Source organism: Ixodes scapularis, unplaced genomic scaffold, assembly GCF_016920785.2.
Source record: "Ixodes scapularis isolate PalLabHiFi unplaced genomic scaffold, ASM1692078v2 ptg003436l_1__unscaffolded, whole genome shotgun sequence".
NCBI classification, from domain to species: Eukaryota; Metazoa; Arthropoda; class Arachnida; order Ixodida; family Ixodidae; genus Ixodes; species Ixodes scapularis.
Window position 1 is genome coordinate 77,676 of NW_024610329.1, and position 71,010 is coordinate 148,685.

Here is a 71,010-nt window from a genome sequence, read left to right on the forward strand (position 1 = left end):
CCGTTTCGCGGCCCAGGAGTTAAGGACTCTACTGGCCATTAGTAGGCGCAACAATGCCACTTATCTTGAACATTTGTCAGATATATAATATTAATAAATAACTTTGTTATATAGAGGAAACTTTTAAAATTATTACGAACTTCGAAAACTTTCAGAAACGTCTTCAACGGCTGTGGCTACAGCTGCGGCGCAACGGTTGGCTTCGGAGTCGTGGTCTCGACGGAGAGCGGATACTTCGGCTGCTTGGTCTGTGTCTCTTGCCTCGTTGTGTGGGTTGAGTTGGTTCCGCAGGTGTCTGGTAGTTCTTCCGTTGCGGTCATGGTATACGGTATGCGTAAGAAGTATTGTGACTGTAGTTTCTTTGTTTACGGACGTTTGCAATCGGTCACTGAATTTAGAAGCCACTGGGCCAGATGGTTCTTCTATTGTTGCTGTATTCGTCATACGGTCATATGTGCAAGCGTTTTTCATGAAACTTGGACGGTAATTTTGGGAAATGCCCTCCATCATATTTCACTTGTCGCTGTAAGTCTCGCTGTAATAAAGTACTTTTTTTCCAAGTGTTGCACTGTTGACGTGTTATTCATACATTTTGCATGTGTATTCTTATTTTTGTAATGTATGAATAACATACATTACTTATTGTCTTGAGTTGATGTTTGTTTTGTTTGTCATAGTTAAAAAATAAATATTTTTGTGTGTCAATCTCTGGTGTCGTCCCATGCCGTCCCTTCAAGAGAGCGCAAATGTGAAAATATCATTTTCGGTGCGCGGTCAGTTTGACTTATATGTAGCGCTGGATGACCTTTCTTCCGCAGTGCAATTAAGGTAGACTTATAAAACAATTCTATTTTAGACAAAAACCATGCTAGTTGTAATAACACTGACTCGTTAAACTAGAGGGCGCATGCTACTGCCCGATACAAAAATACTGCCAAAATTCGCCTTGAATCCATTCATTCATCTGGCCAGCGGTTACTGCGTGTATCCATCCATTCAACACTCAACTAGGGACTATACTGGCCGCTGGGTGCGCTCGCTGACACTGAATTGGGCCGCTGGGGCCTATGGAAGTGTACGCTCTTTACGTAGTACTGTATTTCTTTTTGAACTTACTTCTATTTTGTTGTGGGCACAAGTTCGCCCCATTAAACGTTCAGTTTCTTCAGTTATTCTTCGCCTCATCATTTTTCATCCGTGACGATGTTATATGCCGACGATGTTTCCGCTTATGTTTTCTTACAGATAAAATTGCTAATAAGCTTGAGAGCATGGTAAACACTTGGCTCAACGATCATCACTGTGGCTACAGCTAAATAAACTAGAATTGAACATCAGTAAAACGAAATGCATTATCTTCAAGTCGAGAAATAAAGCGTATGGCCATAATATTACAATAAAATTCCAAACCGAGATAATTGAGCGACTAACCTCTTACAAATATTAAGGTGTGTGGTTCGAGGAAACGCTAAACTGGTCATGTCACATTACCCATGTTTGTGGTAAAATATCTAGATGAGTTGGTATTCTGAATAGAATTAAGCATCTCCTCCCCAGCTGGCTCAAGCGTCAACTGTACAACAGTCTTGTCCATTCACATCTTCATTTTTGTCTGTTAGTTTGCTGGACAACTACAAAAAGCAATCTTAATAAGCTCGTTATTCTTCAAAGAAAACAGTTCGCTGCATCGAAACTTCCATAGAGCGTACCGCCCCTTATTTTTCAAAGTATTCCTTATTGTGTGTTGAACAACTTTTTAATGTTAAATTTGCAATAGAAATATATCAAAAGTATCAAAAATGACCAAGCCGCATTTCATGAGCAGTATACTCGTCAAAAAACCCAATACAATTTAGAGAAGAAAGATATGTCAAGCCAAAGACGAGAACAAGTTATGGATTACGAAGCTTGGAATATTAGGTACCTGAATATTTAAGCAGATATTGGAAGATTGAAGATATGATTAGGAAGTTCTATGCCGTTTAATAACTTTAAAAAGAGTGCAAAAAATTACTTTTTATCAGACCCTCCTGAGTGTTAATTTCTGCCTATCATTCTGTCCTTTTAACTTTGTTATTTATTTTGTATTGCATAAAGTAATCATTTCCGTATAGGCAGTTATAAGTGTTTTGTATGGTCAATGCATGACCGATTTTGATATGTCCGCCGTTGATTAGTTATTGCATGTATTTTCTTCATTATTTTGTTTTCTTGTTGAGTGATGTGTAGGGCTGAGGGAGCCTCGTCAGGCGGCGTTAGATCGCCTTTTGCTTCCTCAGCCTAGACGCAAAGTCAAAATAAAGGTATTATTATTCAGCACCAGCGAGGGGGGCATAAAAGGGCATTTCTTTCTACTCGAGCTACCGATAGCTTCAGAAACGCAGGGCATGTCCTGAGCATCTTATTATCACTTCGCGATCAATACGATTGCGATATTAGGTGATGAAAAGGAACATATCACACATACACACACACAAAAAAAGAGAAGCGTGAGCCAGACACAGCGCTTCTCAAGTTTTCAATCACCCTACATGTTCCAAACTATCGGGTACCTGCGGCCTCACACTGAGCTTCTACGGAAGTCAAAAGTTCACAAAAGTACTTCACTAAAAAAAAAAAAAAATCAGAACGGAAAAATGCGACGTAACCGACCGCTACTCTTCCCTGCTACCGACATCCTTTTCTTTCAAACGAAGGATGACTAGAAAATTTTCGAAACTCAAAGCTCTAGGCGAAAAGTGAAAAAAAAAAAAAAAAATAAGACGAACACACCCGGAACACTTTCATTAGACGGCAGTTTTATAACTAGGACTCCGTGTTTTCGAATAGATCCAATAAAATCCTCGACCCCCCCCCCCCCAAAAAAAAAAAGGAACAACAAAAAACAAATTCGCTTGACGGTAAAATTTTCGTCCATTCGAAATTTTCCGGAAAATTCCGAATTTCGATCCCAACATGGCGAAAAGACAAGAACAACAACAACAACACCATCGTATTCTACAATTAAGCTTGTTCAGAGCACAGGGTCATTTGTCCTGAGGAGAGGCTTCTTCAGTTTCCTTCCAAACCTTGGACTATTAACAAACGCTGTTCACCTTTCAAATCTCGTCAAGTTTTCGGAACGACAGGTCATTCTTATTTTGGGACACCACAAAAGTCTCTGTCCTAGATTTCAGCGTGGACTTCTTAGAGGAAAAGACAAGCGCTAAAAAACAGGACAAGGTAAGAAGACGACGACACACACTTTTCCCATTTTGAACCAACTGGCCCAACTCACCATTTTCTTAGAGGAAGGCGGGGGGGGGGGGGGGGGGGGGGTTATAGCACTGAAAGGTATGATTATAGGAGGGTAAGGAGCAGCTAAAGGTTATATCTTTACACTCCATGCAGCGCAACCGCAGTGTGGAGCTCTGGAAGGGGATGGGAAGGAAACAAAATTTCCAGAAACTACGTTAAGCGTTTTAGTTATTTTAAAGTCTTGAAGTTTATTAAAACCACGGTGGTTTGCAAGGTTTTCGTGAAACAGTTAGTATCACCAGTGGTGAAGGTGCGAATGTTCAATTCCCCCCAGCTGAAGAAATATAATACAGTACATGTGAGTTCTTATGAAAATATGGCCGGTTTGTAACTTTGTAATACTTGATTTTATATTGAACATCGTAAATTGTTCACACAACAAAATGCATTGTCCAATCTTGCAGGCTCGGGTATCTGTCATAAATAAACTCCGATAATCTCGAAACTTTCAGCAAAAAATAAATTAAAAAAAAAACCCTCCGTAATTTAACAAGAAATAAACTCCGAAAACATGGAACAATAGTTGCAACTCAGGCAGCACTAAAGAGCAAATCTGTAGTAACTGCGTCACGACGCACTTGTTGCATGGGTCATTGACGTAAAGGAAGGAAAGCTGGGAAAATTGCATAACAAAGCGGTGGCCTTTGAGGTGCGCGGCATATCCTATTTCGCGTCCGAAAAGGTCACTACGAGCGAGGGTTGAGAAGCTTCTCTTTTAGTAATCTACTATGCCTCAAATTTACTCACAAATCTTTAGTATGATTATTATCTGCCCTTAATCTACACATGCGGATTTTCTGTTTCTGCGTCCTCTCACCCAGGTGAGTAGCGAAATTGCATTTCATCAATCGACTTGTTCTTCCGGCAGCTCCCACGACCTTATATTTCTAGACAGGTTCATGACAGACCTCATACCAAAGACAAAGATATTTCAGTGACTTCTCATAAAATGTGCTGAAGTTGATTGCACCGACGTCACATGACTCTGCGACTGTACAGGCTCGTGGTACTCGGTTTGATGTTTTCTTTTCTGCAGTGCTACCGACAGGTCATTTTTAGGCTTATATAATTCTTACAAGGGTAGAAAGTTGGGCAAGTAGCTGATTCACAATGATTAATAAGTGCGACAGGACAACAGACACAGAAGAAGACAGACACAGCGCTGTGTCTGTGTCTTCTTCTGTGTCCGTTGTCCCGTCGCGCTTATTAATCATTATAATTCTTACTTTAATTCGTGTTTCTTTCAGAGAAGCTTGCAGAAATTTCCTTTTAATATCTTGAATGCACAGAAATAGTTGTAAATGACTTGGACACTCCCTGGTATTGAACTCTTTGGTAATCAATAGAGGTGAGTTTATTTAACACCATAAGAAATAGTCACAATATTTCTATCCGAAGTAGGGTCAAATCGTTTTCGCATTCTATATTCCGCTTGCTGTTTAATATAAATCTACTCTACCCGATCCACGGTCACTTTTACAAAACTTCAAATAACCAGTTTGTTTTCTTACAAAAACGTCAATCAGTTAACATATCAGCAGACTCTTACATGTTCAAATATCTGGCATGCAACAAATTAAACATATCTTCTTGCTTTTTTCTTTTTTACTGTCATTTTTCAGCGACAAACATTTACTGTCATATTTTCCGTGACAACACGACTTCGAAATTACATTGGAACAGGTATAGAACAAAACCACTGCTCCCTTTCGGCCACTGCTTTTATTTATTTTAGGTCATCACTGTGTTGTCTTTCACGCAAGAAGGGCTTTATTTCTTCATAAATAAACAAAAAAAATATTAAACAAGAAAAATAAAGCGAAAATATGAATTTTGTTTCCTGCCAAGTGTAAAAATATCGGCGGTGGAAACATTTATTTACTGAATCTTAACAATTAACACAACCATGAATGTCAAGGTTCTATGGTCTATTCGTGTTATTGTAACTCTTTTCAGAAAGTTTGCAGTCTCAGGTGTGGTTATTCGTTACAATAAAAACAAAGATGCTACTCGCACTTTTAACCGTGGTGCTTATTTCGACGACCGTTGAAAAGGGTAAGACATACACAAAGCTATTTAAACAGCATTAAAAAATTTGTTGGAAATCATAATCAAGAGCCTCGAGCGTCATTTTGTCGAGCGGTTCATACATCAGCGGACTTGGTCACCTGACAAAAGAAGTGAAAAAAGCTACCACCGTAAAAGAAAACGAAGCTGATGATCTTCATTTGTTAATAGTCAACTGCTGAAAAAGAAACCGAGTCGGTTTCGAAAAGTCGGGACCCTGAACCTTTAGGCCGTGGTTGTTGATTATAGTTTATTTTCATAGCTTCAACCCAACCAGACGGACTTCAGTCAAATATGTTCACGTTCAAATATGCAATCGGCTACCTTTCAAAAAATAAAAAAATCCCTGTTAAAAAAAAAACAAAAAAAACTAACGACACATGAGATTTAAACAGAATTTTCGAATATATATGAGTTTTGATATCTCTTTATGCGGAAAGGAATAAAATGAAAAACAGGTAGTCGCGATATACGACGCCTCTTTTATATGGCTCTCAACAATTTCTAAGAAATAGAATGTAGAATGTAGATTGCTGCTGATAAACTTAGTTCCAAAGATTGTTAGCTAAAAAGAAACAAATATTTTTAGTGAACCATCAATTGCTACTCTGAGGATACCAGATTTTTTTTTCGAATCGATTTTACTTATATTCTTAATATTATTTTATTTCCGAAGCAATATTGTATATTACATAGAACCGCATTTTATTCGAGATAATCCCGGACTTCTTGGGTGTGAGATTGTCCCGATTACAGCGTGTCTCCGCAAAACATTTAGTGGGTCTTTTTTCACCGCAAACTTAAACGCTTAGAGGGATACTAAAAAAACGAAATTTCAAGCTCACAAAACAATGGTGGACGGATAGGCGGGACGCTGCAAAACCCGAAAACAGCGCTCAAGCACCGATATCTCTAACGGATCGCCATATTTTTAGAAAAGAAGTACGCGACTGAACACGGCCAATCAGGCCGAGGAGCAAGCCACGTCACGATTCTCGTTCCCAATCCTCCTCGCTTCGTCCCGTCGAGCTGGTAAGCCGAAGCGAGGAGGAGAGAAGCGAGGCCGTTTCCTCTCATTCTCAACTTTTCCCGGAGGACAATGACGTCATAGGCGTCCCTTGATTGCGCCCTTCTTTTCCAAAACTACGGAAATCCGTTTGAGATATCGATGTATGAGTAATGTTTTGGAGTTCGTGACGTCCCCTTACGCTTCTGCAACCTTATTTTCGGTTCAGTATCGCTTTAAAGGGCACCTGAAGAGAAAAAAAAATTAAATAATCTAGTTGGGACACGCATGTCGAAAAATAAATTTTACGCGAAAAAAATTCTTTCAGAGCAATATTGACGGCCAGAGATTTATTTGAAATTGTGCGCGCAAGGTTCATGACGTCAGGGAATGCTCATATGCTCTTTCGACCTCAACGAGAGGGTCATTCGCCCCTTTCCACATCGACGTGAAGGCGAAATCGATCCACTTCTTCTCCAGGCCACCCGAAATGGCGAGAGAAACAGCAAGTGGAAAGGAGATGACTACCAACTTTATCGCATCTCGCGCCGTCAATATTGCCCTAAAAATTTTTTTTCGCGTAAAATTAATTTTTTTGACATGCGTGTCCCAAACAGACTGTTTAAAAAAATTTTTTTTAGGGTCTTTCTAAAATGTAGAATCAGATGCCACAGTTTCAGAACGAAAAGATTATTTCTAGTTCGACATTTTCGTGGCGTCGGCATGCAGTGGCAACATCAGCCTTAGGCGGAAAGTTTTCAATATTCCGGAGGACGCTTATGGTTAAAACATCCAACGGGACATAACATTCAACGAGTCAAAACATCCATTAGGTCACGTGAGACAAGAGTCAAAACATCCATCCGAGTCGAAAAATCCATAGAGTCAAAACGTCCATCGAGTCAGGACATCCATCCGTGTCAGAACATCCAGCAAGTCAAAACGTCCATCGAGTCAGAACACCCATCCGGAGGCTTGAAAGCAGGGGACCTTGAAAAGTTGGTATATATATATATATATATATATATATATATATATATATATATATATATATATATATATATATATATATATATACTCAAAGAAATATTTGCCCTTAAAGGAGTTGGTCGAGGAGGTTGCCAAAAAAGTGAGCTTGATGAAACGTTTCGGGCCTGGTAGGCTCTTCGTCAGTCAAAGTAAGAACACTTCGTTCTCCTTTTCTTTCAATCAAAGAAAAAACGGCCGGAAAAAAGAAGTGAATTCGAAAAATGCTTACCGTTTAGCGGGTATCTACTCAACTAAATTCTCGCTTAGAAATTTAATATATCACGATATCAATGCTGCAAATACTATGGAAATAATTAAATATAATATTATTACTGCCATTCTTATCGAAAAACCAGTTTTTGGGACATGTGGTTGGACATAAGCCAACTATACCTGGTGTCATGTGTGTCACGATCTTTCTCGAACGTGGACGAAGGGGGCCGAAGGACCCGCCGAGGAGTGACGACACGCAGCCTGGTTGTGAGGGTGGACGATGACTGTCCGGAGCGGCGTGCGCTCAACGGTGTTTATTAGCGCGGTGAACAATGTTGCCCGCCGAGCCAGGCGGCCGCAGACGGGTGGACTGGAGGGGGGCGCCACTAACTTGTCACACTCCTCCCCCCCAGTTTGTTTGTTCTAAAACAAAACTAAATACAATGCGCTCGGCCGACACCATCTCTGCGTCTGGTCATGCAAAGTCCCGGCCTGTCGACGATGAAGGTCACCCCGGCGAGTAGCGGTCAGGTGGCCTCCGCTGCCGTGCACTCCGCCTGGGCACTGGTGTCGACGGGCCAGGTGTGGCAACGCCGGGCGCTGCCTGAACCGGTCGCGCTCCACCCGGTGGAGCTGCAGGGACCGGATTTGGGTGTGGCACCGGTGCAACTGGTGCCACAGGAGTGGCGACGCTTGTCGCCTCTGGGGTAGGTGGCGCTCCGCTGGCCGCGACTGGTGCTGTTGTTCGGCCCCCTGCAGGCTGGTCCTCTGAAGCAACGGCCGAGGGTGAAAGCCAGGTCCCGGAGCGAGGCCTGACATGGTCGGCGTGCCGGTGCCAGGTGGTCCCGTCGGGCATGCGGACGAGCAGCGACGAGGCACTCGCTGGAGAAACCACACGCCCGGCAGACCAGGGTGGGCCAGGACGGAAGTTCCTGGCGTAGACCGACGCTCCCGGCTCCGGCAAAGGCCCGGGACGGCACCCTCGGTCAGCAGCCAGCTTCTGCTTCAGCTGCTTCAGGAGCGCCGTGGACCGGAGGTCTGGATGCAAGACGTCCAGGGGGGTCTTGACCATCCGGCCCAGCAGAAGCTCGCAGGGGGCACGGCCAGTGACCTCATGGGGTGTGGTCCGGTACTGGAACAGTACCCGGGCCACCTGCGTTCGGAAATCCCCGGGCTGGCTCTTCTTGAGCTTGTCCTTGATGGTCCGGACCACCCGCTTAGCTGCACCATTGGACGCGGGGTGGTACGGCGGAACCAGCATCCGGCGGATCCCATTCCTCTGCAGCCAGTCCATGTACTCGGCGTTGGCAAAAGCGGGACCATTGTCCGACACGATAATGTCTGGCAACCCCTGCGCCGCGAAGACTTGCCGCAGCGCCGCAATGGTCGCGCTCGCCGATGGACTGGTGACTGGCAGTGCCTCCACCCACTTGCAGAAGGCGTCCACTACCACCAGGAAGTAGTGGCCCTTGAAGGGTCCCGCATAGTCCACGTGCAAGCGGGACCACGCCCTCTGTGGGAACGGCCAGGGGGTGATTTCCACATGGCGCGAGGCTCGCTGGCTCTCCTGGCAGACCTGGCAGCCTTGCACCTGGTGCACGATGTCCTGGTCCAAGCCAGGCCACCAAACGTGCGACCGTGCCACCATCTTGGTCTTTTCAATGCCAGGGTGCCCCGCGTGCAGCAACTGCAGCACCTTGGCCCGGAGACCCTGTGGAATCACCACCCTGGAACCCCGCAGCAGGCAGCCCTGCTCCAAGCTCAGCTCGGTGGTCTTGTGGCTCTACGCCTGATGACGCAGCTCCTCCCCTCGGGAAACCGCCTTGACCACCTGAGACAGGACCGGGTCCCGGCTGGTCGCCTGCGCCACCGCAGTCCTGGTAAGCACCCCCGGGTAGGCCCGCTCCAGCAGGAACACGTCAGCTGGCTCTGGAACGGCAGCAGGCACCTCCGGCAGGGGCAGGCGGCTCAGGGCGTCGGCAGGTCCCAGGTCCTTCCCAGGGCGGTAGACCAGCTTGTACCTTTAGGCCGCCAGCGTCAAGGCCCAGCGTACCACACGAGGCGAGGCTTGCACTGGGACCGCCTTGTCAGGCCCCAGCAGCCCCAGCAGCGGCTTGTGGTCCGTGACCGCCTCGAATTGCCGGCCCCACAGGTACTGGTGGAAGCGCTGGACCCCGAACATGAGGGCCAAGCCTTCCTTGTCCAGCTGGCTGTAGCGTTGCTCTGCCGCATGTAGTCTTGGAGAACATAATAGCGCTTCGCGACAGGGACGAAGGGTAGGAACGAGACAACACAATGCGCTAACTTCAACTGGTTTAATCGTCAGAAAATCAAAGGTATAAATACTCTGCATCATCGCGCCATTCAACCAATCCCAAGCCACGCCACTGATCGCAAGAACTGTATCTCTTTGTCTGCCAAATCGATCGACGCCACGCTGACACATCGATCCCCGTAGTTTCTTATCAGGTCCGCCTCTATAACCAACTCGCCCAAGAATCCGCATTACGCATGTAGTCGACGAGAAGCAAACGCCACAGGGCGTTCCTGACCATCCTGACCCCGGTGCGACAGGACGGCTCCTACCCCGTACGGCGACGCATCCACGGTGAGGACTACAGGCTTGGTCGGGTCGAAGTGCACCAGCACTGGAGCCTTAACGACCAGCTCCTTGCTGCGCTGGAAGGCCAAGTCCTGCTCTTTCTTCCAGGCCCACTGCTGCCCATCACGAAGCAGGCGATGCAGCGGTTCCAGATGCGTCAACAGGTTTGGCAGGAACCTCCTGTAGAAGTTGATGAAGCCGAGGTAGCTCTGAAGCTCCTTCTTGCCCTTGGGCTTCGGCGCCTTGAGGACGGCCTCAGTCTTGCGGGGTGCCGGGGCCAGGCCAGCCTGGGAGATGATGTGTCCCAGGTACTCCACGCTGGGGGTCAGGAACACGCACTTGTCCATCCTCAGCTTGAGACCGGCGTCCTGTAGTCGTGTCAGGACCTTGCGCAGGTTCTGCAAGTGGTCCCCGTCGTCATTACCGGTAACCAGGATGTCGTCCAAGTACACCGCCACGTGCCTCATGCCCCTGAAGAGGTTGTCCATCTCTCTCTGAAAGATGGCTGGGGCTGAGGCCAGGCCGAACGGTAGGCGCGTGTACTGGAAGAGTCCCATGGTTGTTGAAATGGTGACATACTTCCGGGCGGCATCCTGGAGCACCAGCTGCTGGTAGGCATCTCGAAGGTCGAGCTTGGAGAACTTTTGTCCCCCAAACAGAGCCGACCAGAGATCTTCTACCCGGGGCAGCGGGTACTTCTCGACGGTAGCGACGGGGTTGATGGTGACCTTGAAGTCCCCGCAGATCCTGACGCGGCCGTCTCGCTTGAGGACTGGAACAATCGGTGCGGCCCACTCGGAAGACTTGACGGGCACCAGGATTCCTTCTCGCTGCAGCCGTTGCAGCTCCTGGGTGACACCGTCCTTCAGGGCGAACGGCAGCGGACGCGGCTTGAAGAACCGAGGCCGGGTTCCCTCGGGTACATGGATGCCGACCGTCGTGCCGGCGAAGGTGCCCACCCCCGGCTGGAGCAGGGACTGGAAGTCGGTCAGGAGGCTCGGGACGTCCTTCACCACGTGCAGCGCAGCTTCTTGGTACTCCGGCAGCCGAACACCCAGTGCGTGAATCCAGTTCCGGCCCAGCAGCGTCGGCGACGACCCCTTGGTTAACTAAAGGGGAAGGATTGCCTCCCTGTCGCCAAGGCGAACGCTGACTTGGGCCCGACCCTGGACCTGGGAAAGCTGCCCAGAGTAGCTGCGCAGCATGACGTCAGACGCCTCGATGGACACGCCGGGGAAGGTCCGCTTGAACTGCTTCCCGGCCATGACCGACACACTGGCCCCTGTGTCCAGCTCCATGGTGAGGGGGTGGCCGCAGATTTCGACAGACACCATGTATGGTGGCACAGACGATGAAATTCTCCTGGTGTGCCACACGTCGAAAATCTGCGGGTCCTCGGCCACGACGTGGACCCTGGCTGAAGACGAACCCGGACCTGGTGCCGCTCGTCCCCGCCGCGTTCTCTTGCGGTGACCACCCTGGCCGCGGGCTTTGCTGGAACCCGGGCTTGAACCAGGCTGCTGCTGCTGCTGGCCGCCGCTCGTCCTCCCCCCTCGGCAGACACGTGCGAGGTGCCCAGTTCTCCCGCACGTGAAGCACTGTGCTTGGACGAACTGGCACTGTGAGGGGGAGTGGGCAGCACCGCAGCGGCTGCAGGCACCGCTCTTTGTCGCCATCCTGTTCACTGCCGCTTCCGTCGACGGGGAGCCGGCCGCACGCGCTATCTCGCTGGCGTCCTTTGCTGTGGCTTCCATCGCCTGCGCTGCCTTCACCGCGTCGTCCAGCGAGGGGTCGGGGAGCTCCAGGAGTCGCGTCTGCATGGCGGGGTTATTGATGCCGCAGACGAACCGGTCCCGGAGTAGCGAGTCCAACTGGTCGCCGAAGGCGCAGGTGCTCGCTAACCCTCGTAGCGCAGCGACGAACTGCCCGAGGGTCTCCCCGTCCAGGCGGCTGCGGTTGTTGAAGCGGAACCGCTCCATAAGCGTGGACGGCGCCGGGCTGAAGTGCGAGCGCAGCGTGGCGAGCAGCTCACCCAGCGTTTTGACGTGCGGCGTGGCCGGCTTGAGGAGGTCGAGAAGGAGGCTGAAGACGCGGGTCCCGCAGCTGGCCAAGAAGATGTCCCGTTGTTTCGCCTCCGGCGTGTCGTTCACCCGGAAGAACACGTGGACTTGTTCTTCGTAGACAGGCCAGGCGGACCCATCTCCCTCGAACGGCTCGAGACTCCCGTACAGCGGCATGGCGACAGGAGCGGGGGGCGGTGTTGCGACTCTCTCGGCGGCGTGGGCCGAACCGTGCACGTTGGTGGCCTCCAGTGCCACGGTTCCTCGTCGCCAGTGTCACGATCTTTCTCGAACGTGGACGAAGGGGGCCGAAGCACCCGCCGAGGAGTGACGACACGCAGCCTGGTTGTGAGGGTGGGCGATGACTGACCGGAGCGGCGTGCGCTCAACGGTGTTTATTAGCGCGGTGAACAATGTTGCCCGCCGAGCCAGGCGGCCGCAGACGGGTGGACTGGAGGGGGGCACCACTAACTTGTCACAATGTGAAGCCAATGAGAGGCCCAAAGTTAAGCGTTTGCTCCTGTCGCATTAAACAATGAAGCGAGAAAAAAAAAAAAAACAGTGCGGTACCGATTAGAAGATTTCAATTAAATGTCCATAAAAAAAGACGGCAATGATCATTTCGAACGGTTAAGGCCCTTCGGTTCTAAAGTATTAAATTTATAAATAAATTCAGATTCTTTATTTTTTCGATCTCTGGTGGTCCGAAAGCCCCCCTGGAGTATAATAAAATTAAAATCAGAAAGTCCGTTATGTCCTGCGCAGTTTAAGTGACGAGAAACTGGTCCGGCAACGTGTTTACGTATATGACTTTTATGTAGATTCATGCGTTTTCTTATGCTTGTTTTAGTTTTTCCTATGTATTGAATTAGGCTGTGTCCATGTGTAAAATATTCATGTGTCGTCTAAGAATATTGTTTATGTTTTGAAGTTTTGACTGGTAAGGTAAGATTAGTCGTAATTCATGGTTATTTCTTTTCGGCCGCTCTACTAAACACGTGTTCCGAGAGATCGCTCGACTTTTTGATATAGAATTATTTATTAGCCTTAAACAGCCTTAAAGGCTGTTGAAGGCCTTAAACAGCCTTAAAGGCCTTAAAGACACAGCCTTAAAGGCAGTTATCCCTCGACCCCCTGCTATAGCGTTTAAGAGACCACGTAATTTATTAGATTTCTTTAAACAGTCCCGAAACTCCATCGGACGTAGCCTGGTCCCTATTGGTTGCATCAGGTGCAATAATAACCAATGCAGTTTATGTGGGGACATAATTATAGCTAACTATATTCGTAGCACAGCAAATAACTTTAACTGGAAAATAAATGGTACCTTTGACTGTAATTCGGAAAATGTTATTTATTTGATTCAATGCAAAAAATGCCAAATTCAATACATAGGAGAAACTAAAACAAGCATAAGAAAACGCATGAATCTACATAAAAGTCATATACATAAACACGTTACCGGACCAGTTTCTCGTCACTTAAACTCCGCAGGACATAACGGACTTTCTGATTTTAATTTTATTATACTCCAGGGGGGCTTTCGGACCACCAGAGATCGAAAAAATAAAGAATCTGAATTTATTTATAAATTTAATACTTTAGAACCGAAGGGCCTTAACAGTTCGAAAGGATCATTGCCGTCTTTTTTTATGGACATTTAATTGAAATCTTCTAATCGGTGCCGCACTGTTTTTTTTCTCTCGCTTCATTGTTTAATGCGACACGAGCAAACGCTTAACTTTGGGCCTCTCATTGGCTTCACATGACACCAGGTATAGTTGGCTTATGTCCAACCACATGTCCCAAAAAATGGTTTTATGATAAGAATGGCAGTAATAATATTATATTTAATTATTTCCATAGTATTTGCTGCATTGATATCGTGATATATTAAACTTTTAAGCGAGAATTTAGTTGAGTAGATACCCGCTAAACGGTAAGCATTTTTCGAATTAACTTCTTTTTTCCGGCCGTTTTTTCTTTGATTGAAAGAAAAGGAGAACGAAGTGTTCTTACTTTGACTGACGAAGAGCCTACCAGGCTCGAAACGTTTCATCAAGCTCACTTTTTTGGCAACCTCCTCGACCAACTCCTTTAAGGGCAAATATTTCTTTGAGCATATTTCTCTCGAGTGCCGTCTTTTGTTCTCAGGTGCTGTTCTATATATATATATATTATTTCTCTTGAGTTACTCTTGTACACATAGCTGTAAAATCGTTTTTAACCTTTCCCTTTAAGGTTGTGTGCGTGGATGTATGCATGGTATTATGAATTGTGCATATGACTTTTTTGTCTACTTAACTGCCTCATACAAAGACTTCGGTCGTTTTTAGAAAACAGCACTAAAGACATAAATAAATACGTAAATAGCTCAAAAGATAGCGCTTGTCCCTTGCTATGACGGTTCTGGAAAGGATGCAATTCACCTTCGCCGGGGACCTGCTCGCTACTCAGCCCCAGGTATCTCGCCTGGACGCTGCTTCGCTGAAGCAACCTGCCAAGTATTTTGGGCAGCTTCTGACTTTCGAACACAGTCGTCAAAGGCATCTGAGGCCACTTTGAGAATGATGGACCACGCACCACAAACATGATGGAAGGGTGGCGTAACGGACTGCACAGCCGGCTGACGACTCATCATCCAGACTTGGCTGAATTCGTACAGTTCTTGCAAGTTATCCAGCATTCCTCGCAAAATAAGATCCAGGCACTGCTCTTGGATCCCCTCGCGGCGGCGTCTGCACCGGCGGTTGAAGTGGTAAGAAAGGGCTGCAGGAGGAGATGGCCATGTTTTCGTGCTACTTGGCGACTGCTGTTCCGACATTTCAAGACGCGCTCCACTACGCTGTCAGGATTTCAATGATTGGAGTCCTTCCATAGCACGAGCAAGCTAGTATGTGAGCCGGCTTGCCTGGAAATGTGTAATTTTTATTGATGTATCCTTGCGCACACAATAAACAGTTTTGAATGCCTCGGGCAATACTGGCGTTTTACTCAAGGACCTTTCGTAAAATATCCTAGCGACGCATCTCGGAGTGTAAGTCGGGGCACAAACTATACTCCGTTAACCCTTTGGCCTATGCAGTGCGGTGGAAGCGCTGTGGAAGCCATTTTTACGCAAGTGCAACCAAGGGCATGCTTATTTTAGCTCGACATCGTTCTCCACGCGTGAGCATATGCGGAAATAGGGGCGATCACGTCGTGTGACACCGACAGGTCTAACGAGCGTACAGTTTATTTTGCACTGTCAGCTTCGGGGCGAAGCGACTGCGGCCTGATGAACCACGACTGGGCATATGCGCCTAAACATAAAATGTTTTCGGCCTGGCCGTGCGCGCCTGTTTCTCCAGCGTTTGCCCCTCCTTGAGCAATTACTTTGGCTTCCCGAGCATACGCTAGTGCTGCACGATTCCGGACCATTTGCTCGGATTTAGCTGCGACATTATTAGAGGCACGTGGAGCCCGCTCCCGAGCTTGAGGATTTTCACCGTTCTCCATGGTTGCTCCGCTTATGGCGTCTGATCTCGTGCTATCACGGACGCTACTCACAGCCCAACGCCCGCTTTGCTGGTCCTCCGCATGTGACATGTACTACTATGCTCGAACCGGGAAAGGAAAATGTACACATTTCAATTTTTTATTCTTAATTAGGCGTTATCGGTTCAAGTAAATTTCTGAAATTTCTTCTCATATATATCTAAAACCATGTGTTATTTGTAGAGCTTCTTGGAACATATTACCATTCGCATACCTGCATGCTAAAGAATATTTTTGATGCGCAGTAAGTTTCATTATGTCGTTTTCAGGCATGCAATCAGCTCACCGCATTATTGAGCCGGCCCCGCTGAGCATGCCTGCTCTTCCTGGGTGTAATACAGAGCGGAACACGACAGCGGTTTTCACGAGCTCTGATAAGATACGACAGTGGCAGGGTGTACAGCGTCACTAGCCAGTGTACTGTACACCGAAAAACGACAAAACAGAAAGTATAAATATTCCACTCATTATCTGCGCTTGGCTTCTATTTCCTGAAAACGCGAAAACATTGTTCGTCGCTTCGTCATTTATACAGGTTTATCGAGGAACACATGGCCTTTGCTTACCATGTTTTTAGAAGTCGGTTACACAAAATAACAACCTTTTCAGGTAAAATAGATCTAAGACCCCACAAGCAAGCTTTATATATCTGAATCGGAACATGAACAGCGTCAAAACGTTCAACGAGTCGGAACATCCGCCCGAGTCAGAACATCCAAAGCGTCAAAACATCCATCTATGTGAGAACATCCAACGTACCTGTAGCAATCTAATTCTCAGCAATAATTTTGACTAGTGATATCGAATGGTTTTTGTATGTTTCGGTAGTGCTTCACCACGCTCTGCCACCTCGATATAAATTTACGATATTACCATTACAAAAAGTTGGAAGAAAATCATTATATCCTTTTGATATGACAGTGAAGGCCCGAGTTGGACCGTTGTTTCTTGATTCCAGATCATTGGTTTTATTTCTTTCAAACGCTTTGTTAGCCCACGTGAGCTGACACTTACAGACGCTCACAAAATCTCTTGGATCGGGCATGATAGGACATAAGGACGCTTCTGGATGTCAGCATAAAATGGTCGCGTCTCGCGGGCGCTAGCACAGGCTACAGCACCTCTTTTTTGGGTTCGTGTCTCGTAATGTGCCTAGATTACTGAGTGTTTCCAACTGCTCGATTGGGATCATGTAAGTTATGAGCTCAATATTGTAATATGAGCTCCGACGAGCTGACGGAAGCGTTGACCACCCATCCACCCGCTCGTCTCCCGCACCTTTGTAGTAAATTGCAGCGCGATACCTCGAGAAAACGATTTTTGCGGGCCGTCTAAAGTGCCTTAAAAGCGTTAATTTACATGCTGTAGTGTCTCGTGGAGAGCGCCGCCTGGCCGAGGGAAACAGGCCTATATTCCCCGGCGAATATTGTGCATGAACCTGCTACTCTCCTCACCCCAAAACCGCTAGCGTCCCAGCACAGCCCCTGAAACGTTTAAGGTTACAATGGTAAAACTGCAGTGGATGATCTTCACATTTAGTCATGTATTCGGCATTTTTTTTTTTTTTATTTGTACGCTATTTATATATTTATTTATTTATTATCTATTTAGTTATCTCGTATTCGCGGTGAGCCTCACTTCATTCTTATCTGAGGAAGTTGATTGCAACGCCCTTTCAACAAGTTGCCTTTTCAGGGGTGTCCGCCTCAGACATTGCGAAACGGAAGTGTTTGAACCTTGTTGGAGAAGGAGGAGACATTATTTGCAGCCTTAATGGACATAAGGTAAGTCGTACGAGTCTCGTTATATTAAATGACGCACGTGAAACACGTTATTCACTAAATGGAGGAGAATGCTTGTTTTTGTCCTGTTTGAAAGAGTAAAAAAATTGTTAAATATAGTATACCTACACCGCCAAATCCTAAACGATATTGGGGAGGCTAGGCTATAGAACCGCCGGTGGCATGCATTCTAGTAAAACATAGACAATTCAGTCAACATAGAGACTGTTTTGTATAGAGGTATGAAGTGGTGTCCTGCATTTCAACATCTACCCTATAGCTAATGACATGTCGAGAATTCAGCGCAATATGCCGCCTCGCGGGATGTCTAAGACACTGCCACCCGTAATCGGTTACTGTCGTTTTCATAAAAACACAATCTTCAAAAAAAATGTAAGCTTTTGTTTTTGTCTATCGAAACGACTGCAACCTTTACGTGGGTACCCTAAAGACATTGCAGTTTGTTCATGCGTTAGCATGAGTACCTACGTAACAGCGAAAGGCTGACGCCGTCCGAGTTCGGACAAAACAGTGGAAAGAGAATTGTGCCTCGTGGAGAGGAGGAGAGGAGTGAAGGACAAAGGCGAAAGGGAGGCGACGTCACGAGGCGGAAGCCAATACGCGTGCGGGAAACCGGTCACCAGAGAAAGCAGCGAAAGGTGGAGCGTGCAAGGCGGGCGAGCGGGAGAGAGAAGCAGCGCCTAGCCTGGCCTTACCGAAATGCGGCGCAAGAAGCGGCAAGCCGACGCAGGTCTGCTTGCGACAGAGGACGGGGTGAAGCAGGCCGGACGAGCCCGCTTCGGCAGAAAAACAAATTAAAGGAAGATCTATCGGTGGATCCTTAGGGAACGCGTTACGCCTGGGAAACGGCACATACGTCCCCTTTTGGGGAAACGCTAACACTGACGCCGTAACGAAGCCAAAAAGAGACTGCAAAAGCTGAGAGGAAGCAAAAGACAAAGCCAGGAGAGAAAGCCAAAACAGAGAAGTCAGTTGTAGTGTTTCCGAAAAAGGGACGTGTGTGGCGCTTCCCAAGGATCCACCAATGGATCTTCCTTAAATTGTTTTTTTGTATGCTAAAGCCTTACGACAGCTATATATAACTATGTCCAGGGAGCGATTTGATGGCTACTTTAACTTTCCCCGGTTGAAAAAAAAAAAAACAACAACCAAAAAACATTTACTGAACCTTATAGCATTTTGATAACAGGAAAACCAGAATCAATATCTTAAACTAAGATATTAAAAGTTTAAGTTATCTCTGGCTAGCATATAACTATTTATTGTGAATAATAAACGAACTATTTGCTGTTCACAAGTCAAAATGTACCATGCATTTTACGCGAGTTCTCTCGTATTTACTTTCGATGCTATTGAACGTTATTGATATTTTTCTCGTTAATTATACAACCTTAATAGTTCTGTGAACCGCATAGAATATTGCTTACGACATCATAGAGCGGGCACCGACATTTAAACACGAGTAATGCTTTCTCTTTGTATCATCATCTAGGCAATTAACTGTTCGTGACAACACAAATTAAATAGGCAATAATAATGATAGTACACATAAAACTTGCACACTTAATTCCGTACAAGTAATTATATAAAGAAATAAGTATGAGGTGCGATCAAAAAGTTCCGGGACTGATTTTGTAGTGCAAAAAGAGAGGGCAGCGCAGTTATGCACGCGCAGCAGTCGGAGAAAGGGGCCACCCTGTCTCGTTATACCAAAGCCGTCGCTCTGTGAACATCTGGAGCTGCGCAACACGAGTTTTTGTGACCACGTGCTCGGGCACAATGGCGATTTTGCCATAGACTGCAAGCCAGAGCGAGAGCGGAAATCAGTTCTGCGTTAAACTCGGCAAATATGAAACAGAGACCTCTGAAATGATTCAGCAGATTCGTGTAAAAAAAGAAACGTGCATTTTGCGAAGTGTTTTAAGTGGCACCCGCGCTTCAAGAACTGCAGAACATCGCTGGAAGACGAAGATCGGTAGCGTGACCTTATCCGACCTCTACTTGACTTCTGTGACGTTCTGCCATTCTTGAGGTGCGAGTGCGAATCAAAACACCTTGCACACCTCGCCGCTTTTTTGACATAAGTCTTCTAAATCATTTCAAAGGTCTCTGTTTTAGATCTGCCGAGTTTGACGTAAAATTGATGTTCGCTTTCGCTTTGGTTCGCCGTCTACGGAGAGGTCGCCATTGCGCTGGCGCATGTGGTGAAATGAACTCGTCGCTCTGTGAACACTACCAAGTGTTCACAGAGCGACGCCCTTGGGCATAATGACGCAGCAAGGTCGAGTGCCGCCGGTGCGCATCACTGTGCTTCCCTCTCCTTGTACGCTACCAAACCAGTCTCGGAACTTTCTGATCACACCTCGTACGTTCTCGGTTTCACTTTATTTCAGTTAGCAGAATTTGTGGATTCGTTTCCCTCTCGAATAATGCCCAAAACATATTTGAAACTTTTTCATTTTGTTTGTTTGTTTGAGACTGTCGCTGAGTATCGCGCCCTATTCGCTCCTTCTCACGTGAGTTGAAACGTGGTGGCGCCAGTGTGGAAATAGTCCCCAACCACTTTCCGTTCTGAACTAGACGGCGAGTTTCGCAGTTTTTGCAAAATCAAATACTCACCGTCACGCTATCCTCTGGAAATAACCACTTATAGCAATGTGAAACTTAATTCACTGTCATGATAAAAGAATGATGAGTAAAAACTTATAAAATATGTGTGAACCGGAAGCGTGCCGGGACTGCCCAATAGATGGCGCCACTAAGTTTGTGGCCAAACAAAAAAAGGTCGAATAGTCGGAGCCATCATGGGTTCTCTGATGCACAAAGGAATGATTATGCCTCAAAGTAAATTGCAAAAAGGTATTACCGTAAAGAAATTGTTTTAACAGTCTCGACACACACTTAATAAAACAACCCGAGGTTGTTTTATTTGTACCATAGAAATAACATATGACTATTACGTAAGATTACATAGCTATAGGTCATCATAGAACGAAACTTCGCCGATTCCCAGTTGCGATGAGGTATGAGATTGATATATCTGCACGTGTTTGATCACGGGGAAGTGAATTTTTTCTTTCTTTTTTTTTAAAATTTACTGCTGTTTATACATTTTATAATCCCGCCTCCGGTCAGCCGATACTTATCGAATATTCAAACCTTACCTTTCTGGTTTTTTTGTTTTTTTTAATTGACGATTCAAACGACGTATTTTTAATGTAGGTGTCCTTAAATTAGACGCCTTTATTTTCTCCGGGATTTACCTCGCTTATCTGAGAGTGAATGCATTCTACCATCGAAGTACACCAAGTCTGCTCTCGTATTATTTATGTAATTATTAATGACGTCCCGAGTATTGATGTATAAGCATCTCAGTGTTTAATTCTCCCTATATTAGGCTGCGACGCACTTAATAAGCGCGGAAACTATTAGAATGCTATCAAAGAACTACGAGGCTTCAAAACTTATTTTTCTTTTTCTTCTTTCAGATGTATACACGATTTAATGGTGGCAACTGCTCTTTGGGTTGCTTCGGCGGAAACTTTTGGGTCAGACTGCCCGACGGAGTTTGTAGTGTGGTGGGACTAAAGGTAATCCCATTAAAATCGTTTTGTTTCGTGGGCGCGCTTGCTTCATGCACTCTACACTCAGGGCATAAGGTCCGCCTCGCTATACTTCGTCTCACCCTAGCATGGACTAACCGCGAAGGCTGTGCTAGCGCGAGCGGCCAGCCTTGAGCCCTTGACTGCCTTGACTAGAGCACTTGCTGCACGAGCGCTCGTGCAGCCGCCGCGGCTTCATTCAAAGCGACTGGCTCGCGCTTTTAGCACGCACGGCTAACAATAGTCCATAATAAGGTGAGACGAAGTATAGTACCTGCCACTCTAAAACGACAAGAAAGTTTTCATGTTTCTCGTTAAAGGCCCAAACGCACGTTGGCGTTTGAATCCGTTTGAGTGAAGAGCGGCGTCCTTGCGGAAGGCAGCGGTTCCTGGCTGTACGAAGCGCGCCGTCGAGACCGGCTCAAGTTTGGACGCGGCGGCAGGGGTTGCGGTAGACCAATCAGAGGCCGAGAAAGGAAAGGTCGCCTTGTTCGCTCGCGCCACTCGGCGAGGCGCACCCGGTTGTCCGTTCGCGGAACTCGCTTTTTCGTTTTGGGGAGTTGTGGGGACTGCTTTTTCTAAGGCTGCGATGGTTCAAGCTTGACAGAATCTCGGGGAAGTCAGCGGGATTGTCCCAAGATCGACCACTTCGACGCTGTCGCCGGGCGTCGCCGTGTTGCCGTGGATTTCGCTTACTATTGGGGAACCGCTAGCGACGATAGCGCGTTCTTATTGGCTGTTGACTGCGGTTGACTGCGTGTCAGCGCGATTCTGTGCGCAAGCCCGGTGCAAGCGCTCTTCGCGACGCAACGCGTCCCATTGTATGTACCTAGGAAACGCACCGCGCTCAAACGCAAGTGTGCGTAGGGGCCTTAATATTTTAAATGCGAGCCTGAATATCTTTCTTTTTTTTTTGTCACACTAGTTTTGTTGCATTATCATTCATCATATGATTGCCTATCGCGAACATTTGTTCTCCGTCCATCCTGCGTGCAAGTTGGGTCGTGAACCCGCTGTTCCATCCCAAGCAGCACATAAACGTGAAGAAAACGTCGAAAGAACGTCGAAGACGTCTGTAACGTGACGTCGTAAAACGTCGAAGGTCCGGACGTTACCTTCCTTCGACGTCGATGAAACCTTTAAATGTCCGCGAGAAAAGGTGCACAGAATGTCGAGGGGACGTTCCAAATGACGTTTGTTGCACGTCACATGCACGTCTCAATGGGCCGTTGCGTCCTCTCTCGACGTTTATGATACGTGTGTTTACGACATCCGGATAATCTTCCCTTATCCTTAATTCGGGTATATTGGTAAAATTCGGTCATTGTTTGCTCTTACACGAACTTAGTTCAATGGGTTCTGTATGGTACACGGCCTAAATATTATTGAAACGAGTGGCTCGTTTTAAGATTAGCCGAAAAAATTGGCGCCTGCAAGTAAACAATTCGAGCCTTCACCAAATTGTACGAGGTGTGATCAAAAAGTTCCGGGACTTATTTTGTAGCGTAAGAAGAGAGGGCAGAGCGGTGATGCGCGCGCAGCAATCGAAGAAATGGAGCTCCCTGTGTTTATCTCCGTTGTCTCCGTTTAACACCGCAGTGCTGACAACGAAAAGACTGTCGCTTTCGAAACGCAAGTTTCTTTACCTTCGGGGGGAAGCTGGCGTCGGAAATCAATACGGTTCGCGGAAAGCTAGTGTTATGCTTTTATTTGCTGCTCCTCTCGCCCAGTACAATAGACGTGGCGTCCTCGTTAAGCCTTATTGAGCTCGATTTGCTCAATTCGGGGCCGCCACAATGAGTTGCAGGCGACGGAGAAACTTTGCTACCTTGCTTTCAGGACAAAAGTTTTTCCCTTTCTAAAGGAACATAGGTTACAAGAGCGTTCCTCCCTTCAGAAAAAACTATCGAGACCCTTTTTTCTTAGAGTGTGGTCACCCCGCCAAAACCGTCCCTTATATAGACTTCGGTCGACCCAGAACAATGGCAACATAAGGCGACTTAACTAACGCCTTTAACCTGCCGTCCGAGATTCCGAGCCCCCAGCCAAGGCCGAGGTCATGGAGATACACTTTCTGCGTATGTCAAACTCATTACGCTCATAACGAGCAACCTCGACCAACTAATGTTCACAAAGACCCCTTTGGGAACGAGCGCCCGAGCGCCCTGATGTCGCAGAGGAGCAGCGAGTTGAACTCCCCAGAAATAAACCAGAAAGTGGAAGGAAAACTGAACAGAGATAGATGCAGAAAGATTGGTAGTTTAATACTTAAAACCCATGTCACAAAAAAAAGAAGAAAAAAATAGGACGCGGGATGGCCAAGAAAACACGCTATTCGTGTAAGACTCTTCAAATTATGAGGCATTGGAGAAAACCAGCATTCTCTTCTAAGTCCTTCTTTCGTACTCGTTTTGTTCGCGTTCCGCCCATTGAAGAGCACTCGGGAAGTGCCTCAGCACGCGGCTCGAACCGCTGCGGCGCAGTGTTCCCGCGCAGCCTAAAGGCCGTTTGCTTTCATCACCGTCACCATGGCAACGAACGCCGAACAACCTTTCCGGACGACGCGTGTGTCAAGCGGTCCAATCGCATCTTCCCGACTAAACCTGAACACCGCAGGTGTCGACAGCCTTCGGGAGATCGTTAGCGACATCGTCCGGGAAAAGCTCCACAGGATGCTACCCACTGCTGATCACCCGTCCTCTCTCTCTTGCTCGCCGAGGTCGTCCGAGAGGAGGTTCACAGAGCCTTCCAGACAGAAGCTCCCGTCACCGTAGCAGCACCGAGGAGCCCGCTCTAAGCTACGCCGGAAGGGTCCGACGAGCACCATTATCCCCGCGTCCGTACATGCTGCCTCCCCGACGTGAACCTCCAGTGCCATACACTCTTAGAAAAAAGGGTATGGATAGTCCTCCCTTAGGGGAGGAACGGTCTTGTAACCTATGTTCCTTTAGAAAGGGAGAAACGTTCGTCCCTGAAGCAAGGGAGCAAAGTTCCCCCGTCGCTTGCATCTCAATATGGCGGCCCCGAATCGAGCAAATCGAGCCCAATAAGGCTTGACGAGGACGCTACGTCTCTTGTACGGGACGAGAGCAGCAGCAAATAAAAGCGTAACACGAGCTTTCCGCAAACAGTGTTTATTTCCGAAGCCAGATTCCCCCCACAGGTACAGAAACTTGCGTTTCGAAAGCAGTTACTCAGTCTTCTCGTCGACAGCACTGCGATGTTAAACGGAGACGGCCGATACCCAGTTACTTCGCGCACTTTGCGTCTTACCTTTGGTGTTCCTCAAGTCACAATTCCTTCGTCAACCGCATATCCCAGAGAAGGGCAAACTCAATCCGCGAAACCAAAAGCCGCTCTCGAAAGAACAAGCTCGAAGCCGCTTTTTATCGCCGTGGCGTGAAAAGTTAAATCGCTAGCCACCAGATGGCGAGGTCAAGCAGAGTAATTGCAAGTAGCTAGGCTAGGTGGCGCTAGGTACCGCCCAATTCATGTTCCACAAAAAAAGAATTTGCTCTTCTTAGGCCACTACTGCGCTCGGGGATCCTCTACTATACACAGTATACACACATTACAAGCATCAGGTGAACATACATGGAGCACATACACGGCACACACAAATGTCGACACAATGGAACACTACAATAACCCGAACACTACACCCGTGCTCTGCGTTTCCGTTTTTTATACTGGTAGTTTTGAACGCACGGAACTTTTCGGTGACTCCCTAAGCAATAAAAAATATTCGCAGCATGTTAATTTTTTCTTAGCAATCTCATACCTCTGAGAGTATTTTGAATGGCTCAGGGGATTAATCTCTTATTAAAAAGTAAACGCTTGATCATGCCGTAATTATTTGAAAGCCAATAAATCAAGCCGCTCCAATGCGGTTCGAAGCCATGAGTTTGTTTCCCCACACGGCACGCCGTAGCCTGTATTTCTATTGGTTTTTCTATTTGTGATGTTCGCGCAAAGCTGCAATTGCCGTCTTGAATTAATCTCTGTAGAGCGGATATTCACTCAGCTGGAAGTGATACTTCACGGGCTAAGAAATCGCTTTTCGATCAACTTGAATGCAGTCAAAGCCGCGACTTGCGGCAGGTGTTAAGTGTACGGAGCTACGCCGTGGCGAGCCCGAAAACTTCTAGCGCCCATCCCAGCGCGCCACTTGGAGGGCAGTTTCTCCAGGAACCGTAGTATATTTAAACAGCAAAATAAAGGGTAGCTTTTTTTTTTTTTTTCTTTTTCGATTTTACCTACTATTGTTTTTTAATGCCGAAATTCCATACTGTAAGTATACGTACTTTCCGTCACGATTTCGTACTGTTCAGTCCTTGCCCCAGAGCGCAATCGCTCTCGGGGTCGAGACACTTGAGCCTCCCTAGGTCGAGACAATTCCCACAGTCCCATTGGCCACTGTACGACAGCGATAGGAGCTTCTACAGTTCCGACCAGCGTTCCAACATGACCATCCGCACGTTGATCGATTGCACGTAATCCCTCAAGTGGTATTAAACTTTTCAATGTAAAGCGGAATGTCAACCTGCGACACCCCGCCCCCTATCACACGAAGCAAGAACAATATAACAGAGTACCGGCGCCACCCTTGACCCAATGCATTCGCCTCTTTTTTGCATAAAAGAAATCAAGGTGTTCTGGAGGTAGTGAGTTCGCAACGCTAAAAAGCCTTCAACAGTTATTCCAGTAAAACTGCGAAATGGCACCTCCCCGTTCTCTTCGGTGCATGTTTTCGCAGTCACCAGTGGTTGGTCACGTGGCACAGAATAAAACAAATCTTCCACATCTATCGAAATTCCTTTTACCCCCCTCAAGTCTTCACTGAGCAGACACTCGATTATTTCTTCTGAGTTTCTTACAAGAAAAGGATCCCGCGAAAAGGTTCCGCAAATTCAACCCCGAAAGATGTCTGCAAAGAAAGCCTCTTCCCTCCCGCTGCGAGGAATACTTTTCAGTGATGATCGCCCTAAATGGGCATCCAGTTATGCGAGATTTTGCCGTGAAGAACCCTGATAAATTAAGCTAATTTGAAGCTTGCATTTTTTTAGCCAAGCACGACTTAGTCTGCGTTTTTATCTTAGGTAGCGAAACTAGTTGGACAGGCCTAAAATGCCTTTAAATGGTTTGCTGGGACTTCTCCAAGTGCAAGTCGCCTCACACAACAACAAATTCACCCTCCTTATCAGCAGTTAGAAGCTTAAGGCTATTCTCTATGAAATGAGAAACAACGCCCTTCGTACTAACAAACCCCCGTTCCCTAGCCAAATTTCGCGCAAGAACATCAACACCTTCAGAAATAGACCCTTCCCTGTCCTGTGAGTCAGCCTTTTCAGCCAAAGTTCTCACAAAGAAAAAATCGCAAGGGCGCAGACGAGCTAGTGAATATTAACCATGTTGAATAAACCTGAGACTGGGGTAGAGCGGCGTTGTGCGGAAGATTGAGACGTCGTCCTGTCTATTTTCTCTCCCTTCTACGTTTTGATGTTTCTTCTCTACCCCAGTCTCAGGTTAATTCAACATAGTTAATTCTCACTAACGCCAACCTTTCCACAGGTTTTTGTCGTGGCGCAAGGCTAAACTTGGGTCCCTTGTTCGGAATATTGGTGACCTTACAGGGTGCACTTGCATCCTTCAGAAAGGTAACACCGTTGGACGTCACTTTCTTCCTTGCTTTTGTCGCCAGTGTGGCTCGAAGCTCGTTCCACATAAAATCCCTCACCTGTGACGCAACTCTGAGAAGCTCACCGTACATCCTGCTTGCTTCACGTTGAGTGGTCGTAGAACTCGCACACAGCATCTATAAAAAGTCCCTGTGCCTGCTCACTTGCTTCCAGCTTTCCGATATGGGGATCTTGCAGACCCGCTTCCCGTGCCCATGGGAGGGAACCACGCCCCCAAGCTCGTAAAGAGGGAAATTACCTCTAGTTGGCCTGGCAGCCTCCTTGAAAAAATCTTGCCCTCACAAGGTGAACTTTAGTTTTCAGTTGCAGCTAGACGTATTGCAGGATGTGGGGTACCCTTCCCGAGCCTAATGTGATGTTGCTGAAGGGCCGGTTAGGAAGCTGAAGAGGCTTGTCAGGAGATATGAGGCTGAGAGGGCAAGCCCTGAAGTTAGACCTGTTGTCCTGCCTTATGTGCATAAGGTCTCTCACAACCTCAGAAAGGTGGCGAATAAGTTTTGCATTCCTGTAGTTTTTTCGGCCCCAAACGAACTTTCCAGGCTATGACGAATAATAAACAATGCAGGAGTGCCGGGTGATGCGGAAGGGGTGTGCGGCAAGCGTCATGCCACCAAGTTTCGGCAATGTGCCTTAGGGGTTATCTACGAGGTCCCCCTGTCTTGCGGTAGGGTTTATGTTGGCCAGATGGGGAGGTGCACTAATCATAGAATCAGAGAACACACCACCACCAGGTTATCCCCGTCTGGCCACTTGGCTGTACATTGTGATAGGTGTGAGTGTGATAGGAGTTCTATAGAACCAAGATTGGCGGTAAAATTCGGAACAAAATTGGAACGCGAGATACATGAGGAATTCATAATAAGGGCCCATGGCACGAATGTGTGTATCAGTACTCCTTCTGTTGCCCTATCCGATAAGGAGCAGGCTTCTATCGGTCAAGCAACGCTCACTCAACAGTGACCGCAGGCTTTCCAGGTGGTCAATGAAAGACCGTCATCTTTTCGGATGTGCCGTTTTCTTCTTTGTAAATGTTTCCTTCAGCAAAGTTCAGTTGCAAGTTACGCCTCGTTTTATGTACTTCTTTCACTGTCTCTGGTTTTTTAGAGCGCAGCTCTTTGGCGCCCGTTTCCGGCTTGAGAGGCGTCGGTTTCGGCGTAACCGCGCGTTGCATTTTGGAACGTTTCTCATAATGACGTCACGATGATCACGTGTGACGTCACTCTTGACGTCACCGCGCGTTGCATTATGGATAATTTTTCCCACTAAATTTAGCGGAAAAAATTCCCCATTAAATTTAGCGGAACAAATACCCTGCTAAATATAACGGAGAACTTCACTAAATTTAGCGGAAAAGGTTTCCCGCTAAATTTAGCGAAAAATTCCGGCTAAATTTAAGGGAAAAAATTTCCCGCTAAATTTAGAGGAAAATTTTCTTCGCTAAATTTAGCGGCAATAATTCCCCGCTGAATTTAGCGGAAAAATTTCCCCGTTAAATTTAGCAGAACGTTTTCCCCGCTAAATTTAGCAGGAAAATTTTCCCGCTAAATTTAGCTGAAATTTAGGAAAAATGTTCCGCTAAATAGGAGGGTAGCAGGAGAGGAGAGGGGACGGTACGGATGAGGGGGAGGTGCATACCCTCCTCTCCGTACCTTCCCCTCCTCCTTCTCAAGAGCTGCGCTCGTATTCGGCGTTACAGAGGATTGTAAACGTCTCATCAATTTTTTGCGTATTTACCACCATGCATAAATACCAGCTAGCCCAACTCTCAGTGTTAATTAGGAAAGATATCGCCGTAGGCTACATCGATGAACTCGAAAACTCAGCCGCAATCAATGCACTTTTGGAAGAGCCGACTTCATCGCGGCATAAGATTGCGCGTCCCTTGGAAGTTAATATCTCCCCGAAGCTTCCAGCCACTGAAGGAGGCGAGCTGCTTGACCTGCTGAGCTAATTTTGCGAGTGTTTCGCAACAACATCAAGGGTGCGACAAACAACGGTAGCGAAGCACCGCATCATTATTGACGACGACGCGCTCGCTGTCCACCAGTCGCCTTTCGAGTCTCCTTAAAGGAAAGGAAGGTAATCCAAAATCAAGTCCAAGAAATGCTCGACGACGACATCATTTAACCCTCGAGAAGTCCTTGGGTGTCCCCAGTCGTCCTTGTAAAGAAGAGGGACGGAACCCTGAGGTTATGCGTGGACTATCGTCGACAGAATGCTGTGACTAAGAAGGAGTGGTCTATCCGCTCCCCCGAATCGACGATACGTTAAACCGACTGCGCCACTCCCGATATTTTTCGTCGATGTATCTGAAGAGTGGCTACTGGTAGATCGAAGTCGACGAACGTGACCGGGAGAAAACTGCCTTCGTCACTCCCGGCGCACTGTACAAGTTTAAAGTGATGCCGTTCGGGGTTAGCATAGCACCAGCCATTTTCCAGCGTGTCATGGACATCTTGCTGACAGGTCTGAAATGGCGGAGCTGCCACCTGAACGATGTGGTGATAGTTTCATGGAACTTTGACGAACACCCCAGACGACTTCGAGCCGTGTTTCAAGCCATCAAGACCACCGTCCTGTCACTGAAGCCAACAAAGTATCGGTTCGCCTCTGGTGAACTAAAGTTCCTTGGCCACGTACAGAACAATAAAAATGTCCTTCGTGACCCCAAGAAGGCTCGCGCCGTACCTGCATTTATGCCGCCGTCTGTCAAGAAGGCCGTGATAAGATTTCTCAGACTCTGTGCCTACTACAGGCAGTTTTTTTGGCACTTCGCCAAGTTGTCAGCACCGCTAAGGCACCTCACAAAGGACGCCATAAAGTTTGAATGAACAGAAGAACAACAGCGGTCATTCGATGAGTTCAGACGAAGACTTTAGACGCCTTTGTTTCTTGGCCATTTCGACTGGTTCGCTGGAACAGAGATCCACACGGACGCCAGTAACACCGGACTTGGCGCGGTACTAGTCCAAAGGCAGGACGGGGCAGACGGGGCAGACGTCGCATACGCGAGTCGGACGCTGTCTAAGGCGGAGACGAAGTACTCAACGACTGAGAAGAAGTGCCTTGCTGTCGTCTGGGCAATAACAAAGTTCCGCCATATTTGTATGGAAGTCCTTTTCGCGTAGTCACGAACCACCACTCGCTCTGCTGGCTCGCGAATCTGAAGGAACCTTCCGGACGCCTCGCCAGGTGGAGCCTACGACAGCAGGAATACGAGATGACTGTTGTGTACAAGCCCGGCCGGAAACACAATGTGGCCGACTGCCTCTCAAGGGCCCCCGCCGAGGCCGGTCCTGCCTGCACCGATGACGACGACGATGAGTGTTTCCTCGGCGCTCTGGATCTCGGCTACATGGCAGCACTCCAACGAGACGAACCTGAACTGCGAGCACTCATCAAAAACCTAGAGGGACGAGAAAGCACTGTTCCCCGCGTTTTCATATGAACACTGCCAACCTTCTCTATCCCACAAGGTGTGCTCTACAAGAAGAACTTCAGCGACAACATCATGGCGTGGCTGTTGGTGATCCCTTCCAGTCTTCGAGAAGAAATATCTAAAAACACGATGACCTGACGGCGGGACACCTTGACTACAGCAGGACTCTTGCCAGGATATGCCAAAAGTACTGCTGGCCCAAGCTAGCGAAGACAGACCACCGCTACACCCGATCTTGCCACCAGTGCCAACGACGGAAGAAACCACCGATGAGACCAACAAGACTTCTTCAGCATATTGTGCCGCCATCTGCCATATTTCAGCAAATCGGAATGGATTTCCTTGGACCGTTCCCACCATCAACGCAAGGAAACGGATGGATAATCGTCGCGACCGATTATCTCACACGATACGCCAAGACGAAAGCCCTTTTGTCAGGTACGGGTGTTAAAGTCGCCAAGTTATTCATCGAGTCCATTGTCCTCCAGCACGGCGCCACCGAAGTCCTCATCACAGATTGTGGATCATCGTTCATGGCTCAGCGGACGCAAGAAATCCTTCGTTTCAGTAGCACGAGCCACCGTCGTACCACTGTGTACCTTTCGCAGACAGACTAAACAAAACTATCGCCGACATGATTTCCATGTACGTTGACGTAGAGTAAAAGGTGTGGGACGAAGCGCCTGCGGTCGCACCGACTTTTTTTGGCACAGTCGCTGCATGTAAAACACGCTTAAGTTCGAGAACCTTCTTGCCTGATGGAGTTACGAATGTTTTACGCACCGAACGTTCTACGCCGAATGTTCCAGAAACCCACGTGGGTACAAAAGGTGCATCGCGTGGCGGTACCGGAGTCAGTCTCGCACCAGCGCTTGATCCTGCTGTTACGCCGCCATCGACGCCTGCGACGCTAACCTTTATCTATTTTGTTCTGGGCACAACTTCGCCCCATTAAACGCTTCAGTTTCCTCAGTTACTCTTCGTGTCGTCACCTCGTCATTCGTAACAATATACAGTTGCGTACATAAACACCAGTGCCGCACGTCCCGGAAACTTAAGGCCCGTTCCCACTCTTGCGTTTGACACGACCGACTGAGACAAGACCTGCTTTTTGTAAGCCTCTTGTGGCGGCTTGCGACCGGCTCTGCGGCAAGGCATCAGGTCGTAAGCTTTCGCAAGAGGCTCAAAAAGCGGTCTTGTCAAAGTCGGCCGTGTCGGACGCACGTGTCCGAACTGGCCTTTAGCCTCAGCTGACGAAGACAGTTCAGCATATAAAAAATCAAACCTCCCGCCAGACATAAACGGGCAATAGAATAGATTTTGAGATAAGTTTTATGGCGCAAACCCAGTCCACGTCCCGGATGATCCCAGAAGCCTAAATTTACGAGCGTGGATGACCTTCTTTATTAAAACACGACAAAACACCGCGTTATGGCTTTTATTTGAGATTTCCTTAAAAAAAAAAAACAAGAAAAGAAAAAAGACGTACTGCAAAGTTTTATAGCATTTAAGCAAAATTCCATGGGAGCGTAGACTGAGTTTTTATCATAAAATACAATCAAACAATTTACTTTAATGCCTCCTTAAAGGGGCGGTGCAACGATATTAAATTGGAACGTTTTTCAGTTTACACGAGCTTACTGGCACAAGTGGGACTCAAGGATACTCGCACGCAACGCCATTGACCGAGAAACTCCTTTGTTGCGCTGTAATTTCGAGGACAAAACCGAGTGTTTTCATTCAATCTCTCCTTCGCAAAAACCTGATGACGTAGCTGGGCGGTAGCAGTACCGCCCAGTGACGATTTTTAAATGCTGCTCATAGATTGGACCCGAGTATGGCGCGGACACTCGATTTGGGCTCGTGATAATGAATAGCTCGAGAAGCATTCGGGTAGTGTCCTGTGTCCAATCGCTGCAATGACGACAACAGCCGAGCCATAACAATGTCTGGAACTCAGCGCGTGTCCTGTGCCTTGCCAACCCCAGCGCGTGGCTATGATCAACATTGGCGGCATATAATCGGCTCCAGATCACGTGGCCGCTTGCTCTGGCTGCGAGTTGAGGGGGTGAACTCTGCCCGTTTTTCTTTATTTTTTTTTTCTGAGACTTCTATTGCGTGGGGTGAAAAACGAACGGGTATTTTCCAGGTCATTAACGTCAAGGATCCGTTCTAAGCGGTATTTGCGCAAAATACAAAAATCGTTGCATCGCCCTTTTAATAATCTCTAACTTTATCACAAGAATAAGCCCCGCAGATTATCACACTTTCTCTACTACAGGTTGATTCCACGTCAATTCATGCAATGACGGTCTGGGTCATAATTTTGATATTTTTGTTAAAATTATACATAAAACCATTTTCTTGGGAGGAATATATTCAGCTATATATGACCGCCGTAACAATCTTTTTTTCGCTGAGATATAAAATAGAGAAGCTCGAGGCGAGGAACTTGAGATTTCACGATGCTAATTCGCACAGTCGTCATTTTCTCATCGAAGCTTTCACGTCACCATAACTTTTTTAATACTGTGACGGGTGTAAGAAGAGTAAGAAGACGTCACGTCGGGGACAAGCAAGGAGCAACTTGGGGCAAGAGACACGCTTATATAAAAGCCTTACAACTGGTGTCAGAAGTAGGATCTTCAGTCAAGACGCCTTCTGCCGGCAGGCAAGGACCTTCCTTGAGCTCCCGCGAACCGGAGAAGCCATCGTGCCCCGGCCGGTTCCCGACTCTATCGACCCTAACGTTTGAAGTGACACTTCATCGGCCATTGAAAAACTGCTGGACGCCCACCACCAATGAACCGCCCAGGAGCTCAGGCACAGAGATGCGGCCCTTTTGGAGGTTCTATTAAATTTATTCGAACGAATATTGGTCGCACTTCTTGATGCCTGCGAGCGCTGGTCCAGCTAACACTTTCCCAGGAAAGTGCAAATGATCTTCCACCGACATCAGCGACTACACATGTCGCGCCGACTATACCTCTGTCTGCGCCACGCCTTAAGCTGCGGCCATCGCAATTGGATGGCACAGACAGATGTCCGCCTACGTAACCCAGTGTGAGATTCTTTCTAAAGGCAATCGCTGGACTCGGATTACTTGCAGATAATCTCAGCGGTCCAGCATTGCAAGTGCTCCCCTACATGCCGCCAGAATCCCGTGGGTCGTACACCTTGCTGGTCCAGGTGTTAGAAGTTTTCGGCAATGGGCCTCAACGTCACCTTCATCATGCTAAGCTACGTCATCGACGGCAAGCATCCGGTGAGACGTTGTCCCAGCTCGCTGACGACATAGAGCGTCTTGCACGCTTGTCATTTCTCGGGTCTTCTGAAGACACCGCAGATGCTGTCAGGAATGCGGCGTTCATTAATGCTATTGCATCTGCAGAGATCCGAAATGCGGTGCGTTTTTTCCACCCCCGCGCATTTCGGGCCGCTCACATGTATGCATTAGAAGTGGAGGTCGCTCGCAAGTGGACAAGATGGACAACCTATGCATCAGTCGGCACCCACCACCCGACAATGACTTGCTTGAGTTTCCAACAAGGAGGCCACAGCAAAACAAACTCTCTTGTAAGTAAATGTTCTCAACCAAAAGTTGCTCTATGCAAGGAAACTACACTTGCTACCTTGCTAGGCTCGTGTTCTGTTCACCTCGGTGCCCATCTTATTCCGCTATGCGAGACTACTGCTTCTAACCTTCAAGAAGACGACGCTGTCCTTCTAAAAAACTTTCTATCTCGTTTTTCGACGGCATTCACTTCAGCATTAGCGACACCAACTTAGGAAAAACAAATCTGACCGCACACCGCATCATTACCGATGATGCTACACCCATTCCAGACAGCCACCTCGCAGGGTGCCGCTGGCAAAGCGCTGGCACGTAAATTACCTTGTTCAAGAAATGCTCACTCAAGGTGTCATTGAGCCAGCCTATGGACCCTGGTCCTCGCGGATCACCCTGGTAAAAAAAAGGATGGATTGACCCGATTTTGCCTAGATTACAAAAAGCTGAATGATGTCACAAAGAAGGATGCCCTTCCGCTACCACGGACATACTGCATCTTAGACGCACTCGAGGGTTCCACCTGGTTCTCGACTCTCGACCTGAAGAGCGGCTACCAGAAGGTTCTAGTACATTCAACTGACAGAGAAAAAACAGCCTTCTACACAGCTGTGTACTCTACCAATTCACAGTCATGTCATTCGGGGTGTGTAATGCACCCGCAACGCTCCAACGTCTGATGGAGAAGGTGCTTCAGGGACTGACCTGGTCCGCGCGCCTTGTTTATTTAGACAATATTGTGGTCCGTGAAAAGACGTTCACCGAACACTTGACAAATCTTGAGCTGGTCTTCCAACGAATTCAGGACGCAAACCTGAAACTAACTCCTATAAATTCACTCTATTTGCTGAGGACACTTACTACCTAGAACAAGGCATTTCAGTCAATGAAGTTTCTCCTGACCAAACGAAGTTATGTGTCATAACCGACTGGCCGACCCCGACATCAGGTGTTGACGTCCTGAGCTTTCTTGGCTTGGCGACTTACTACCGGCGATTTGTTCCTGGTTCTTGACGAGTCGCTAAACCGCGTTATGCGCTGACTGAGAAGTCCGAGGTGTTCAACTGGTCCACCGAATGTCAAGACTCCTTCGAGGCCCCCTGCACTAGCTTACCCAAGATATGACGCCTTATTCATTCTTAATACAGATGCAGGCAACGCTGCGGCCGGTGGCATTCTATCCCACCAACAAGAGGGCCACGAGCGAGTCATCGGGTACTACCGCAAAGCCTTCACAAAACCAGAGCGTAACCGTTGCACCACAAGACGCGAGCGTCTTGCTATAGTCAATGCGCTCTCTCACTTCAATCACTACTTGGCAGAAAAATCATTATTCGTACAGAACGCGAGGCTTTGACATGGTTGCTTGATTTCAAGGTGCCAGAAGGACAAGTGGCTGGCTGGCTGGAAGAACTTGAACAGTACAACTTTGATATCAGACATCGTGCCGGATCACATCAACAGCAACGCTGACGCCCCCTCCAGACGGCCATGTAGTAAGGGCTCCTGTCGTCAGTGCTTGAGCATGGTCAGCCGTAATTCGACCCCGACCACGGTGTAAGATAATCCTCTTCAGGTGAGGACAGCGCGCTCCTCGCGCAGTGCAGATAAAGTTCGCTTTTCGCTCTCTCTCTCTTTCTCTCTCTCACTATGGTTTCAAGTGGCGCCAGCAGATGACTCGTCGAACCGTGGGCACGGCAAAGACGGCTCGTGCCGCCTCATGCTCCACACGCGCCGAGCTCCAGCGAGGTTGTCGCTCGTGCAGAAAGACCACGGTGTACCGGGGTGTCATGGCAACGAGATAATTTTTTTCGCTGTCACACAGTTTCGCCGTTTGGCCGCCGGCGACTCTGTCAGCCACGGGCACGGTGGCCGCGGAATAATGCAGCCTTTCGGGTGCCCGTCGAACGAACGCTATCTGATTCCTCGCGCCCCGCGTTCAGCCCCGCCGTGTCCTCACCTAAAGAGTGTATCTTACACCGTGACCCCGACAGACACGTTCTGCCAGGTAGCCATTTCTAACAACATGTGGTCGCCTCAAAAGATTTAAGAAGCCCAGTTGCGCGACCTTGCTGTCGGCCTAGGTATCTAATGGAAGCGAAACGGTCACCGACCACCACGTACCAATGAGACACGCTCGAATTTCGGAACGAACTTCTGCATCGACGTTAAGAATTAGCTACTGGAGACCGAGTAGTGTGGCAGCTAGTGGCACCTCCCAAATTCCACGCCCAGGTCTTCATACAGCTTCACAGCAGTCCTGAAGGAGGCCCTTTTGGTGTGAATCGCACTCTTCGGAAGGTACGCGAGTGCTTCTACTGGTTGCGGTACCATAATCACGTTAGGTTATGGTGCCTGCAACGGGACATGTGCGCTTCGCGTAAGGGCCCACACAAGAAAGCGCCCGCCCCATTGCAAGAATGCATCAGTGGAGCACCATTTGAACATATCGCCATCGACGTTTTTGGTACATTACCACGATCAAAAACTGGAAACCGGCATCTATTCGTTATTGTGGACTACTTCTCGAAATGGCAAGAAGCCATACCCAATCCTGATCAGACTGCCCTGTTGTGTCGGATGCTCTGGTGACTCACTGGATATTCGGATACGGCGCACCCTTGTCGCTGAATTTCGACCAAGGGCGGAATTTTGAGTCCTAAGTATGTTAAGATGCTTGTCAACAATTTAACATAACCAAGACAGGAACAACGCTACTGCATCTTCAGTCCAATTGACTGGTGGAGCGCTTTAATTGCACCATGCTGCAGCATTTGGCTATGTTTCATAACAGCCAACAAGGCGACTGGGACGACTTTGTTCTTTTATTTCTGTCCTCCTACAGAACAGCTGTCCACGAAGTCACCGGGTATACACCTGCTATGATTCTCTTTGGGTGGGAAATTCGTATGCCATGCGACCTCGCCTTCTCAAGACCGCCAGATCGTCCCTCTCAATCGGACTCGTACATTAATGACTTGATGACACGTCTTGAACAGACCCCCGACTTCGTCGGAAGACGCTCGTCTATCGGCTTCCAGTGCATGAAGGCACGCTATGACGAGCCTAGCATGCAAGAGTCTTTTGAATCGCGTGAGAAAGTGTGGCTGTATAATCCACTAAGAAAACGAGGACTTCACCGAAACTTCAAAGAAAGTGGCAAAAGCCATTCACTGTTGTCGCGCGTCTTAACGATGTGGTGTACCGTGTGAGACACAAGACCCGTTCCTGCATGTTTGTGGTACATAGGAACCGCCTTGCTCGCTACGACGTCAGCTCTACCTAAAATAAGAATAAGAAGTAGTTACTTTTTTTGGAGGGGGGAAATTGTGACGGGAGTAAGAGGAGGAACAAGGCGCCACGTCGAGGACAAACAGGGAACACCTGGGGTCAAGAAACACGCTTAAATAAAGGCATTACAATACATTTCACAAAAGTTAATTTCACAACACATGCACAAATTAAAAGCACTAATAAAATATTTCTATGCCGATAAAAAATTGTACATGGCATAAAACGCGCTTTAAAGATATTAAAGAAATCTTTTGCAAATAAACTATTTCTTATAATACTTCACAAAACATATAAAAATGCGCGTCTTTAAATTATCTTTACAAATTTATTTATTTCTTTATTTTAACCCTAAAGGTTCTTTTAGACGTTACGTAAGGGGAACGTGATACAAAGATTGGTGCAACTGAACCAATTGTGGCATCAAAAAGAAATAAAGATAAAAAAATAAAGGTACAAAGCATTTGGCGCAATTTTGGCCTTCAGACATATGATATAGAAAAGAATGGTGCACAATAAAAGACGTACATCAGAAAAAAGACACTGACAACAACAAATATTGCAGGTACACAAGACTAACCAAGGTTTAACATGTTTAGAGCAGAGGCAAAGGACTGATGGTCACTGAGGAAGGCAATTTCTCTGGGGAGGCTATTCCAGTCCGATAAAGCGAGGAGTAGTGGAGAGTTTTTAAGCATGTTGGTTCATGCAAATATGGGGTTAATTTTGTAAAGATGATCTAAGCGGGACGATATATGGTGAGACGGTAGTAGGAAAGAGTCCCTGAAAGGCGAGGGACTGTAGTAAAGTTTATAAATAAATGATAAGTGTGCGAGGGTGTATTCTTGTATGAAGATGTGACAAGTTAAGTCGAATTTTTAAACTGCCTACACTTGTAAATCCGGAGTAGTAGCAAGCTATAAATCTAGCAGCTTTGTTTTGGCTATGTTCAATCTTATCTGCCAGATATATTTGATGAGGGTGCCAAATGATTGATGTAATGCCCTGACTGGGCCTTTAAGGTGGAAATAAATGAATGAATGAATAAAATGAATACACAAGTTGAGATCTGGCAAGGGCAGTGTAGGCGAGAAGTTTTGTGTCTGAGCTTGCTTGGAACAGTGTTCGTTTTAGAAAGCCAAGAGTTCGCGACGCCTTGTTAGCGATGTGTTCACTGTGAAGATTCCACGTTAAGTCCAATGAGAGATGAACGCCAAGATATTTGAAGGATGAGACATTTTCAACGGTGTTACTGCCAATTAAGTACGTGCGAGGGGTGAGATAGTATGCTCACCTTAATGGTCTTCTTGTTATTAACGCGGAAATGTGCGCTGCTGATTTCTCAAAATATGGCAAAATTGGGCGTCGACATTAAAAAAAGAAAAACTTTTATTTCTTTTTTTAAATTCCCCTTGGCACTTTGCGGTGACTTCACTGACTTGGGATGGCGAACATTGAGTAACATATGACCTCGAAACGGGAAAAACTACGACAAACCTTCACTCGGAGCGAGCCGACGTCTTCGTCATAGCGGCTTTGCCGCAGTGCACCAAACATTTTGAGCGTTAGTTGTGGCATGCATTTTATATTTTTCAAATTATTTTTTTCAAAAGGAGTAATTGTAACTGAAGCGAAAGGGACTTTGAGCTGGAATACCCTTACATAGCTTACTATTCAAAAAAACAAAACGGTCCCACTCTGCAAATTCGCTAACTATGCATACATAAGCAATTAACAGTCTCAGTCGCGCAAGTGGCCATGTATACATCCGGCCCCTCGGTATATGACGGCTTAAACAGATGAGATACCTGGATTCTTCTCGCAAGACTTACGGTGGTCCACTCTGCTTGCTTCACCGCACGAAACTCGAACCCGTTCCGCAGACAGATGGAACATGCAGACATTTGTTACTTTTTCACGCAGCACTTCCACCAAGTCTATAGCGGTGCCAATCGTTGAGTTGAGCGAAGATCACAAGTTCGTGAGCGTGGCGTGGTGCTTGAGGGCACCATGACAGAACAGCACACGACATAACAGCACGCGACAAAACAGCACGGTCAAAACAGCACGCGTCAAAACAGCACAGCGTCAAAACAGCACGGCGACAAAATAGCACAGCGTCAAAACAAGACATTGACAATATAGCTAGAGTTCGGCGTTTTCGGTTTGTACTATTTGAAATTCCGCGCACTTTTTTCCGGTTTTTATTCCGAACAAAAGTTTTCGGTTTATTGCGGTGAATATTTGTAGACTCATAAACTTCTCAGTTATAGTAGGTTTATTGACGAAAACCAGTATACTAACGAAAATGCAATAATTAAAAGCGTTTGTGCAAAATGTCCATTGAGTACCAGGCACTGGTCTTCTTATTTGTCGCCGTCTTTGGCAGCCGACGCGACCTGTTCTGTAAGACGCACTCGGGCCTTATCGTGATCTGACATTATCGTCGTGTGCTCGTATTTGTACACAGGACGAACATGAGCTTCAGTACCACTTCGGTCGGAGAGGCAAATATCAAAATGGAGAAATTAGCAATCATTGTACTCGGTGCGCTTTCCCCTATTTTCACGACTGCGATAGGTGATAAATTCGCGCCGACGGCAGAAATGACATTAAAACACTCGTATTTATGCCCCCCTCTGGTAGACGGAAGCTAGGGGTGTTAAACAATGCGCGACATTTACGGACGCCCTTGATTTCCATTGTTTTAGTTCACGATTAAACTCTCTTTTTTGAACAAACAATTCGGTACAAATCCCTATCCGGTGAAAAACCCAGATTTCTTCCTGAAGACCCCTGCGCCCCCGCAGCTTTCGTTGAAAGTTGAATCGATCTCGCACACAAGCTGGAAACTTCGAAAGAAAGTGGTAATAAGGTCAGTAATGAGTAGGGTTCCGTGTCGTCGGAGTTTAGTTTTCGTCAAGTTCGGAGGGTGTTTTTCTGAGTTTATTTTTTTGCCGAAAATTCGGAGTTCATCGGAGTTTATTTTTGTTTGATTCCGATTTCTCCGAAATTCGGAGCTCAATTTCGCAGTGTTTCTTCTTAAAAATAAACAAATAATATCCAAATGTAAACGTATGCTGGACAAAAAAGAAAAAAAAAAAACGTGATTGTATCAATTAATATTTTCTTCAGTTGGTTTTGACGTTGGTGCCATTACTACTGGCAATACTAATTTGTCCTAGAACAAAAGTGGCACAGATGTGTTATTTGGATAAATGTCGATACCTTAAAATCAATAACCTACTGGAGGTAGTCGCTAGGAAGCCTGTATTCATTCCATGCTCTTCCATCAACCTACCGCGCGGCCGCAAGAGGCAGAGTGGAAAAGGATGAAATAGAGAAGTTTCAACTGTCCTCTTCCTTACTTCATGTAATTTCATTGGTCCATAGCTTTCACGGTTACAAAAACACAACCTCTCCTTCCTCTCAGGCACAGATAGTATGACCCAAACCGGAAATATAAACAGTGACTTTTGTCTTGACCCGATTGTACAATGACCTGTTGTCCTGACCGGAATTTAAAAGATATGTGTGGTGGCATTTTCCCAGGACCATTTACTCTACGCGCTGATGAAACCATTAATTGTAAAATATATGTGTGTGTGTGTGTGTGTGGGGGGGGGGGGGGGTGGGATTGGCACATCGAAATTCAGAGTTTATTAGATACATCCGAATAGACGAAACTTTTACCGGCGGGTAACACGAAACCCTAGTTATGAGTCACATCCTCCCCCCCCCCCCCATACACACACACGCACCACTCCGAACGCCCTCGAAAATACTGAACTTTTTCAGTTAAGACCGAATTTGGAAAAATTAATTCGGCGTACTCTTACCGGTTATATTCGGTTTAACCCGAAAACGCTGAACCCTAAACATAGCGTTTGAAGTTAAAAAATGCACGTCTCAAATAAGACACTCTAAAGTAATTGGGGGTTCTAGGCCGATTCGTCGAAAGCCAACTCGTCGACGGCCAATTTTTCGAATCGGTTCTCTTCGAAGCAAGTTCGGAGTGGGGAGCATACTCGATGCGCGCATGACGGTTCCCTGGGCAGTACCGAAGCCCCCGCTGGTGCTTATTCTGGCTAGTTTTTGGCGTGAGCTACACTGGCCGAGGTTGAGCAGTTTCGCGTGGCTCGCATAATGAGCCGTGCTCCGTGCTGCGCATGCGCGAGGAGCAGTGACGTCACACGGCGCACAGCTGGCGCGCCGGAGGCCGGAGCCGCCACCGCCGCGCCCGCCTCGCCGGTCTGCGCATTCCAGAGGAGTGACGTCATAGCCGCGGCAGACGCACTGGCGCCACCGCGTGCCCAGCTGTGCGCCTCCGTTGCGCAGTAGCCAAGTCTGACGCTGCACTGGAGCCGCTTGATAGCGCCTCTCATTTTGTGCGCATAAGCTCACACTACGTATATCCTGGCATAGCCGAGCTAAGCCACAGCAATTTTTCCGAGCAGTTTTGCTCATTTTGACGCGCAAGTTTGCTGGTGATATCGTCTACAATAAATAATTCAATCGCACGGCAATGTGCTGTCGTTAGTTGTTAAAAGAAAAAAAAAAAACAGAAAGCGTGTGCGGCAACGCTGTGTTCAGCCCATGCTGCAGTGTAAGGCCACAGCATTGAGGCTGCGGCATATTATTGCTTCACCGGTTTCCACTCGATCAAGGCCTTCGTCGGCAATAATCTGAATTTAACTCAGAACGTACAACTTCTCGCCTGCAAGCTCCAGCCGCGTGTTTTGAGGAGATTTTATTCACGGCGAATGTACCCCGCAGAATCGGTGCCCATGGTACACCTTGAATACACTCCACATTAAAGTCACCCTTATCTTACCGTTTCTATCAATGCATCTGTAATCGGCGCATCTCCCAATTTTTTTTTTTTTTTTTTTTGTGGGGGGGGGGGGGGGGGGGGGACGTTCTGCGCTTAGGTGGTAATTACGAAACAATGAGTACTACGGAACCTCACCGGACCGCCACAAACCAGTCAGTTCAAAACTTGAACTTATGGATATCTTTTTCCCAATCACTTTTCCTCTTTCCCTGATACTTCAAGACAGACCAGACAACGCAGCCAACATCGACGCGAAGGTATCCCATCTAACTACCCAGTCTATTCAGAGATTAGCGTAGTTAAGTAGTAGTAACTACTGCTAACTTTATTTGTTTTTAGCAATCACACCGCAGCAGCAGCATTCGGGACACTGACTTGAGTGCGATCCCGTCGCCGCCAGCGTACAGTTTTTTTTTATTGTTTCTCCACTAGCTGTTAAATAATGCCATGGAATGTCAACCCTTTTTCTTTGCGTTCTGTTTTGTTTTCATCAAACGCTACCCATTACAGCTTTTTTACATGCGTGCTGTTTTGTCGTTGTGCTGTTTTGACGCCGTGCTGTTTTGGCACGTGCTCTTCTGTCGCTGTGCCGTTTTGACGCCGGGCTGTTTTGTCGCGTGCTATTTTGACGCGTGCTGTTTTGTCGCCGTGCTGTTTTGACGCTGTGCTGTTTTGACGCGTGCTGTTTTGACCGTGCTGTTTTGTCGCGTGCTGTTTTGTCGTGTGCTGTTCTGTCGCGTTCCCGTGCTGGAGAATAGCACCTACTTTATCAAATGCGCTTTTTTCGTGTCCAGTGGCCGAAAAGATTCATCTTGCCAAAGAGTACGGCTTCCGAGACAATTCGGTCAATTGGAAGCGATTCTTGAAATGCGCCGCCACTCCGTCTGATACAAAAAAAAAAAAAAAAATATTTCAGAAAAGACTGGGCAATGTTCAACAACATACTCTTCTATGACCTCTGTGACTAGAAGAGCGTGTGAGCTGTGTCATGTATTGTCCTCGCTGACAACGGCAAAGTTTTGCGTGCCTTGCGTGGACGTAGCCACACATGTGGGGAGACACACTTGAGTATTTTTCCAATGAACACTCTGCACTTCGGTTCGGAAGATTACCGTCCAATTTTCCGGAAAATCAAAGTGGAACATCACTGCCTTGAGTGGTAAGGCGATTCTTGTGTCACCTATCAGGCTTCGTTGAAGCTCACGGATCTAAGAAGGCCTCATGCACTTTTCGTTCAATGGCTCCAGTTCCTGCAGGAGGGTGGAAGTGTTCATGAGTGGGCAAGGTGAGAGCAGCGCTGGAATGATGCTCAATCGCTGTCTGTTTTCCACGCAGTTCCTCGCCTGATTTGCCGATTCCGAGTTCGACAACGCTGCGGGACTTCGCTTCCATGCCACGTCGGCCATCCCTGCCCCGTCTGCTCCCAGTCAGTACGTGATCGACCCGGCTTGCATGCGCGCCAACTGCAAAATCTCCAAAGTGGATGATAGCCATGGCTCGTCCGCTTCCATGCTTGCCGGCATTCCGCAAGTCATTCTCTTTGGTGACGTCACTCTAGATCGACCAATATTCGACAGAGCAACCACCGTGACGTCAGTGAAAAAAGATATAAAATGTCCTCCGGCTGGTTTTGCCTTCAGTGGGCAAGGTGACGGCAGCGTTGGAACGATGCTCTGTCGCTGTCTGTCTTTCAGACAAGTTTGTTATCTTGAAAATGCTTATTGTGTCCGTTCTGCTAACCGCCTCTTGCTGCTGTTTCCTTGCGCACATGGTTACGGCCACCTTCTTTGTTTCGCCGACGTTTACTCTGAGCTAGTACATTGCTTGAGTAGCCTTCTCTTGAGCGGGGATGTCGAGACCAACCCTGGACCGAATAAAATGAACAAGAATAGCCAAGCTAACCCGGGGCCCAACACCCGATCTAGACGCAATTCCAACACAGAGCACTCGACGGCTGCAGATGGTAGTGATAGTGATGGCGACTATGCAGATGTTGGTGACCAGCCTACGGTTGTAACACGTTTGCTTAATTGATCGCAGGTCAGAAAAAAACTGGCTCAAGATATTGCCGAGATCAAGTTATTTCACCTATCAGTGAACTCCCTATTTGATGCTCTCGAGTCACGAGTGACTGCTCTTGAGTCTTTGCCTAGTACTTCTGGTGACTACGGTGCACCTGGTGTTAATTTGTTCACTGGATTAAATCACTCACTGATGTGGTAGATGGGCTCGTTTCAAGAAATTACGACTTAGAAAACCGCTCCCGCAGAAGCAATCTTATATTGCACCGATTCTCAAAAAAAGTTAACGAAAGAAACGCAGTGCTGATTGATGTCCAATGTCTCAAATTTTTTTCGAAGAAACTGGCAATGGATTGCCCGCAAATTGAAGGTGTCATAAACTTAGTAGAGGTGCAGACGGTTTTCTACGCCCCGTCATCATGAAGTTGTTAGTTCAAGTTCAAGCTGGCTCTAGCCATGGTGGCTGTGCGATGAACTGTGCAAGGTGTTGGAGCTGAAGACACTGTATAGCTTATGGACGGCCATGACTGCGAAGCAGGGAGTGAAGTGTGCACTTGACGGCTTTCACGGGGAGGGCTTCACTGACGGCAAGGGAACAGACGGGTCCTTGGTGGTCGGGACCGCAGTCGTGTTGGTGAGCGGCTCCCCGTCGCCGGTGGCGTCCGTGCTGGGCATCACCGTGGCGAGGGCAGTAGGGACTCCCCGAGGGCGTCCTTTGGGGCGAGACCACCGTCGTGGCGACAGACTCCTTGATGCCGGCGGCGTCCCTCATGGGTGGGATTGCAATCCTGGCGTGTGTGGCGCTGCGCAGGGGCACGGCTGCAGCAGGTCTCGAACCGGGCGTTAAGGCGTTGCCTCAAAGCCTTGTCCGAGAGGCCGACCGGAAGGTTGGCAGAAGTCAGCCTCTCGCCATCAGACGCTGACCCCTCCGAGCTCGGCTCAGACTCAAACTCTCACTTTTCAGGGTCGGAACCTGTCTCCGGTTTTGGCTCACTCAATGCAAGGCAGGCGTTGTCCAGCACTGCACGTGCCGTTATAGTGGTGGTGGTGGCTATTGATGGATGGTAAGGCAGAGTCCGGTGCCTTTGTAGATTTGTAGACACGAGAATCTGTTCTTCAACAGCCCACTGCAGCGCTCCACAACGGGCCTGACCGAGGAATGTGCCTTACTAGACCGGCAGCAAGCAATGGAGGTCACGTGGATCCCAGAGACAGGGGTGATGAACCAAGACTCGAAGCCGTAGCCGTTGTCGCCTGCACGTTTAGAGGACGGAATCTATTATAATCTGTTCTTTTTAAAATTGACGGCAAGAAAGCAGTGAAAAGAGCTGATTGCAACTTTGTGTTTTCCTGGTACTACGCTCCTTCGGATAGTATTTACAAAGACGTGCCAGAGGTATAGACACAGGGCCTGCACAGTTGTTAATGTTTGGTACAGCACATTTTCTGTGGTACTGTGGTTTTCAAGCGGTACACAGCTACCGTATGCAAGAGGAATGAATCGAGCATGCTCACCGAGGAGGAGCCTGTCGTCGTTTACCAGCTGCCCTTGCTTGATGTTGCCGCAGAGCCAAGAGAAGCATTACACAAAGGAGTCGTGCACCGACCCAGGGCGCCGTGGCTCCATGCATCTTACCCAGCATTCTGCGTGACGCATCTGGAAGTATGATAGAGATACCGACATGAATTTACCTGAATGTTCCACTCATGGTTCACAAGGCAGTCTCAATCCCAGAACCTTCCAAGTTCTTTTGACACTATTAACATGATTGCAACACACCTTCAAAAGCCAAATTTGGGGGTTTTACGTGCCAAACCAACGACGGGCATCTGGCACGCCCCAGCGGAGGACTGAGGATTAATTTCGACCACCTGGGGATCTTTTGACGTGCAACCGAAGGCTCGGTTACACGGCGCCTTCTCCACAATAAGCCTCCGTCAGATTGCGGGCACCTCGGCAGGGATTCGAACCCGCCACATGGGGATCCGGAGGCCGGCGCTCTCGCCTCGGAGCCACCGAGGTGGCTGCAACACACCTTCGTAGACGCAAGATATGATGACAAGAAACTACTTCTTTCAAACAAACATAATGTGGAGGGCAGAAAGATGCACGTTTTAAAAGTCACGACATACTATTTAGAGCACACGCTCGTGCAGTCGGAGCACAGGGGCGGATTCAGAGGGGGTAGTCCGGATGACCTGACCCCACTCTTGAATACTGCATGTGTCAAAATTTAGGGCGTGGAAACGGGGGTGGGGGTGGGAGTGGGAGTGATGTGGGGGTGGGGGGGGGGGAGGTTAAACATGATACGCTGACCAAAAACCTGACCCCGCCCCCCCCCCCCCCCCCCCTCCCTCTAGAAATACCTACGTCCGCCCCTGGCGGAGCACACACGCCAGCACCTCTCATTTATAAAATGGCATATCGACGTAATCTTTTTGACACACATGGAACTGATTTTGAGTACGTAATACGAGCGTATGTACTTACCACCGTCACGTTGAGGGCGTAGAAATACTTGCGGCACAGTGAACCGCCTTCGTGGCGGTGGGATCGTTCTTGGACGGGCCGACGATGGCGATCGTCGTTTCGTTCACGCATCCGATGTCGCCGAATATCCTACCAAGTGGCCTGAGTTCCGTCTCCACGTCGTACCCCTCGCTCGGCGTCTCGGGAAGCGGAGCCAGCCGCGCCGGACCCCGACACGACGCACGCTAGCGACGGACGCGACGCGGACAGAGACGCCGACTGTCTTCAGTCCCGCGCTACGTGGTCGTCGCTGGCCTCCAAACTTTGGAAGCACTGCGTGTCGCAGAAACAAAGTGTACAACACTTGAAGCTCCACAGTCGTGAACGTCCACGAGCTTCGTTTCGCAGTCTCTTCACCTCCGGTTCCTCGCGCCAACGTTATCTCGCGCTGCCGGCGCTGTGTCGCACGCTTGCAATCCTCCGGGAGCTCGAATGCTGCGCGGTGCTGCCGGTAAGTCTTCCCGGTGAGAACAATAACTCAATTAGTTGAAAAGTGGCATAATCGACCGACGACGACGCGGTTTGGAAAATATGACTAACGAAAGACACCTACTCAGGAGCAAGTACCTTTTGAAACGTACTCAGTACAAAACGAAACGTCAATATGTTGTCACGGTAGCCGACTCCGCCCCCATTTTTCTAGGGAAATTGTGTCACTCTTGCTTCCAACCAATCAGACGTGAAGACATCACTTCCGTGTACTTTTAAAAGGAACGTGTACAGTGTCGAACCTAGCTATCCTGTTACGCACTGCGCCAGCTGTTTTGCTAGTTTTTTCTGCTTTTAGGCCTAGCTCCGCGAGGGCTTTACGATTCCTGTTGCGGTAGCTGTCAAGCAATCCCGCTTCTTCAGTTACCTGTTTTGGTCTAATATCTGTCCCCTCTACTTCAACTACTTTCATGCCCTGAAAGGAGCTTACCCGGTGCATCGGTGGGGTGGTTGACCCGCCCTGGCTGCACCTTGTAGCTCCTCGGTGACCGGCATCAGGCAGCTGCGGCGCGTCGATGCGATGGCGCCGGAGTCTTGGTTGTTCACAAATCCCATGCGGGGCACGCCCGCTCCGGCATCGTCATCAGTGCCGTCGGTGCGATCACGCCAGAGTTTTTGATCTAAAAAGCGGGGTGTCGAACCGGTAATTATTTCGGTTCGGTTCGGTTCGGGTTCAGTAGCATTGCATTTTGTTCCGGTTCGGTTCCGGTTTAGAGTAGCGCACATAATATCACTCCGGTAACCGGTTTTAATAGCGCGAACCGGTTCCAACCGGTTCCTTACTCTGACTTTGATTATTGACCCAGCAGTTCCTGCAGCCTTTTCCGAGCACGAGATACTTGCAATAGACCCATCTAGAGTGCCTTTACAGTGTAGTGCCTGCATGCACACACACTCACGTGCGTTGTTAGAGTGATGACATCTCGGCCATTTCGGTCCCCATAATTTTTTTAAGTTTTCGTAGAATGCACGCGCTGGCACGCGCAGTTGCATTCCTCGACGTGAGCACCTAGCTTTTACTAGTGCTTTGGCGCCACTTTGGTTTGCACCGTTCACTTATATGTTAGAAATAGAACGGCGAGTTGGGCTAGTTGGTTGTACATGCTTGAAGTGAGGCGCCAAAACAACGAGGACACAAGGAGAGAAGCAGACAGGACGAGGCGCACTTTCAACTGAACTTTATTTTAGGAAAACACAGAAAAGCAAGCTATGCCCAATGTACACGTGCGCATGGGTAAGATAGAACGAAACCTAGCGCGTTTTCCTACGTGACACGTTCATTTTGAAGGAACGTATACTCCCTATCAGATAGAGATAAAGATGGGGCGCTGACACAGACATCGGTGCCACAAGATCTTATGGTGAAGGCCTCCAAGATTTCGCGAGCGATTTTTGTTGCGCCGCTTCCAACAATTCTTGTTTCGTCAAACTTTGGGTCGCACTCGCATCGATCACAGTGTACTGCCAAGTGGCCAGACGGGGATTGCCTAGTTGAGGCAGAGTTTGACGAAACAAGAATTGTTGGAAGCGGCGCAACAAAAATCGCTCGCGAAATCTTGGAGGCCTTCACCATAAGATCTCGTGGCACCGATGTCTGTGTCAGCGCCCCATCTTTATCTCTATCTGATATGGAGTATACGTTCCTTCAAAATGAACGTGTCACGTAGGAAAACGCGCTAGGCTTCGTTCTATCTTTATTTCTTACCCATGCGGACGTTTACATTGGGCATAGCTTGCTTTTCTGTGTTTTTCTAAAATAAAGTTCAGTTGAAAGTGCGCCTCGTCCTGTCTGCTTCCCCATCGTTGTTTTGGCGCCTCACTTCAAGTTAGAATTAGCACGCGCCGTCGGCACAGCTACTACAAAGGATGTCTTCAGCTTGAAACAAGCGCACATCGAGGCACCCTAAACCCTGCACAGTGAAAACGCAAAAGACACCATTAATGTGGCAAGGCTATCACTTGTATAAAACTGTTCTTAAGTGAGCTATATATAAGCGATCGGCTTTCCATTTTTATGGTATCTTTCGCACACGCAGTTATGCAGTATTTCAAACTCTGCCAGAAGGCGGCGTAATTTCGGGATGGGTTGTAGACCTTTTGAAAAAAAAAAAAAAAGCTTGTGGCCGGTGCTAGCTTTAGTGTTCGTGCGTATAGCGCGTGCTTTGCTTGCTTTCCAAAGCGACGAACACGCACGAGCTGGGCTGTGAAGGTCGCACGCTGGTCGAGCGGCTCACCCGCCATCTCGGCCACTCTCAACTCGTGCCCCAACACGTTTGCTTAGGTTAGCCAGAGGCTCACATACTGACAAACGTGGTTTCAACCTTGCCTTACGGGGAAGCCACCAACCGTGTCCTACAAAAATTGTTCTACTCACTAACTTCCCAACGAAAAAAAAAAAAAAAAACACGTGCGGAAGCTGTAAGTCTCTAAATATACCAACACATTAAAAGGAACCAAAAATCGCAATGACCCTGAGGTGCCCCGTCTCAACTGGGCATCCCTCCCCAGATCCTCTCCAGAGGGTGTCGGTGGCTTCTTCGCACGCGAAACAGACATCTCTCAATAGCCAAGAGGTTGGCTCGCGAAAATCGAAAATAAAGCCATAGAAAATCGCTCAAACTCGTGACACCCGTCCGCGAGGTGCTTGTCACAAAACGGTTTGAAAGGCACAGCAAGTTGGGCAGCAATCGCCGGGAGTCTGCTGCTTGAGAATGGCCGAAGCAATTTGGCGCGAAGTTTACGAGGCCGCTCGTGCGGAGACGACATGAATCATGTTAAAAAAAATATATATATATATATATTCGCGTCGTATCTAAACGAATTTTAAGTTATTTCGACCAAGCACCTTTGTTTTGGCACGGGTAAAATATTTCGCTCGTGTAATGAAATGTGACTAGATATTGATAGCGCTTCGAGTTCCGGCGGAAAAACGCAGTTCTGAAGATCTCGTGGCGATACTTTGTCTAGTCTCTTTGATATTTTATCGCAAACAACGCTCTATGCAAATGACCCGGTCTGAGGGACTCAGAACCAGTTACGTAGAATGTATTGTTAACGTTAACTCCGTGATAATATTATATAACAGTACTCACATTTGAAACTGTCAGCCACCGAACAAAGTTCCGGTAATGCCACCACAGCAAATGAAGTTCTCGAATGCTCAGTTGAAGACGATGAAAGGGGGCTTCGCACAAAATTGAGAAAAAGGTTGAACTAAGGCTTTGGGTTGAACGGGCGGTATGCTGGTCTTGATAGTCTGACAAACCTACAATATAAAATGTACAAAGGAATATTTTCTCCTCACCCTTGCCTCCCCCCGGCCACCTACCAAGGCGCGTCGCGTCGGAGAATCATCGCCGAGTAACGTTGCCTCCAACGACCCTTGGTTTTCTTTTTTTTTTTTGCAAGGTTAAATTTTGAACACGTTGAAAAGATTGTTTTTCATTGAAATGGACCACAGGCGACTCTATAAACTATACTGCCGATGCCAGCGCGGTACTTGTCCCAGCTTCCTTCAGCGTGTCGCTGCACTCAAGGGGAAGGTCACGTGGTGCGCTCTCGGTGCTCGATTGGTTAAATGGCTTATCGACTGCAACTACGGTCTATTTTGAGGTCAAACATTCGCGGACGCGTAGGCCTCCGTGCCTAGAGTGGTGGAATCCGCTCCGACACTTGGACATTTCGTAGCCAAGCGGCCAAGCGGTGCTTTGAAATCGCCGCTGCCGCTGCCGCGCCGCCAGGGTCAATCCAAGAAACAAAGTGAAGTTGAAGCTCTTCAGATGCCTAAGTAGAGGAGGGAATTGAACGAGCTCGCTGACCACGCTGTCTCTTTGTGTCTCTGCTTTTGATGGTGATGTATTTTTTATTACGTATGCAATAAAAAAGAAATGTAAAAATATCTGACAGTATGTAGGATCTTAGCAATATAAGAAAGAAATGCTCCCTAACTTTTCTCATTAGCCAAATATTGACACAATTGGCCCTGAACCACTTTCTTTGAACCGGTAACCGCCACATCAGATAAGGGTTTCGTTCCGGTTCGGGTTCCATATGAAGCGTTCGATTTCGGTTTCAGTTTTGTACCGGTTGAGTCAAAAATAAAGGTTGTGATCCGGTTTTCGGTTCGACACCCTGCTAAAAAGATGGAGCTCGCCTCAGACGTGGCATCCCTAGCTCGCCTTCTTCTTCCTTTCCTTGTGAAATGTATTAAAAAAGTTTTGCGGACGTGAAAGCTTGGATGAGAAAATGACGACTGTGCAAAGTAGCATCGTGAAATCTTCTCAAATTCCACGCCTCGAGATTCTCTATTTTATATCTCAGCGAAAAAAATTGTTACGGCGCTCGTATATAGCTGAATGTTCCTCCCAAGAATATGGCTTTCATATACACTTTTAACAAAAATATCAAAATCATAGCCCGGACCATCATTGAATGAACTGACGTAGGAATCATCCTACACTACCTTCGACTATCGCCGAGCAGTCCAATAAGTTCCCGCATCGTCTGCTGTTTTCTACGCATTTTGACCGAGTTCTAAATCAGATATAAAAAATAAAAGGTTGATTGCGATGTTCCTTCTCATAACTGCCCTGATCCTTGAAAACCAAACCATAAAAAGTAATAAGCTTAAAGGGCCCCTGAAAAGAAAAAAACCAAATGTTTTTTTTTTTTTTTTTACAGTCTAATAGGGCACGCGCGTCAAAAAAGTAATTTTACCCGAAAAAAAAATTGGCGCGGGACGTGATTTAGTTTGCAGTCACCTCCTTTCCACTTGTTTTCTCTCTACGGCGCGTGGAAGAGAGGTGGAGCGGCTTCGCCTTCTCGACCGAGATGGTCGTTCCGGAATGACCCGTGACATCATAGACTTCGCGCACAGAAGTTCAAATAAATCTCTCACCGTCAATATTGCATTAAAACTTTTTTCGCGCAAAATGTATTTTTTGGCACGCGTGTCACAACCAGACTGTTAAAATACTTTTTTTTTTTTTTCAGGGGCCCTTTAAACTTAAAACGAAATTTTACAAAAGCTATTTAATTCCAAAGTTAACAACCTTTACAAAGACATTTATGTGCCCAATTTTAATCCTGCCAGTAAACAAAAAAAGTTATTCTCATCGAAAACAGTTTTTGTGTGCAGAAGTGCACATATTTCGAGCTGTACTTGTTGTTCCCATTTAATACCTCACAACTTGCCATGCTCCTTCAAAAATATTCATTTTGTTTGTTCTTCCCTTTACTAAGCTGAACCACACGTGAAATGTTCTTCACACTGCACATTTTCTTGCGTTATCCTCTTCCCTTTTTACTCTCTACAGAGTTTGCCAATTATTGTGTCTTTTGCAAAGCTTGAGAGGCATTTCAAGCAGTAACAATTTTTTTAAGATGCACTCATTAAAATATAAGTCCTTTTACGTATAGAAATATTAGAAGCATTAGTAATTGTATCTGTTACAGTATTGTTTGTAATATATTGTATAAAAAACTACTGCAATATTTATATAATGTTTTAGAGTATAAGAAGTATTCGTTGGTGAAGGTTGAAAGTGAAGACATCATCCCCTGAAGTTTCTACGTGAACAAGGAACCGATATATTTCTAGGTTGCAGAAAAAACATAATAAAATTACCTTTCTTGCGGGAGCTATTATCATGCAAGTTTTCATACTAAAATTTACACTTTTATTACAATTACAGCAGATGTTCACAAAATGTATACAGCTACTACATTGCGTTTGGCCTTAGCAGTATTAAGCAACCGCGTCGTGAATTCCTTCTTTTGCATAGGAATGCACGGATGAGGTGAAAACAATACTCATTGAATGGAAAGCGAAATTGAAGGTACGACTACTAAACACTAAGGAAGTTAAGTGTCCACCTCGAAGTGAGAGCAGGAGCTTCCAAGATTGATTGACGGACTGTATGACAAAATAAAAATAATAATGAATATATTCTCTGTCTTTGAGTCTTCAGTCTAAAGGGGCACTGACACCCCAAAGGTCGTATTATTTTTTATTGTCTAAAACGATGCAAGTTGTAGTCATATACACGCAAAAAAACCGCATCGCGAAAAAAAATTTCCCCGAGCGCGCGCGCGCCTTTTTATTTTTGGCGTTTGAATTTCCCGCGCTAACCTCCTTGCTTCTTTCGATTGGTGACGTCAAAAATCAGGAAATTTAGAAGCTTTGTAGGCGACATTTCTATAACATTTAATAACAGCAATCGTAAAACATGTTTTTTAACGCAATTGCGAGCGCACTACGGCCCCTCTTTTTGAAATACCAAAAATCGGATTTCGGTGTGATGTCGCTTCCTGGATTTGTATCCCGCCTCGGAAAACTTGGCGGCGCTAACGGCGAGACGGGGACAGTACGGCTCTGGACGGGGAAGAAACCGGATTTTTTCCCGCGCCGGCTTCTATCCCGCCTGCTCACCTCCTCCTCGCCTCGGGTTGCTGTGGCAACGACGGAGGTCCGAAAGAAAGTCGAGTCGCAGGAGACCGCAAAATTTGACTCACTGCACTGGCGCAGATCACGCGGGAACTTCAAATTCGGCATTTGGAAATTATTTTTTTAATTCACAAATACTGAATTCCCAAGTTTCGAAACTTGAGGGCAATGTCCCGGCATCATTTTCAATCGTTTCGGATGATAAAAAAAAGTATGATTTTGATGTGTCAGTGCCCCTTTAAGCTCTACTTCCGCCATAATCAGAAACCTTAAAAAAGCATTCGACCGTGTACCGCATGACGTTCTTTTATCTGTTTCGGACGATGTAAATTCGATTCGCGGAGGTGTGCGGATATCGTACAGTGGTTGTACGACCAGTCTTATAGTGAATAATTCGGTTGGAAAGCGTATCAAAGTAGAGCGTTTCGTACGCCAAGGGTGTTCTCTTTCACCCCTTCTTTTTTTCATTTATATAGAATCACTTTATCTGAGCGTAATTAGAAAAAATAGTATCAGGGGGTTTAATCTTTTTGCATCGGAAGTACGTATTTTAGCTTACGCGGATGATATCGCCGCGTTTTGCACAAATCAAGAAAGCATAGTTGAAGTTGTGGACATAGTAAAACGTTTTTGCGCAGTTAGTGGAAGCGCGGTGAATTTGGAGAAATGTCTGGATTTTTGGCATGGTTGCTGGTGCTTCACTCCCGGTGTGTTTCAAAATAAAAGGCGGTTAACCACTCCCGTAAAATATTTGGGCGTGCCTCTCGAGATCTACCATGACAGTGAGCCCTATTGGCGCTGGCAGGCACTAGAACGTCGCGAGAAAGCGTAAAAGTGGAGAGGCTGGGAATTATCTATCTTTGCCGGTGCCGCAGTTTGCAATTTGTTTCTTGTTAGCAAACTGTGATACGTGCTACAAGTGTTGCATCGCTCGCGAGTTAATGTTCGAAAATTGCACCGCGTTTTTGCTGTCTTTATTTGGGGCTCGTCATGGGAACGGACGAGTCGAATAAACCTTTTCCGGCGCGTCCGCGATGGCGGGCAGGATTGTCACATTTATTTTTGCACCAAGTTGTGAATCGTTTTATTTATCTTCGGGATGTCAGTGACCCGTTTCTATGAACTGTCTGCCAGGTTAGACTGTGTAGACCTCTGCCTTAGTTCACTGTTTCTTCGGAATCTGTGCCAGGCGGCATCCACAGATACCTCAAGGAAGTGGTCGCGTCATGTAAATGTTTGGCAGCCAGGTCTTCTTTTGAATATTTGAGCATAGTGTCCAGCAAAATGTTGCATAGGGATCTTTGTGACGATGCTTTTCCCATACCTTTGTACAGACCTTTGTATTGTGCAGGACCAGGACAGGACATATTAAAGTGTGTTAAGAAAATGCTCGTTCCGCAGGTGTTAACTCCTTCTTTTTCAAATTACACACCGGCACCTTAACTATAAAAACATGAATGAAGGAAACGGGACTGTTCGCCCCCTGGGGCGACCACTGCTTTTCGTGTCAAAAATCCGAGACAATTGTGCTGGTATTCCTGGAGTGCTGGGATATGGCCTGTTTTTCTGGGACGTCCTCCACCGCACATTGAAAAAAGATTTTCCGCTAGACGTGCATGGAATTAGATACCTTCCCGTTGAAAATAAGGGCGGCGTGCCCTTTGATATGATTATGTTACTTGGCCGGCATAGTATTTGGAGGTCTCGGATGGCTACGCGCCATGCCGATATTGACGCGCGCGAGGCTCGGGAATATTTCAGCGAGAGTATTGCCTCAATTGTTGAAGTGTACAAGGCTCAGAGCTGTTGCCAGAGTGGATTCAACGTGTGGAAGCTGTTATGAATTTGAAACGATTTTAACTTATACTACTAGCCCCAAAACCGGCTGGTAGCTTTTAACGCTGTCATTTCTGCTGTTGTTTGACCTCAGACTTGTATATATTTCTCTGTAAAATAAACGACAAAAAGAAAAGAAAACAAAAGCGTGCGTGCCCGAATGGTTACTAATTGGCTTTTGCGCGGGGGCTGCAGGTTCGATTCCTGGGCCGGTTTGCTCGAAGCCGGTTAACTTTAACCGCGGTTAAAAGTTAACCGCCCTTCCCTACTAGGTACCTTCAAGTACCTAGCCAAGTTTGACGAGGGCTGGATGAGCGATAGCTCCGTGTTTTATTATAGGGTGGTAGCTGGTGTCCCCTACTGGTTCCCGAAATGAGGGGACCCAAAAAATGCGCGCTGCCTGGTTTTCGCGACGCAGCGCGGCATACTTTTGAGCTTGAGAAACAATTTTTATTGCTCGTGGTGCAAATAATCGGCCAGGTAAAACTAAATTAACCCTTGTTTGGAAATTTTCTAAATATTTGGCTGTCTAAAGTGAAGAAAAGCCTCGTTGAAATTTCCTTCCGAGTTCAAAAGAGGACGACGATGTTGAGTCCTAGAATGAGAAAGAAGTGAGCAGTGAAAGGCGGGCGGTACACCGGCAGCATGGTTGGCCAGCATGTAAGAACAGTATATAATACCGTCATAAATTGAAAAACCTGTAACTCGGCTCCACTGAAAATTGACCTATTAGTAAATTACCCGAACATCGAGAAGAACGCTGCAAGTGTAATTCTACGGTCCGCGCGCGCTGGCCTTCCACTTATAAAAGATTTGGAATAAATAATCATAATAAATCTTTGACGAACGCGCGTGCACGGCAAAATTTGTTTTAGGCTTTTTGCTTCAGAACAGTTATTACTGCAGACGCCAGCAGGTGCAGCGCGTGTAACTACACTCGTGGCATGCACCTCGGTGTTTTTTAAATTTAGCTAAAGGTCTATGTGAACGCTCTCTGCTTTTGTGTGCTAGCAAAAGACGCTTTGCAGCAGTTGTGCATGGACGCCGCCATAACTGACGTTCAGTTTTTGTTCCCTCTTATTTCGTTCGCTTCACTTCATCGTTACCACAGCAGGACAGGTTATTGCCATTTTAGATGCCACTGTCTTCTTGTGCCCAGCATAGGCCCTTGTGAAGACCCGTCAACGCCCGCTTCAGTGGCTCGGCATCTCGGTAAGACAAGAGAAGGGCGGCTATGGCGGCTCAATCTGGCGCGTGTGTAAAGCGTCTATACCCGGCCGATTGAGTCAAGGCAATCCACATTCCAAAGACGTTGCCATGCCGACAACTATCACGTTCATTTAGGCTTAGGAAAGGTCAGAGTCGAAAGTCTATCTAAAAAATGCGGCGAGGTCATTGCTCATGTTTTGCGTTTTAAGTGAGGTAAAGCAACACGAAAACCTCCTGCACCATTCGTTGCTGACTAAAGCGCGATCCAAACCAACGCTTCTTTTTGCGCCTGTAGGTCGTGCGGCTGCGGATGTGACGCATTTCGTGGCGTTTTTGCTGTTTCCGGGCGCGCTTTCTGAGTCAGAACCGTGCGCTTTGGTTTGGACGGGCGAAACTTCGGCACGAGCGCACAAGCAAAGTGCAACTGCGACAGACTGGCCGGCCAGACGGCGAGAGAAAGAGAGAGAGAGAGATCGCGTTGTCATGTTGGAAGAGAATCAAAGGGGGAGAGGAGAGGGCAGCCAGACGGCGAGAAACGCGGAGCCGGAACTAGCTTGCCCTCCACCGATTGGCCGGGACGCAGGCGCGCCCTGCTACGTCACCGCGCGCTTTTGTGCGCGTCCAGAGAGGAGTTGAAATCATCCAACTTCTTCGTGCGCGCCCGGAAGGAGCGAAGAAGCGGCGCGACGTCACGAAAATGCGTCACATCCGCAGCCGCACGACCTACAGGCGCAAAAAGAAGCGTTGGTTTGGATCGCGCCTTAACGCGCCCGCTACTGCAGCTACTACGACGTATTAGTTCCAAAGCGAGCGGCGGTCACTCACCGGGGCACCGCCATGTTTCCCCGCCGTCCTTACTCTGCCGGTCACGTGACCCAAAATTCCCCATCGTAGGGAAATCCGGTTAACCGCGGTTAGTTAACCAGCTTCGAGCAAACGGGCCCTGAGAGCGGACGCTTCCTTTATTTATTCTTTTAATTTAGCGTTCTGGGCCCGTTTGCTCGAAGCACTTACCGCGGCTAAAGTTAGCCGCAGTACCTAGGAGAGGGATTTTGAGATCACGTGACTGGCTCGGTAGGGATGCGGGGAAACATGGCGGTGCCCCTGTGAGTGAGCGCCGCTCGCTTTGGAACTAGTATGTCGTTGTGGTTGCAATATCGGGCGCGTTTGTCAGCAACGAATGGTGCAGGAGGCTTTCGCTTTGGCTTACCTCACTTAAACCGCAAAGCATCGGCAATGACACAGCCGCATTTTTTAGATAGTGTTTCGATTCTGGGCACTCCTAAGCCTAAATGAACGCAGTAATTGTCTGCATAGCAACGTCTTTGGAAAGCGGATTGTTGATAGCGCACAAAAGCAGACGGCGTCCCAACAGACCTTTTTTCTGTATTATCCAAGCACCGAGGTGCATGCTACGACTGTAGTTGCACGCGTCGCACGTGCTGGCGTCTGCAGTAGTAACCGTTCTAAAGCAAAAATTATAAAAGAAATTTTGCCTTGCACGCGCGTTCGTTAAAGACTTATTATGATTTTTTATTTCAAATATTTTATAAGAGAAAGGCCAGCGCACGTGAGCCGTAGAATTACACTTCCAGCGTTCTCCTCGCGATGCTTGGATAATTTAGAAAAAAGTCTGTCGGGACGCTGTCTGCTTTTGTGTGCTATCAACAATCCGCTTTCCAAAGACGTTGCCATGCCGACAATTTTCGCGTTAATTTAGGCTTAGGAATGCCCAGAATCGAAACACTATCTAAAAAATGTTTAAAATGATTCGGATGTGTATGTTCTATATCGCATAGATTGTCATTGAAATTGAAAACGACAACCTTTCTATAGACAATACACTGATATGTAGAGGGGCTACCGATTTTGCAATAATTGGAAAATCAGTTTGAAATGAAGGCCATCGTAATTTTCCTTCTACTTTTCACAGATCAAGGCTCATAATCTGTCCTATCAGGCCCTTCAAAAGGTGCATTCCAATATATTTTTTACCGAGTTTTAAATATACAGAATAGCCGTAACGGAAGTAGGAAAAAAGTGAAAGCTTTTTACAACTCCCTGTAATGTCGAATTGGAGCGCAGCTCTTGAGGAGGAGGAGGGAAGGGTACTGAGCGCCACGTGTTTTCGGAGGGGGGGGGGGTCACGGGACCCCCCCGAGGGCGCGTGACCTTGGTGGGGTCACGTGGGGGAGTCACGTGCCCCCTCCGAGGTCATGTGACCTCGAGAGGGGGTCACGTGACCTGGGGTGTCACGTGACTCTCCAGGTCACGTGACCACCAAAATTTCCCCGCTAGATTTAGCGGGGAAATTTTTCCGCTAGATTTAGCGGGGAAATTGTTTCCGCTAGATTTAGCGGGGGAATTTTTCCGCTAGATTTAGCGGGGAAATTTTTTCCGCTAAATTTAGCGGGGAAATTTTTTTCCGCTAGATTTAGCGGGGAAATTATTCCGCTAGATTTAGCGGGTAAATTGTTCCGCTAGATTTAGCAGGGAAATTTTTTTCGCTAGATTTATCGAGTAAATTTTTCCGCTAGATTTAGCGGGGAAATTTTTTCTGCTAGATTTAGCGGGGAAATTGTTCCGTTAGATTTAGCGGGGAAATTGTTTCGGCTAGATTTAGTGGGGCAAATTTTCCGCTCGATCTAGCGGGAAATTTTCCCGCTAAATTTAGTGGGGAAATTGTTCCGCTAGATTTAGCAGGGAAATTTTTCCGCTAAATTTAGCGGGGAAATTTTTCCGCTAGATTTAGCGGGGAAATTTTCCCGCTAGATTTAGCGGGCAAATTTACCCATAATGCACCGCGCGGTTACGCCGACGGCGACGGCGACGGCGACGCCAACGGCGACGGCGACACCGCTCAAGCCGAAAACCGGCGCCTAAAGGCCCGACCACACTAGCGTGAACGGCGCCGCCGGGCGGCGCCGCCGGGCGGCACCGCCGCCCGGCGTCCCAACGCGAGGAGTTCACATTGGCCTCCGTTTTGCAGGCGTCACGTGACAGCACTGGATCCCTCGATCGCGCCTCCCGTCGGATTTCCCGCTCTTTCGTCGTCTGCTCTTCGTTAGGTTCTTCCGTTCCGCACTCGCTGTCTAGACGGTAGGAGTTCATAATGACCTGGTGATCAGCGTGAATGTGATTATCCCAGCCTGCTCGTTGATCTTGCGACGTCGCCGCGCTCTGAAGGGAAGGAGGCGCAGGTTTTGGGTCCGGCCGAGTTGGTTCTACCGAAACACCGAAGGACAGGACAGGTCTGGCGCGCCGCCGGGGCTTTGCTGCCCCGGAGGCGCGCCAGAGATGAAGGCAACTCTCGAAAGTGTCACCGAGTCAACACGACATCCGTCACAACAGAGACGACATGTAACAAGTGCCACGGAGAAACTCACTTGTAATTCCGAATTCCTCTCCTATAATTTCCCAGCGGTTAGTTTCAAGGAACCGCTCCGTTGGGGAAGGCATCGGGGGGAAATAGGGGGAGCAGACGACACGAAACGCGTCCTTCGCTTCGAGACGCGCCGAGGACCGGCTTCAGCGTTGCCATAGCATCGCGACGTCACTATCTACGCCACCTCCCATTGGCTCCTCTCTTCTGCGGCGTGCGGCACTGAGCTCTGAACCGCGCATGGAGCGGTTGGGTGTGCGGCGCCGCACGTCGTGACGTTGAAGCCGAAAACTGGTTTTCGCCGGCAACCGGCAGCGACGACCGTCGCGCCGCAGGCCTCCGAAACGCCAATGTGGTCGTGCCTTTAGAGCTGCGCTCTAAAAATGCGCCGATGTCATTGCCCATGCTTTGCGGTTTGAGTGAGGTAAGGCAAAGCGAAAGCCTCCTGCATTATTCGTTGGTGACTAACGCGCCCGATATTGCAGCTACAACGACATATTAGTTCCAATGCGACCGGCGCTCACTCACTGGGTCACCGCCATGTTTCCACGGGGTCCATATCACAAGAGCGAATGACATTTTAGCGAACGGCGACATTTGAGCGAATGCTCGTTTTAACGAATAACGGGGGCGCGCGTTAACCCATCCGTCGCGCTGCGCTTTACGCCGCTTCGCGGCGACAGTCTGCGGCAACTCATTACAAAAATGTGAACCCATTTGGCCCCCCCGAAAACGCCGCTTCGCGGCGTCCGACTATTCGCTAAAGTGTCGTTCGATGAAACGTGGGCGTTCGCTAAAACGTCATTCGATCAAGTGAGTGCCTCCCGTTTCCACGCATCCCTACCGAGCCAGTCACGTGATCTCAAAATCCCTCTCCTAGGTACTGCGGCTAACTTTAGCCGCGGTTAGCGCTTCGAGCAAACGGGCCCTGGTAAGTTCGAAAACCTTATCGTCTGATTGAGTTACAAATGTTCTATATACGCGCCGAACGTTCTACGCCGAATGACCCAAATATCTATGTTTGTACATAAGGGGCCCCGCGTGGTGATCGGAGTCAGTCTCACCCCAGCGTTCGATCTCGCTGTTTCGCCGATACCAACGCCTGCAACGCTAACCTTCTATTTTTTTTTTTTTTTTGTGTGGTGGGGGGAGGGGGGGGGGAGGGGGGGAGGCACAAATTTGCCCCAGTAAACGTCTAGTTTCTCCAGTTATTCGCCGCCTCATCATTTGTCATTCTTGACAATATTGTATAAAAACTAAAGCTTGAACAGGTTCTAAAGGTCAGGATTTTCCACACTTCCGCTATAAAAGGAGCCTAGAGATGAAGCGAGTTTCAGAAAGTCTAGCAGACTCGAGGAGAAGGCATGGGCGTAACTAGACCCCAGCGGTTTTGTCACTCTCAATGAAAATTTTCTAATCCGCGCGTTTCTGGGGAGGGTAATTTAAGACTTTGTTTTTGAAGCTTTCATACTCACTGTTTATCTTTAAAGGGGCCATGAAACGAATTTTGGGCTATGATAAATGATTTTAAATTGGGACTTTACGAATCGCATATCGTTCAGTTGGCCAAAAGAAAGAGGGTAGAAAGTCAAAAGCCAGCTTTTCGATACAAACATTTGAAAATATAGCGGTCTATTTTGTACCTCCTTTCCTTCGAAAGCTCTCCGCCTTTTCACTATGATACATCCGCAGTTCCCAAAGCGCGTCAGTGGTGCCAACCTGACGTCAGCCGAGCCCAGCTCACGCATTGGACACGAGAACTGCGTCACTCGGACGTATGCGCTCGTCAACAATAAATCCGTCGACGAATATTCGGATTCGCGTTCGTGACCAATCAGTGCCCTGACGGAACTTAACATCACTGGGGAATGACAAGTTCTATGGTGTGCATAAAAAGCACGGTCCGAATAATGTCACGACGACGTGATTTCACAGCAAAGTGGAAAGTTGGGCCAGTTGGTTCATGGTTCTTTAAATATTTTTAAGCGCCGAAAAAGAGAAGGACAAAGAAGTGGAACGACACAATTTGCATTTGAGTTGAGGATCAAACATAAGGAGAAATAAGTAGGAAACTCGTTTCATGACCCCTTTAAGATTAAACTGGAGAGGCCAGAGCTTAAACTGCCCAGAATAGATTGGGAAGATAATGATCAGTTACGACTGGCGAGTTGGCTGTTCATAGTACTTATAATCAACAGCGCACAAGAACAGTAAGGTAATAAAAAAAAGAGGCATTTTACCTAGCAAGAAAGACAGAATAACCATGATGTACAGGGGGAACAGCGCACCCGGAGAACAGTCATTCAAATCAACATACACACAAAAGAAAGAACTCACTCATAAAATCCTGCTCGCATTCCATTCCAGCGAGCTTTGACGGGCAAGTCTCAAGACTAACCGCCGAATTCATAGATCCCACTTCACTCGAACTTAACTTCCAACGCCCTTGAGTGGGTGTCATTACGTTTCATAAATCCCCCTTCACTCGAAACGCTCCCTCGCCTCGCACTTCACTCGGACTTTTCTCGAAAAAATTCAAGTGAGCGGTGGCACCGCCCTTCAACTACACTCGAGCCTCCCTTCATCGCAAAAGATGGCGGGTTACCCGGGTTATCGGAGTGATGCCGCTCGCAGGATCGCGTCTTTTGAGTTCGCTACTCGTGCGTGCGACCTTGTGTTCGGCGTTATGTACCCGCTCGGTCCGTCGGTGCCGCGGCGTAATCTATCGGACCGCCTGAACCCGATGGAGCTGTACAGTGACCGCCAGTTCCTCGCGAGATATCGCTTTACGAAGACGACGGTGAGGGAACTCCTGACGCTGCTGCCTCTCCAGCAAACCGGCGACAACCGAGGACTGCCGCTCACCCCCCTGCTCCAGTTGCTGGTCACCCTTCGCTTTTACGGCGCCGGGACCTTCCAGATGGTAGCGGGAGACCTGGTGCATGTCTCCCAGCCGACTGTCTGCCGCACAGTGAGGACGGTGACGACGCTCATCGCGAGGGTGCTCTTCCGAAGGCTGGTGCACTTCCTGGCTGCGTCGGAGTACCACGGCGTTATGCGCGACTTCTACGCAATGGGGCAGTTTCCTGGCGTCACGGGTTGCATCGACTGCACCCACGTGCGCATCAGAAGCCCCGGCGGAGATGATGCGGAAGTTTATCGCAATAGGAAAGGAGTCTTCTCCCTGAACGTCCAGGTGAGCTCATATTTCTTATACCCCCTTTATTGACGTAGCTTGCCTACTAAACTGCCAGGCTGGGAAGCATGGGTAATGCTCACGCAAAACGATTTCAGCTGTTCAACCCGATCATTGTAAAACATAGGGAAACCCTTTCATCAGCTGTGTTGTTGCTGCTTATTGTACACCTCTGGGCCCGCTCGAAATAGCCATTGCACAGCCTATACCTAGCTTGCATATGCGACGTTATTTACGGGCAACAGGCACGTAGCCAGCCCCGGGGGGGGGGGGGGGGGGGGGGGGGGGGGGGGGGGGCAGTTGTTTCACTTGTTTTCGAGCATGAGCCAACTGGCCCAAATTGCCGTATTAATGCAATGTTATATACCTGCAGGCCATCACCGGCCCACAGCTACAGTTCTTTGATGTTGTGGCAAGTTGGCCAGGATCTGTGCACGACAGCCGCATCTTTGATGGCAGTCGTGCGCGTGCCCTTTACGAGGAGAGCAGAGTGCCCGGCGTCCTGCTGGGGGATATGGGCTATGCCTGTCTCCCTTTCCTGATGACGCCGCTCGCAAACCCTGGAGCGGCAAATAGTCCCGGAGGGAGGTAAGCCAAATCATCGGCAGAAGTATAAGATTTGTTTTGGTACTGCACTGACAACATCACTAATGTCTGTAATAGCAGGCAGTCATTGCCGGTGACAAACAGTTCTTCAAGCGTTTCATGGACAGATCACTTCGCCGATATCCAATGTTCTTTCCTACCTTGCCGAACCCTTGGCGGTTTCGACAAGGCTTGGTGCAAGCTCGAACTTGAGATTATTTTAGCACCGAGATGTTTCAATGGCGCCCTGTTATGGTTTCCATCCGTGACGTCACGAGTGGGATTTGCCTCGACGTGACGTCACCAGTTGTTATCCTGTCTACTTACCATCAGGTGCGACGACGACTTCGGTGGTGTGTTTAAAAAGCACAGTGGAAGCTAGGAGTCATTGCAATCCGAAAGTAACACCGTCAAAGCTGACAATCTGACAATGCTCATATGCCCACGGTTTGGCCAATCGTCGAAAGCTGACCGCAGCGGCGCTTTTGGTCGCGCACATCGCTAATGAACCATTTCCCCTAGCAGAGCGGAGCAAAGCGAGGTGTGATCGTGTGGTCTGTTTAAGACATAGCTTGCCCCGCCGTCGGTGGTTCATTCACTAAAAAGTAAATTCAGTCTAATTTTTCTTTTTCAGCATTAGGCAAATGAAAAAAAAATCATAAGATTTGACGACCGCGACCACTAAATTCAATCCACCTAGCAGAAGAAAACGTTTGTCGACGAAATGTCGCAAGAACGAAAAAGTTTCCATGAGATGTCAACAGTATCATGAAGCCGTGCGTGCACGAAAAGTTGTCAATAAAACATATCTAACCTCGACAAAAGAATGTCAACCTGTTATTTCCATACTGAAAAAGAAAATACAGTGATTGCAAGTATGTTCCCAGATGCCTAAAAATCGATCACATGCCTTATAATTTGATTTAGGTACAACAAGGCCCAGATCCGAACGAGGAACTCCGTCGAGAGGGCCTTTGGGGTCTGGAAGAGACGATTTCCCTGTTTGGATATGCGGCTCCAGCACAAGACTCGCCACTCATGCAGCATCATCACCGCGTGTGCGGCTTTGCATAATCTGGGACGTGCAAGAAATGAGCCCCTACCTCCTCCTCCACCCCCGCCACCAAGTCCCAGGGCACGGAATGCCAGAAGGCGGCGGCAGCCACACCTGCCACCGATTCTCCCGGAGGACTCTCCTTCGGGTCTGCGTATCCGGCAGAACATCATTCTGCTGAGCTTTACGTGAGCTGCACGTAGGCTCAAGAGGCCCATCACACAGGCCATGAAGGTGAGGAGTCGTACTTCCAAGTGTGTGATACTTCAGTTTGACTTTAAAAGTGAACCATCAGTAAAGCAGGCATAGCAGTTTGAACATGATTTATTGTGCAGCCTTCTGGCTCAGCTCCTGCAGCAGTATGTTTTCCTTGATACACAGGAGCTTCATCTCCATTTCGTGAATGGCATTTCTTTTTTTCAGCTCGTCCTCGCGCAATTTAATTTCCATTTCATGCAGCGCAGCTCTCTTGCTGAGTGCGTCGCGGTGGTCCTGTTCAAGGAAGTTGCAGCGCAGGGCATGCTCCTGCTGGACAAAGGCCATCCTCATATCGTTTTCCTCTGCGAGGCTCCTTTCCAGCAGCGCCATACGTCCTCCGACCTGGCGGGCACCACTGCCCACAGCTGCTGCCGCACTACCACTGTTGCACGCTGCAGCAGCCGCAGGTGTAGGAGCTGGTGACCCTGCAGTAGATGTCTGGCTAATCAGGCAAGCTGCTGGGGCTGCTGCAGGTCTATCAGCGATGCAGGCAGCCGCTGGTGACAGTGGTGCACCGACGTCTGAGGCAGGCCCAGCTGGTGAACCGGGCTCCTCTGCAATTGAAAGAACACGTAGAAGTTATGAAGTGAACAATGGGACATACATGAAGAGTAGAAAGGGTTTTTATAAGTTTGAGATTGTATTTTTGTTTTTCATGCAGTTGCAATTTGAAGTATTTGATTTTTTTTTTTCTGCTGCTGATCTAATGTGTAACAATGTTTTCATCCATTTTGAACCTGTGCCATAAACTAGGCCACTAGATCACTTAACCGTTTCCACCTTTTGGAGTGCTTGGTATAGATATTTCTTGGCAGAAATCATGCTATGATTATTTTAATACCCTGTGCTGTTTGTTTCTTTGTCAGGGGAGTATGGTCATTGTTAGTCTGCAGTAGTTGCCATGTACTGTTTTGAAGCTGTATGGAACCCAGCCCTGCAATGATATATGTTACCTTGTACATAAGTAATGTACATGCTGTTCGCACCATTTGTTCATTTTTACTAAATTATCTTGAAATTGAATGTTGTCATGCACACTTTTTACTTTGTTATTGACGACACAGTCATCTGCAACAAGATTAATATTAGATGAGATGGTTGCTGCAAGGTCATTCATGATTATTAAAAAACGTAGGGGTGCCAGTATGTACTACTGAGGAACACCAGGTGAAACATTTCTGAAGGCAGACTCATTATGATCTATAACCGTATTCATGCATATCCATGAGAAGATCAGTGGGTAAAGACGAAAAGGTACCAGTTTAGAAAGTACAGGTCAAGACATGGAAACGGTTCAAGCATTCTACCCAAGTCGGCATCAAGAGGGTCCTCCTCGCCGTCCAGCATCGGCTGCAGTAGTCGGAGAACTGGGAGGCTGCAGACCGGGGGCAGATAGGGTGCCCCATCGCTGTCCTCCATATTTTCCTGTCTGTTGAACACGTGTGAGGCCACCGCCCCAACCAGCACGGAGGTGGCGCTCATTGGCTTGCCAGGTGGCCCCCCTCCTAAAGGAGCAAACAGTAGTCAATCTAGGCACTCCAAGTTCTAATGTTATCTAAGATCTGTTTTCCTTTTTAAATATACCCCGATTTATAGGCATGCATTTGCTGATAGGGAATGTTCATCCCCTCTGCCCCATGCGTAATGAAATGAAATATTGAGCATCTGGGTGTTGTCAGTTGTGATCTACTGTACATGTCCGCCGCAAAAACTGCAAGTAGAATTACTGATTTAACGGTAGTATTATATCGTGCTGCGGTTCCGTTCATGCTGCTCCATTGTCAGGTTACTACGGTATTCAACTGACAGCATTAGGTTGCATAACCGACTTGTCTGCGCACGTTCACGCTCCATCCCCCATGACAGGTATTCCAGAAACAACAGTTCGAAACAAGGGCGAATTTGTGACCGACAGTTCGGGCTACAAATGTGACCCATCGCTCATTCCGAGGCACTTTCAGCGCGATGAGAAACCTGAACGAGAGACTTGCCTGTTTTGTGGACCTTGTTTTTTTCTTTGGAATGGTCCTTCTTCGCTTTGGCCTTCACATTTTCCCACCATTTTTTTAGCTGTTTCACGTCCCGTCGATATACACCGTGGTTGCAGTTATACTCGTTGCAGAGTCGAATCCAAGTTGCCTTTTTTTTGTTTAACGACGATTCGTCGGTCTTTTTACATTCGATGATTTTTTTGTACGTCATTACAAGTTCCATCAGTATTGCCTTTTCGATCTCTGTGAACCGCGCAGCGGGTGCCTTGGCCTTATCCATTACACGCTACGGAAATGAAAACTTTAAAAGAACAAACCAGCAGGGCAAGTAAACACGAAAAGGCAACGGCGGTGGTGGCGTTGGAACAAGGATATCGGAAGGACTTGGAATGTATTCAGCATGGATATTGATGGCTATATTGCTGGCCAATTTAGTTTGAAAGAAGATGCACGAGCTACGTTCGTTTCTGAAATCGCAACATGTTTGTTATGTGCTAATATTTCTTTATAAACACAAATTATGTAAACACACTAAGAATTAACTTACTTTTGTGGTCTTACGCAAAGTATAAATATAAATTTCTTTTCTACTCTCGCTCCCGGACGCATCCCGTAGAAGGGCTCCCTTCACTTGCTCGAGTGAAAGCGAAGTGCCATTTCAGAATGGTAAACCTCACTTCAAGTGGAAGTGCCCCTTCAACCGCCCTTCTGTAAGTGAAGGGTCGCCCTTCACTTGGCATGACTCGGAGTGACATCTATGAATTCGGCGGTAAAGCGTGCAGGATACCCAAACTCGTTATTAACATCAGTGGCCGAAAAGCTCATCAACGAAAGCAGGCAAGACCTATGCACACAACAAAAGCAAAGAGACAAAGCAAAGAAGCCCATCATTGTGCCATATATTCATAATTTTTCTCACGGACTAAAGAAAATAGCTTACCGAGTAAACTTGGAAGTCATCTCAGCTCCTAACAAACTTCACAGCTTATGCAAGAAGGTAAATACTCCACCAATAACAACAGTTGGCTGCAAAAAGAAACACAAGAACACCTTTGTCCCCTGTACAGAAAAGGTGGTCTACTCCTTTCCCCTCTCTTGTGGAAAGCTGTACATAGGTCAAACCGGAAGGTGTCTGAACGATCGCCTTCGAGAGCATAAAAACACATTCACCAACAAAAGCTCCGGTCATCTAGGCATTCACTGTCGAGACTGTGGCTGCTCAGTGCAGCTGAGTAACTGCGGCGTGCTTGGCGAGCACCATAACAAGCTCACAAGAGAAATTATCGAGGCAGAGAACATTGCGAAACATAACGGCACATGCGTTAGTACTCCGTCTTTAACCTTGCCAGAAAAAGAAGTAGACTACCTAGCTTTACATTAATTTCAATTTAGTTCACTATTTAGCATCATATCGAAAGAAAAGAAAAAAGACCAGTTAATCTCCCTGGCCCTTGCATATAGCACAAATAGAAGAAGAGAAAGTGTAAATATAGAGAGTTGTCAGTCAGCGCTAAGTGTTTCTTTCTTTTGTGTGTATCTTGATTTGAATGACTGCTCTCCGGGTGCGCTGTTCCCCTTGTACATCATGAGCAACCAACTCGCCCAAACCTCTGTGTTAACAAGTTTCATTTCTAGTACAGCGGGCCCTTTTAAGCATCACCCCTTGAGCCCCGACGTTCTGGTCATCTTAATAGCCATCTGCGTGTGTCAAGCAAGGAGTACGGGTATTGTCTACGAGTACACATGCTGCCTCCGGAGGTCAAGGCCTTATTCGGAAACGTCACACCATCCGTAGGTCATGGAAAGCGAATTTGCAAAATCCTTCAAGCCGAGTGGCATCGTCAAACACGGCACTACCGGAACTACCTATTTGTGCAGCTGCGTACAAACCCGACAAGTACCTTCAGCAGAAGGCCCAGGCGGGAAATCGCCTCCCGCACAGAGAGAACGACCGCCCATCTGTGGAAACTCACTTTGTGGCATCTCCGTAAGAACAGACGAAGGGAAGAATAGGCGTTGAATAACCCCGTATGCACAATAGGAGACATCCACATACCAAATGCAGTACAGCAAGTTCTCAGTCTGGGCCCTAAGTTTGCGGTGGAACCTAAGAAGACGGCACCGGAGTTACTTTCCCTTGTAAGGGAAGTCTCGAGACGAGCTCCGGAGACCGAAATGGATCGCTGCACCTCTGAAGGTGTAGACATGCTTATGCGGTACAAACCACCGTCTACTCCTCTGCCCATCAAGAGAGTAGAAACGTACCTGAAAGAGAATTCATTATATCTTCTGCCCGCTGACAAAGAAGGAGGTTTTGTCCTCATGCATTCGGACACGTTTGGAGAAAAAGCATTAACAGCAGTCGAATCCGTTTTCAGCAAGCACTCCGAGATCTCGCTGGAAAAAGTTAAAAGGGAAGCAGAACAATTTTGTCACTTGAACGATTTAAAACAACTCTGCTCCTACATCGATCGCAGTACAAATCTGAGTCTAGAATTATTTTTCAGCGCCAAAACTCACAAAGCGGATTGCCCCCTCCGTGTTATCGTTTCTGAAAGGGGGACATGGCAAAAGTCTGTTGCCTTATTTCTGCAAACACGGCTAAACCTACTTAACATTTGTTGTGTGTCGGCCAGAAGCGAGGAACAAGCAAGTTTCCAAAGGCGAAAACGACAGGTTTATTCCACCATGCTCATGGATGGGGGGTAACTGAGCAAAAGAAGGCGGTAGCCAGCGGAGCACCGCTTTTTATCATTTAGTGGCGCATGCGCCGTACTACGATATTCTGTTATCGGCGGCGCGCGCCCAGACATGACATTTCCTCCCTCTTTATTTTGACACGCTCAAAAAGGTTAAGATCCGGCTTGAAATCTTTCGGGAGGTTTCCGGGTTTTTGCCGGATACCGTCGGGCAGCAGGCGCTTGTGCTGCTTCGGCTGGGACAGTTCCGCCAGTAGGTGACGAGGACGATGGTTGGGGTGCGTTGTCGCTTGGTTGAACCAACAGGAACTCTGTGCCTTCCTGGTCAGCGTCCTCGTCGGCAAGGCTTGGAGTTCTTAGCAGCTGGTCCTTGTGCCGACGCCAGGTGAAGCTGCCTCTGGAGGTGGTGGCGCGTACTTGGTAGGAAACAGGGCCATGCTGCGCAAGAATCACTCCAGGCACCCACTTGGGTTTGCCACAGTAGTTACGGATGAGCACATGATCACCAACGGCAAAGTCACGATCGTGCCCACGCCGGCTTGCAGTCTGCATGAACTGTTTGCGGGCTACCCTTTCCCCCACAGAAGGCTTTACAACGTCTGGGCGACTGCGTAAACGTCGCCCCAAAAACAAATTGGCGGGTGACTCGTTCGTTGTGGCGTGAGCCGTGTTGCGGTAGCTCTGCAGAAACATCTGCAACTTCACATGCAAAGGCGCACTCTCCTTGTTTTTACGGAGGGCGTTCTTGAGGGTCTGTACAAAGCGTTCGGCTAAACCATTTGAACTTGGATGGTAGGGAGCTGTCAGGACGTGACGAGAGCCAATTTCCTGTGTGAACTGTTTAAACTCCCGCGACGTGAACTGAGGACCATTGTCTGACACGATAGTTTCAGGGTTGCCAAAACGAGAAAAAAGTTCTCTCAAAGTGTTAATCGTGCTCTCCGTCGTGGTTGAGCGCATCATGAATACTTCTGGCCACTTGGAGTGGGCATCTACCACAACAAGGAACATAGACTGAAGAAAAGGTCCAGCAAAGTCTATGTGAACACGTTGCCACGGCGTTGTGGGCCATGACCACGGATGGAGGGGTGCCTTGGCAGGCGCACTACGTTGCTCTTGACAACTTACGCAGTTTTTTACGCTGCGCTCCAGGTCCGCCTCGATGCCCGGCCACCAAACGTAACTGCGCGCGAGCTCCTTGCTGCGCACAATACCCGGATGGCCCTCGTGAAGTTCACCCAGCAGCAGGGATTGCAGTTTCCCTGGGAC

General features: G+C 47.7%; 4 protein-coding genes across 4 annotated transcripts in view; 2 read left to right on the forward strand and 2 right to left on the reverse strand.

The window, feature by feature from the left end:
- The first annotated feature begins 5,300 nt into the window (after positions 1-5,300).
- LOC120836608 lies at positions 5,301-52,992 on the forward strand. The gene is made up of 4 exons (XM_040205604.1): positions 5,301-5,352; positions 17,507-17,595; positions 21,102-21,203; positions 52,870-52,992. The coding sequence occupies exons 1-4, from the start codon at positions 5,301-5,303 to the stop codon at positions 52,990-52,992; spliced, it is 366 nt and encodes a 121-aa protein (XP_040061538.1).
- Positions 52,993-62,362: 9,370 nt separating this feature from the next.
- LOC121045825 (putative nuclease HARBI1) lies at positions 62,363-65,365 on the forward strand. The gene is made up of 4 exons (XM_040499156.2): positions 62,363-63,154; positions 63,528-63,742; positions 64,667-65,027; positions 65,253-65,365. The coding sequence occupies exons 1-3, from the start codon at positions 62,552-62,554 to the stop codon at positions 64,983-64,985; spliced, it is 1,137 nt and encodes a 378-aa protein (XP_040355090.1). The 5' UTR covers positions 62,363-62,551; the 3' UTR covers positions 64,986-65,027; positions 65,253-65,365.
- On the reverse strand, positions 65,036-66,727 carry LOC120839958. The gene is made up of 2 exons (XM_042288424.1): positions 66,359-66,727; positions 65,036-65,605 (listed from the first exon to the last, which is right to left on the reverse strand). The coding sequence occupies exons 1-2, from the start codon at positions 66,531-66,533 to the stop codon at positions 65,118-65,120; spliced, it is 663 nt and encodes a 220-aa protein (XP_042144358.1). The 5' UTR covers positions 66,534-66,727; the 3' UTR covers positions 65,036-65,117.
- Positions 66,728-69,894: 3,167 nt separating this feature from the next.
- Positions 69,895-71,010, reverse strand: part of LOC121045826 — a 3,424-nt gene continuing 2,308 nt past the window's right edge. Inside the window, exon 2 of the mRNA XM_040499157.1 lies at positions 69,895-70,578. Within this exon, the coding sequence (XP_040355091.1) occupies positions 69,895-70,578 (684 nt within the window). The remainder of the gene's footprint in view (positions 70,579-71,010) is intronic.

Excerpts from the sequence above, each read along its gene's own strand:
- LOC120836608 (XM_040205604.1), top strand. The coding sequence starts at position 5,301 with ATGCTACTCGCACTTTTAACCGTGGTGCTTATTTCGACGACCGTTGAA. Across the intron at positions 17,596-21,101 it reads GCAGCCTTAATGGACATAAG|ATGTATACACGATTTAATGG; the intron begins GTAAGTCGTACG and ends TTCTTCTTTCAG. Across the intron at positions 21,204-52,869 it reads GTAGTGTGGTGGGACTAAAG|GAATGCACGGATGAGGTGAA; the intron begins GTAATCCCATTA and ends TCTTTTGCATAG.
- LOC120839958 (XM_042288424.1), bottom strand. The coding sequence starts at position 66,533 with ATGAGCGCCACCTCCGTGCTGGTTGGGGCGGTGGCCTCACACGTGTTC. Across the intron at positions 65,606-66,358 it reads CCCTCTTGATGCCGACTTGG|AGGAGCCCGGTTCACCAGCT; the intron begins GTAGAATGCTTG and ends TTTCAATTGCAG.
- LOC121045825 (XM_040499156.2), top strand. The coding sequence starts at position 62,552 with ATGGCGGGTTACCCGGGTTATCGGAGTGATGCCGCTCGCAGGATCGCG. Across the intron at positions 63,155-63,527 it reads TCTTCTCCCTGAACGTCCAG|GCCATCACCGGCCCACAGCT; the intron begins GTGAGCTCATAT and ends ATATACCTGCAG. Across the intron at positions 63,743-64,666 it reads GCAAATAGTCCCGGAGGGAG|GTACAACAAGGCCCAGATCC; the intron begins GTAAGCCAAATC and ends AATTTGATTTAG.